This window comes from Vicia villosa, linkage group LG5 (assembly GCF_029867415.1).
Source record: "Vicia villosa cultivar HV-30 ecotype Madison, WI linkage group LG5, Vvil1.0, whole genome shotgun sequence".
NCBI classification, from domain to species: Eukaryota; Viridiplantae; Streptophyta; class Magnoliopsida; order Fabales; family Fabaceae; genus Vicia; species Vicia villosa.
The window spans coordinates 129,630,585-129,702,673 of NC_081184.1; the positions used below are offsets into that span (position 1 = coordinate 129,630,585).

At 33.6% G+C, this 72,089-nt stretch overlaps 6 protein-coding genes and 1 long non-coding RNA gene across 9 annotated transcripts; 5 read left to right on the forward strand and 2 right to left on the reverse strand.

Moving 5' to 3' along the window:
- Positions 1-6,942: 6,942 nt before the first annotated feature.
- Positions 6,943-10,148, forward strand: LOC131602472 (pentatricopeptide repeat-containing protein At2g03380, mitochondrial). The gene is made up of 2 exons (XM_058874596.1): positions 6,943-9,266; positions 9,322-10,148. The coding sequence occupies exon 1, from the start codon at positions 7,036-7,038 to the stop codon at positions 9,133-9,135; it is 2,100 nt and encodes a 699-aa protein (XP_058730579.1). The 5' UTR covers positions 6,943-7,035; the 3' UTR covers positions 9,136-9,266; positions 9,322-10,148.
- A 12,632-nt stretch (positions 10,149-22,780) lies between these two features.
- LOC131602474 (uncharacterized) lies at positions 22,781-31,255 on the reverse strand. Of its 3 annotated transcripts, none has more exons than XM_058874597.1 (15): positions 31,100-31,254; positions 30,508-30,874; positions 28,243-28,320; positions 27,939-27,994; positions 27,482-27,601; positions 27,291-27,361; positions 26,591-26,684; positions 26,253-26,456; positions 25,243-25,494; positions 24,634-24,742; positions 24,480-24,547; positions 23,681-23,750; positions 23,488-23,562; positions 23,312-23,403; positions 22,781-23,140 (listed from the first exon to the last, which is right to left on the reverse strand). In XM_058874597.1, the coding sequence occupies exons 2-15, from the start codon at positions 30,814-30,816 to the stop codon at positions 23,065-23,067; spliced, it is 1,674 nt and encodes a 557-aa protein (XP_058730580.1). In that variant the 5' UTR covers positions 30,817-30,874; positions 31,100-31,254; the 3' UTR covers positions 22,781-23,064. The 3 variants fall into 3 exon arrangements, 2 of the variants coding, with proteins under 2 accessions (XP_058730580.1, XP_058730581.1); XM_058874598.1 differs by having other exon boundaries at positions 30,508-30,860; positions 31,100-31,250; XR_009284098.1 differs by lacking the exon at positions 22,781-23,140 and having other exon boundaries at positions 23,339-23,403; positions 23,681-23,746; positions 31,100-31,255.
- A 477-nt stretch (positions 31,256-31,732) lies between these two features.
- LOC131602475 (uncharacterized) lies at positions 31,733-33,920 on the forward strand. Its single transcript, XR_009284099.1, has 2 exons — positions 31,733-31,925; positions 32,023-33,920. It is a non-coding gene; the product is annotated as an uncharacterized LOC131602475 (long non-coding RNA).
- Positions 33,921-39,454: 5,534 nt separating this feature from the next.
- Positions 39,455-41,289, reverse strand: LOC131607323 (UDP-glycosyltransferase 708D1-like). Its single transcript, XM_058879340.1, has one exon. The coding sequence runs from the start codon at positions 41,159-41,161 to the stop codon at positions 39,761-39,763; it is 1,401 nt and encodes a 466-aa protein (XP_058735323.1). The 5' UTR covers positions 41,162-41,289; the 3' UTR covers positions 39,455-39,760.
- Positions 41,290-43,003: 1,714 nt separating this feature from the next.
- Positions 43,004-44,058, forward strand: LOC131605430 (uncharacterized protein At4g04775-like). The gene is made up of 3 exons (XM_058877785.1): positions 43,004-43,153; positions 43,236-43,417; positions 43,971-44,058. Exons 1-3 carry the CDS (start codon positions 43,004-43,006, stop codon positions 44,056-44,058), a joined length of 420 nt encoding a protein of 139 aa, XP_058733768.1.
- A 1,782-nt stretch (positions 44,059-45,840) lies between these two features.
- Positions 45,841-46,674, forward strand: LOC131607324 (nodulin-related protein 2-like). The gene has a single exon (XM_058879341.1). It carries the CDS (start codon positions 46,059-46,061, stop codon positions 46,491-46,493), a length of 435 nt encoding a protein of 144 aa, XP_058735324.1. The 5' UTR covers positions 45,841-46,058; the 3' UTR covers positions 46,494-46,674.
- An 8,077-nt stretch (positions 46,675-54,751) lies between these two features.
- Positions 54,752-55,457, forward strand: LOC131607325 (nodulin-related protein 2-like). Its single transcript, XM_058879342.1, has one exon. The coding sequence runs from the start codon at positions 54,863-54,865 to the stop codon at positions 55,274-55,276; it is 414 nt and encodes a 137-aa protein (XP_058735325.1). The 5' UTR covers positions 54,752-54,862; the 3' UTR covers positions 55,277-55,457.
- Positions 55,458-72,089: the final 16,632 nt, after the last annotated feature.

A 72,089-nucleotide genomic window follows, 5' to 3' on the forward strand; every position in this document is an offset into this window, starting at 1 on the left:
TACGTAGTTTGCAGAACTGAAGATGCGTCGGCCTGTCGGTGTTAGAGAGAGAAAGATAATGAGAGAGAGAGAGTTTGTGTTGTTTTTGTGTCTGTCTCTCTCTGACAGATACCAACACAATAATATCATATTCTGATTAAAATAGTACTCATCCAACCAGATTTAACAAAAAGTTCTTTCCTTTTTTTATTCACTTTTATCTCTTTTTTCATTCTCCAATCCCATCTCAGTGAGTGCACCTTCCAGCTTGTCTTTTTCATAATATCTCATTAATCATTATAATTATTTACTCTCTCTAATGACTGCTAATAAACAAAACAAAAAACTCATATTATTCGCTCCGGCTATTTTTTATTTCTTTATTTTGTTCATCATATTATATATTTTTTTGTATATTACTTTATTTTTTTTATAATATTTTTATTTTAAATTTATATGGTTATTCAAACTTTTTAATAGTGCATTGTATCACATGACATAGGTGTTTTATTTATATTGTAAATTTGATTTTTATAAGTAGTTAGTATGTTATTGTTATTTGTTAAATTTTCCCTTTTGTCAGAGATTAAATTTTTGGTCTTCTAAATTGAGTTGACATACGAGAACAGAGCTTAAGAAATGTGAAATATAGCTATAGTATTCATTTACATAAACTAAATTTCTTTTATGTTTGGGAGTTTGGAGGGGAAGGGAGGGGAGGGCTTTAAAAAATATGAAGAATTGGGTGAAAAGGGTAAAAAGATTTTGGGTAGGAGGGTTTTGGAGGGTTTGAGTTTATTCATAACATCAAAAACCCCATAAAATGGAGGAACTCAAAAATTGTATTGTAGGAGGGTTTTGGAGGGTTTTGAAGGGCTTACATAAATTTTCCAAATATGTTTTAGGTTGTTATAGTATTATGAAAATTAAAAATTTATTAATGATAATGACTCTTTTATCATTCTAAACAAAATCATTTTTTCAAAAAATGTCAAATATTTTCCTATATTTTTTCAAAATTTTATTTTTGCAAGCCTTCCCCTCCCCTCCCCTCCAAACTCCCAAACATAGCCTTTTATGGAAACCTTCATATATTACGATTAGTCAACAATCTTTTGTACCAAGTTTTTATTTTAGGTTCAGTTTGCAATTTTAAGATAATTATAAATATTGCAAGTTGAACATAGGTAAAATTTTGGTGTGGAAAGTTGTGGATTGATCTTGTAATAAAAATTTAAATTGTTAGTCAAATTTTTAGGGGAGATCTTTAAGAACTGGAATAAGCTGCGTAGTTTAATGTCGAACTATTATAAATTTTAGTGAGCAATTTCCTTTTTTCTTTCTCTTCATTTTTCTATTATTTACTATTTCAGACTTCAGTCTCGAATTCATTTCTTGTCTTAAAATTGGCTAAGAAAAATCAATAGCTTTCTTAAAAGTTTTTGAAAAATCTTTTCATCACAATTCAGCCCCCTCTCTTATGTTTGAAATCCATCGATCAGCAAGTTACATCAGAGTCTATTTCCGGTTATAAGATTAATCATTTCAAGAGGAAGAATGACGTTAAATGATTTATTAAAGAAACCTCATTTTTCAATTGTGAGTGGATTTGCTTATTGAAAAGAGAATATGAAAATATTTATAGAAGGGATGAATTGTGATTTCTAGATCGTTATAAAAAATGGTTCCTTTGTTTCCACACATCAAGTTGATGGTGTTGTAAAAAACAATCCTATATATCTTTGGACCAGAGAGGAAAAAGAAAAGGTGTAATACGATTTGAAAGTTAAAACTGTTATCTCTACCGTTTTTCGTATTGATGAGTTTTTTTTTGTGCTTCACACCGTAATTGTGAAAAAGAAATATATAGCACACTTCAACTTATCCATGAAGGTAAAAATAAGGTAAAAAGGCTAGGATGAACACATTGACTAATGAATATGAACTGTTAAGAATGAAACTTAAAGAAAATATCCAGGATTTGAAAAAAAAAGGTTTATTGACATTATTAATCATTTAAGAACTCTAGGCACGACTTTTTAAGATTAGAATTTAATTAACAAAGTCCTTATATTCCTAAATTGTTGAAAACTTGTGTTCTATGAATTTTCCTATTTTGTTTGGCAACAAATTATTTCAGAAAAATGTATTTGTACAACACATATAAATGAACTGTCTCGAACAATGGCATACAATTCGTCAGCTCCACCGTGGCCGAGTTCTGATACCATCTTGTAATTCAAACAAAAGCCATCTCAGTCGTACACCCCAATCCAATGACCACGATGATTCCGCTAACAAAGTCATCCTCTACGGAGTTAAGTGTTGACGCAGTAAAGCGGCAAGCAAAAGATTTGGAAGTATTAGTCGGGGAATTATCGTGTCCATAGAGAATGGTCTGGATAAAATGTCATTCAATGGTTTTTGCGTTTCTGAGCACAGATTAAAATGAACAAAAAGAAAACGTATAAAAAAGAAAATAAATACATTCTTCGGAGAGAATAACCTATCAAGTATGAATATACAACTACTCGTCACAAACTTAAACCTATCGATTAGTTGCACTCAATCTAAAATACTCGTCATTTCCATCACGTATCTCTCACATTAGTGTTCATCTCTAAAGCACCAACAAGACAAATCACAACCAAGGTTATCTCTAACACAAAGTTGCGAGAACATCTGTATTCTCGCGTCGACGATCTCTCGCGTGTAACTCAAATACTGAAGCATTAAGCTTCGACACACAAGTGATTGTTAGCTCTAAATCCATCTCTAGAGTCTAGAAGCTAACAAAAATCTATCCCTAATCTGAATTTGTGAGGTATATCTCTACAGTAACACAAATCCCAAACGTAAATGCAAAAAGATCAAGGAAGATAACAATAGCGATTTGTAAAACATCTTTTATACAACGCCATGAGCGATAAATATACATATGTTCATAGCAAATATACAAACAAAACCCAACAAAGACTTTTTTTATGGTTGAGATTATATTTTTTATCGTTGTTTTAAAAATCAGACCGAATCAGCTGGTTGAATTGGGAATCAGGTGGGTCATCAATCTGATAGAATTGTTGGATCGGGTATACTATTGAATCAGTGGAAATAAACCAAAATTGGCAAAAATTGGTCAAAACCGGTTAACCGATGATTTTGGAGAACCAGCGAGTTAAATTCATGTTTTTTTCCTGAACAAAATGACGCCGTTTTGAGTTTTTTATAAATAAAATTAAAATATAAGTAGACTTTGTTCAAAACTTATTTTGGACAAATTTTCCTTGTTTACAATTAGACATTGTTCAAATTTTAACTGCATTTGTATTTTGTACAATTTTGTTGCGTTTGATGACTATGTCTAGAATTTGAATTTAAAGAATGAACATGTGGAATTATGATATTTTAAAATTGTGTAGGTGTTGCGATACTTTTTAGATATTGAGTCATCCGGTTTGATCGATTCAATAAATATGTAGTTTTACTATAGAGATTGGTTTATTCAACCGAGTTATTTGGTTTAAATCTGATTTAATCCTGCGATTCAACCAGTGACTCAGTGGTTCGACCAATAAACCAGTGACTCAGTACTCTCGTTGGTTTAATGACTGATCCGATTTTTAAAAAATTGCTTTTGATGATGAGTGACATTTTTACTACGAAAACATTACCTGGCACTTTTGTATTATTGACACTTTTAATGATGAGTTACACTTCTTTATGATCGAAATTACACTATTTATACTTAAGAGTACTTGGATGGGATGACGAAGATCTCTTTCTATTGAACCAGAGGTCGTGAGTTTCAATCAAATCCTAAGCACATAACAGTGTTAAATTTCTTAGAGAGAGTTTGCATTTTATAGTTAAAAAATTACACCATTTATCACTATTTTTTAAACAAATTATCATAACTATACTATATTAAAAGGGAATTTTTTAATGCACCCTTATGTGGTGAAAAAAATATCTGAAAACTCCAAATTACTCTTCAGAGATGCATCTCCGAACGAACCACAAAGAATTTTTGAAAAATTGGTTTAGATATGGATATCCGAAAACACCCAGAGATGTTTTGGATAAGCATATCAGAAAACATGGCTGGACAAAATGGTTGGGAGAAACATAATTGTTTTTGACTTTTTTTTTAAAAAGGATTAATGTCAGTTTGATCCGTAATTTGGGTAGGTATCAATAAAAGTGCTCTGATAGCGGAACAGAAAACAAACACAATGAAGATAGGTAATATTGTTCTGATAGCGCGAAAAATAATACAAATGTTTTTCAGAAAGTACGAAAATGTAATATTAATACATCAGTAAATAAACAAAGAAATATTGTGTATGTCTTATCCTAACTCCCTGATCCCACCCCGCCTCCTGTATCCCGTAGCACTCGATGCCTCCCTAACCATCCTTTCTACGATGGACACAGCTTCAAGACCGCATTTCTTTATCATTCCTAAGTCCAAAGCTTCTTGCCCATGCAATTGTATACGCTGACAAATTGGTAAGACATCAGTGGCATGGTCATCCTGGGTCTGCTGGTTCTCCAAGATCTCATCATGAGCTGGCCTAGGTGGACGACTAGGAGCGTCCGGTGTCATGATAGGGTATGACGCTCACCATGTCACGTATCCTTCCACACAATTCCAACTGCTCGATGATGGCATCATCCGATACTCCTCTGGCACCATATGATGCTCCCAATCCTTAAAGATGTCATTGAGATCCCGATGGATAATAGTGTCAGGAGCAGACTGAAAGGGAGATCTATTGATGGTTTTCACATAGCCAAACGGTCGTATACATCGCTCAGGAAGGTACCTGACCATAATGTTACTCCCACATGCCAGCCACCCTGAGTATAATGAGATGGAGTCGAAAGGGAACATTTCCATGTGATCCTCGTAAGGCATCCAATTAATGTCATCGTGAACGGTCTAATCAAGATACACTCGGAACGGCGACACAACATTTTCCCCTATTTGAAAGAGGTACATGGCAGCCCGCGGAAACTCTTCATGATACTCCTCGTCGATGTAGAACCCATAAATGCGGTGGAAGTGGGAAATGATCTGTCCCTGAAAAACGAATAAGAGTTATGTAAGAACAGAATATTAAAACCAAATTAAAATTAATAATTGGAATGAAAAGTATCGTCAGCAGTGTGCAAGAGCTCGTCAACTGCCTTGTCCTCCAGTTAGAAGCTTCATTCATCTTTTGGTATAAGTATACCAAACAGCTGGCCCCCAGTTCCACTCGCTAACCGAATCCAAATCAAAGAAGTACTGGAGGGATGCAACATCCACGTAGGTTGCACTTGTGTCCACAAAAATGGACGTACCAACCAAGAACATGAAGTAACACCGTAAAGCACAAACATGGTGGTATTAAACAAAAAAATCATTGTCCTCGCTCGCGGGTGCTTCTGCCGCATTAAGGTGCTCTTCATATAGTGCCGTCAGGAAGAAGAACTTGACATGAGCTCCATTAGTTAAGGCACACGAGTCATAAGCGTGTTCTAGTTGAGCTCCCAAATATTCGACCACCCACTCAATCGCATTGTTACGACTAATCTGAAAGTGGTTAACTAACCTCCCTTTAATAGGAAGGTGTAGCAGACATGCGATGTCATCTAATGTGATCGTCATCTCCCTAATAGGAAATTGGAAAGATGAGGTTTTCTTGTGCCATCTCTCGCAAAATGCCCCATGCACGTCGTTGCCGATAGTCCTATAACCGGAACAACATAGTCCGGAAAATCTGGAGCCAAGGATGACCTCCATGAACCAATCCTCACAAGGCTGAATAAGATCAAATACTTTTTGTGAGTGGTTCACGGACTTTAGGGCTGGCCTTTCTTGTAAAATAAAAATTTAATATCAATGTTAGGAGCATAATATCAATGAGTAAACAAAAATATCTCTCATGCCCAAACATGCAGAGCGGCATGAGTGTCGTAATATATCAAAAGGGAGGTGTCATAGGATCCTCCTGGATACCCTTGGACAAACCTCTCGGCATTCTGCCTCATTGTTGCACGTACAACCTGCGTATCAGGAGAAGCCTGTGTGTCAATAGTAGCTTGCGTGTCAGGAACAAACCTCTCGGGTTCCTGCTCATTAGCCTAAGACGATGACGCATCAGCCAGACGACTCTTCGGGATCCTTCTAGACTCCTGAGCTCTCTCACGCCAAGCAGATGTTGTCGGCCATGTCCTGTCAAGTCTCAATCTAGGGTTATCAATTATAATCTTAAAAAAAATAGGTGAAGTTAATTAACATTCAAGAGGCAATGAAACAAATATGAAGAAAAAAACTTACGCAACATTTTAGATTGGCATATCAAAAAATTCCTCACGAGGAATTTCAGATATGCACATCTGAACACCCATGCAAACAGTCATTGTTGTATATGTGCGTGTTCTTGTTCTAAATGCCCCCCAAAAAATAAAAAAACATTAAATAATGACCCAAACAGTCACATTTTCCAAATTAAACTTCTATTTAATGATTTTAAATGATAATGAACTACCTATTACATACATGCAATGTACAACAAATTATTCAGAGAAACTTACTCAAAATCAGAGCTTTTAGAGACTTGTTGAAATGAGTAGAAGAAATACTTGCTTCGGTAACACTTACTCCGTCAAGGTATCGCAGACACTTGCTTCAATAACTAGCTCAAACTGAAGGATTCAGAGATTTTGTGAATGGAATAGAAAGAGTTAAATGAAAATGAAGTATGAATGATTATGTCCGCGCTAAATATATACTTAAAACAGGTTCGGATATGCATCTTGGAAAATCCACTGAACTTAAATTATAGGGTTGATTCAGAGATGCATATGTGAAATCTCTTTGATTTAAAAAAAAAAATGTTATTTCAGGTATATATATATATATATGAAAACTCCTCTAAAAAAAATGTGATGTGTTAGAGTTCAAAAATGTATATCCGAATTTTGGAGGTATTTTGGAGTTTTAGTGGAGCACATCAAATGGTGCTTAAAGAAATGCTCATAATATCCGGCTAGAAAAGGTGATGAAGCATGTTGATCGTACCAAGGATTGTGCTTCGTCTTCAACCGAAAAAATGGAGGTCCCTTAGCTATCACCACCACCACCACAGCCATGAACATGATAACCAAATTCACCAACCACTTCCACTTCCTCCAACATTTTACCTCTCCCGTATCTGCCGAAACCTCGACACCCTCAAGAAGCTCCACGCTTCCCTCCTCATCCACGGCCTTCCCCTCGACACCAACCTCATCTCTCTCTACGCCTCCTTCGGCTCCCTCCCCCATGCACGAAACCTCTTCCACCGTTTACCCTCTCCAAACCTCCACTCCTTCAAACTCATCATCCGTTGGCATTTCCTCAACGACGACCATTCCCATGTCGTTTCATTCTACCACCTCGCTAGACTCACTCTCGGGTCCCTCAACGACCTCGTCGTTTTCTCCATTCTCCTCAAAACTTCTTCCCACTTACGCGACCTCGTTCTCACCACACGGCTTCACTGCCACATTCTCAAAGCTAAACCTCCTGATAGCTTTGTACTCACTAGTCTGGTTGATGCTTATTCTAAATGTGGGAAACTTCACTATGCGCGCAAGGTGTTTGATGAAATACCTGACCGGAATGTTGTGTCGTGGACTTCGATGATTGTTGCTTATGTACAAAATGACTGCGCTGAGGAAGGGTTGATGTTGTTTAATAGAATGAGGGAAGGGTTTGTTGATGGGAATGTGTTTACTGTTGGAAGTTTGGTAACTGCTTGCACTAAGTTGGGGTGTTTGCATCAGGGGAAATGGGTTCATGGATATGCTATTAAGAATGGGATTGAGATTAATTCTTTTTTGGCAACTTCTCTTTTGAATATGTATGTTAAATGTGGTGATATTGGAGATGCTCGTTCTGTGTTTGATGAGTTTTCAGTTTCAAGTTTTAGTAGTGATGATCTTGTTTTCTGGACTGCTATGATTGTTGGGTATACTCAGAGAGGTTATCCTCGAGCTGCGTTGGAATTGTTTACTGATGAGAAATGGTATGGGATTTTGCCTAATTCTGTTACTCTTGCGAGTTTGCTCTCTGCTTGTGCTCAACTGGAAAATGTTGTTTTGGGGAAGTTATTTCATGTTCTGGTAGTTAAGTATGGATTGGATGATACTTCAGTGAGAAATGCTCTTGTTGATATGTACGCAAAGTGTGGACACATTTTTGATGCGCGATATGTGTTTGAAACTTCGGTTGATAAGGACATTGTCTCTTGGAACTCTGTTATTTCTGGTTATGCACAAATTGGTTCTGCATATGAAGCTCTTGATCTCTTCAACAGGATGAGATTGGAGTTGTTTTCGCCGGATGCGGTTACGGTTGTCGGTGTTCTCTCAGCTTGTGCTTCTGTTGGTGGTCATCAAGTTGGTTCATCCCTTCATGCTTTTTCCTTCAAGTATGGTTTGGTATCCTCTAGCATCTACGTTGGCACTGCGTTGCTCAACTTTTATGCAAAATGTGGGGATGCAAAGTCAGCTCGCATAGTGTTTGATGAGATGGGAGAGAAGAATGCTGTGACCTGGGGTGCTATGATTGGTGGTTGTGGCATGCAAGGTGATGGAGTTGGATCTCTTGCGCTCTTTAAGGATATGTTGAAAGAGGAATTTGTGCCTAATGAAGTGGTTTTTACAACTTTATTAGCGGCTTGCAGCCATTCAGGGATGGTTGGAGAAGGATTGAGATTATTTGATTTTATGTGCAGGGAGTTAAATTTTGTTCCTTCCATGAAGCACTATGCATGTATGGTTGATCTGTTGGCACGTGCTGGCAATCTCCAAGAGGCATTGGATTTTATCGACAAGATGCCTGTTCAACCCAATGTTGGTGTGTTTGGAGCTTTTCTTCATGGTTGTGGACTTCATTCCAATTTTGAATTAGGAGAAGTGGCAATTAGGAGAATGTTGGAGTTGCATCCTGATCAAGCTTGTTATTACGTGCTCATCTCAAACTTGTATGCTTTGGATGGAAGATGGGGCATGGTCAAGCAGGTGAGAGAGATGATAAAGCAAATAGGATTAAACAAGGACCCCGGTGTTAGTTTAGTGAAGATGGATGTCAACAGTAGTGCTTATGCAAATGTCGCAGTTTGATATTATTGTCTTTGTGATCATAAAGCAGAACTACACGCTTAACAAAGTGGCTGGATTAGTTTCATGATCACCCTGCCAGAGACGTGACAGTTCTGAAAACAGTTCTAAAAACGAGTCTTGTAAATTTGAAGGTAACCGTTTGAACATAAGACAACAGTTCTAAAAACGAGTCTTGTAAATTTGAAGGTAACCGTTTGAACATAAGACTCAAGGTGCTTGGCAGGAGCTGATGGGTTTGAGGAGATCAAGTGTTCAAAAGGTCAGCATGAAATTGGTAAATGGCCTTGCTGTAGAAGCAAGGTTGTCTAGCTCGAAAGTCTAGGTAAACTCATGGAGCATTGTAGGCTCGACTCTAGGACATCACTGTACGAGTTTACTAGATGCAAAGCCAAAAGTAGATTGATATGAATGCTATGTTACCTTTGACTCAGTCCGTCTCTAAAACGGGGGAATGTTGGTCGGAGAATGGTCATGCTCAACAAATACTGGTTTCTACAAAAATAGTGGATTTTCATAATTTAAAAAAAGCTAGTTCAAGTGAGTTCTTTATGCAGAAATACACGCCAAACCGTAGGTAGGCATAGACGTTAGAGCAAAATAATCAAAGTTGTTGGAAACAAATACATTATGTAATTTGTATTCTTAAAATTTGACTTTAGATAGTGAATATATTTATTGAGTTACTTGTTTGGAAGTGATTGCAATCCCTTACGATTGAGGTTTCTCCTACTGCATGGGAGGGGGAAAACAACTAGAGGTAGAAAATGAGATTGACCTTACAATATTTTAGTTTACTGTTGTACTTGTCATTTTTTATAAGTGTCATTTCATCTCAAAGATGTATGTATAGTATTAGTATTTTGCATTCAATGTAAATTATAACTTCCTTCTTATTGAAGATAGTATATTTGCTCACTGCTCAATTAGGGGTGTGCAAAATAACCGGTTTCCATAAACCGATTTAGAAAATTTGGTGGACCAATTTTAAAAACCCAAACCATTTTGCATTAAAACTGATCCAAAACCATTTCATTGAACCAAAGTAAAACCGGTACCCATTATAAAAAACCAATTCTTAAATGGTTAACCTAATTTTCTATCACTTGCATAAGTTTTTTTTTTTTCAAAACGTAAGTTTTTTTTTCCATTCAGTGCTTCTTCTTCATCTTTCTTATTTTTATACTGATGTCGTTGAAATCAGTATAAAAAAGATTAAATTTTATTTGCTTCTTCAATCAGTCATTTTTCAATCAACTCTAAGAATACTTGTTCTTTTGGTTTTGTTGGTTGCTAAGTGATTCTAATAAATCTCTTGCATTTTTTTCATCTCCTTCAGATTTTCTAGATCTTAAAAGCAATTACTCTTTCATCTCCTCTTCCTAGAGCTTTTGAATTATCAGTTTTGTGTGATGCTGAAGTTGCTCTTATTGTTTTTTCAACAAGAGGAAAACTGTATGAATTTTTATCTATTGTTGCATTTTAACTTTGCTCAGTATTTATTTTTATTGATAAAAAATTAGTTTTAAAATTGGTTTTAAAAAAACTGGTTTTTTATTTTATTTTTTTTTAAAAAAAGAACTAGTTTTGAGAGAACCGGTTAAAAACCGGTTTTTTTTGTTAAAATTGGTTTTTATGAAAAACCGGTTTAGAACCGAACCAGTTCTTATGTAAACCGGTTTTAATAAAATAGTTTTAAGATTCAAACCAAACCATATATATGGTTCAATTTGGTTTGGTTATTGATCCATGCACACCCCTATGCTCAATTATATGGTTTCATAGTGATGTTTTCTCATTTTTATTTCTTTTCCTTATTTCTTTGGTGAAACTTCTTATGAGGTGAAGATGAAAAGTGCTGCTTCTCAAATGCGAGAACGATTCTTCTGAGAAAATTCCTTAGTTGTGTTTACATTTATACGCCTACCTCTTGGAGTATTTTTTGTATATGTTGATAATGGTTATGTATTGGCACGGTGCAAAGCTATTTGGCATTGCCTTCTGCATGTCTTTGTATTTTACTTGGAAACATACTATGACTGACTATTTGTCTTTGCTGTTATAGTTTATATTGTCACACTGTCTGAAATGACTAGGGAGAAGAATGTCTTTATTTATGAAAGTTATTTTAGTGCAATTTACTTCGATACATCTGTTGCTTATTCACCATTGTATATTTCACGGTTCATATGATTTCTCAAAGTATATTGATTAACATACTCAACCCAACTTAGTTGAGAAAGACTTTTGATAGTTGTTTTGTCTTTTACCATTTGTACCCTTTTCCACCATGATTCTTTTGTTCGGAATGTCTTGCTAGCAGCTAAAAAAAACCAAAAAAGTGGCAACTAAGAGTTAATCGCTTTGATGTTCAATTGACCCATAAAACCAAAAAGTCTCCTTATTTTAAAGACATTTTGGGAATTTCTTAATACATCTATGGCGAACCAAACCTATGAAAACTCCAATTTGTCCTTCGAATATGCGTATCCGAACGCATCTAATATTTCATTTTCAGAAGTTTTGGTTATGCATATCTGAAATAATCTAATATTTTGTCTTTAGGAGTTTTTGAATATGAATATCGGAACTAATGAAGTGTTATGAATTAATTAAAATCCAGGTGTATCAATTGTATTACCTTACTATATACAATTTATATGAATATAAATATACATTTATGTAGTCTCATTAAACACATATTATAATACATAAAATACTTTTTCAATAAAAGAGAAATTAAAACCAATCGTTAGTTGGTTCAGTGGTGATTGACGCCGAACTTGGTAGGGAGAACTACGGTTCGATCGCAGTTGACCGGTGGTTATATAAACAAATAAAATAAAACAAAAATTAAGACAGATACAAATTTCTCTTAATTAATAATGGATGTTGTCAATACTGTTTTTTTTTATAAATATGTATTATTACATCAACTTAAAATTAAATGATTTAAATGATCAATATACATACATTTAAAAAATTATATTAAAAAAGATAATAATCATTTTATTAATGTATTTTTTATTACTCATATCTATTATAAAATTAAAAAAATTGTTATTCAATGTACAATTTTTTACAACACAATGCAGGGTATATTTATATTTATATTCATATAAATTATAAATAATAAGATAATACAACTAAAACAATTGATACACCTTAATTCTAATCGATTCTTAACACTCTATTAGTACAGATATCCATACACGAAAATCACTTAAAGGCGAAATATTGAGTTATTTCGGATATGCATATCCGAGAACCACCTGAAAATAAAATGTTAGGATACTTCAGAAATGAATATGCGAAAACCTAAACCTCATGAAAATGAAATATTCAACGTGTTCAAATATGCATATCCAAATGTCAAAGATATTTTTTAGTTTTCCTCAACGATCTCTAAGAAATTTATAAACATTTTTGCTTCTATTGGACAGTGACTCAACAGCATGTAGGGACCAAAGTGAGTGAATATGATAAACTTTTTGTACTTATATGGCAATAACTTTTCATCATGTATTGATATTTATATGGCGAAAAAAAAATTTAAATAACTAGGTTTAATAAAAAAAATACGGAAAAAACCATGTTTTCAGGGTAATTACCAAACTGTCTAGGTTTGGGTCCCCGGGGAAATGGATGCGCCAAATGAAATGGCGCATACATGTGTTGCATGCCAAATCATTTGGCGCATGAGAAGGGAAAATTAGGGCAAGCCATTTCAAATGGCGCATGGGTATAGGTTCCCACACATAGGCGCCATTTCATATGGCTCCTATGTGTTGGGTTATTTTTTTTAAAAAAAAAACCCCTTTGGGTATTTTCGCGCACCGTTTTTTATTCCGGTCTTTTATTTTCGTAAAAACGTCTGAGAAATCGAGTTCGTAAAATTTTTAGTAACCCTATATAATGTATGCGTTATCGATATCGGTTTTTTACTAAAGCTCAATTTATTGATGAAAGACCGATGAACGGTTACAAGAGTTGGTAAGCGAAACTGATACATTGCATTAAAAAAAATACAGATTATACTAAACTTGCGACGCTGTCGAGCCACGATTAGGGCATCTTTTTATATTATGCCCCACTTGACGGCAAATGCTGCATTTTCGTTCCATTTTGTCGCGGACGTCCATTTCGGTTCTAATCCGTGTACTATTGGGACGCCCTTTTTTCTTTCGCCGCATTCCGTCGTTGTGCCAAACTACCTCTCCATCATACTCAGGCCAGTAATCCTCCTTGGCCACCACAGGAAACGCAACACTGTAAACTCTGAGCAATGTCTGAGTCTTGTAAATCGGAGACAGTAGTGATATAGCGTCGCGGTGGGCATACGCACATGCAGCTATGACGTGTGAGCAAGGCATACGAAAAGCTTGAAACCTTCCACAGTCGCACCAATCTTCGTCAAGAAGAACCCTATATTGTTGCCTTGGCAGTCCCTCATTGTGGTCAATTGTCTCGCGCACACTGAACGTGCGATTGAATCGGTCGAAAGAAGTCACTTGATGAGTGTTCGCTTTTGCCGATTGCTGTTGCATAAATTTCATGCAACTATCGCTTAATAGTTGACCAGCTTGCCTAACATCACCCCATCTCCTGCCTCTTGTTGAGAAGAGTGAAGCCATCCTAAAGTATGTGGCCTCCACCAGTGCTGTGATTGGAAGGTTACGAATGCCTTTGAAAACGCCATTCATGGATTCCATGAGATTGGTTGTCATATGGCCCCATCGCACGCCATTGTCGTAAGCCCTTGTCCATTTGTCCCTGGAAAGATTATCTACCCAAGTACCTGCCTCTGGATTTGTCATTACAATCTCACTCCGATAATGTTGGAATGTGGGTTGGGTCAATGCATAACCAGCATTGACTAGGGCCTTTCTTAGATGTCTGTCCTTGATCTCCCGCATGAAGTTTTGGGCGATGTGGCGAATACAGTAGACGTGTTTTGAAGGGGGGTCATGCCATCCGTTCGTTGGATTATTGTAAGCACTCTCTATGGAAGCGTGCCTATCAGAGATTAAACATATGTCAGGCTGGGGAGCAACATGTTCTCGGAGGTTCCTTAGAAAGAAACTCCAAGCCGCCGCTGTTTCACCTTCGACGATAGCAAATGCCACTGGAAATATGTTGCTGTTCCCGTCTTGTGCAACCGCCATCAGCATGGTTCCTTTGTATTTGCCGTATAACCATGTCCCATCAATTTGAAGTATGGGTTTACAGTGTGCAAAACCTCGGACGCAAGGTTTGAACGCCCAAAAAAGCCGATGGAATATTCCGTTTCCTTGGACAGGGTTTCCATCCGGGGCATGCGCGGGCAGTGTCTCTAGAATAGTAACAGTGCCAGGTGCGTAACTATGTAGCGCATTGAGGTATCGCGGAAGAATTTTGTATGACTCCTCCCAGTTGCCGTAGACTGTCTCAATTGCCTTTGTTTTTGCAACCCACGCCTTTCTGTAAGATGGAGTGTAGTTGAAGGTTGTAACGATGTGTGATATTATATTTTTAACCTTCAGAGACGGATCAGAGCTTATGAGAGGCAAGATCTCCTGACATATAAGATCGTCACTGAGTTTTGTATGATCCTGGGAATTGGTAGGGTTGACACACGTGTGTTTCTGCGTAATCGACCCTATTTTCCATGCATTACTTCTCTTCCTATAAGAGGCCAACAGTCTGAACCCGCACTCTGGATTTTTACAAGTGATTACATACCGTTCCAGGTTTGAACGGTCTACTTCAAAATCAACGTTGTTCGCCATGTGCCATTTTTTTATTCTTCTCAGACATGCCTCCTTAGAAGGAAACTTGTCTCCTTCCTTTAATTCTTCGTCATTTTGGATGTAGGGTGTGAAGAAGATGTCAGATGATGGTTCGTCACCTTGGAGGTTCAAGTTACTCATATGTGCTGGAGGTGCGTACGCATGAGCTGGAGGCACCAACGTTTGATGCTCGTCGTCGGATTCCTCGTTGACCATGTCGTCAAATTCAGTTTCCAGATCGTCTTCTTCCTCGTCAATGACGTCAACCTCGTCTTGCTCGTTGACTGGTGGGTCAATAACTTGTGACTGGACAATATTAGTTTCTTGTGTCTCAACCTGAAGAGTAACGTACAGCTCGATGGAATCCAACCCAGAGTATTCGTGGGTGGTAAACATATCTTGCAAGTCTTCGTCATTGGCAATTTCCATCTCGTAAAACTTGACGGTGTTGTCTTCATTGAAATTGGGACATTGGTAAAAAACGCTTGCAATAGGACCCATTGCAATCTTAGAGTATAGTCGCTGAATGAAGTACGAAAATGTTGCTCTTTTGCTCAACAACAATGGTACAACCTGAGTGTTTCTCATCACAAAACCGGCTATCTCATGAGAGTAGGTCTCACCGTTTAGATGGGCATGGACAAGATACTGGGTTGATGAAGTCATTTTTGGAGGGGAAAGTGTGTGGGTGTTGTAAGCTCAAGTCAGATTAGGTAAAATTGTTGGTGTGAGTTGTAATGTTTAGTATATATTGAATGTCTTATAAATTGTGCTTCTTATGTCCTTGCATTATCTCAACACATAGACACACTGATCTATGTCCTGTACCCCATCACGCGTCTGAAAGAATTCCTGATAAGATTCCTGTAACGATTCCCCTAGGCAGAGCATGCATGCAACCCTATCTGGCAGCTAGTTCTGCAATAATTATTTATATATATATATATATATATATATATATATATATATATATATATATATATATATATATATCTTTATTTATGCATATATAAATATTTATATATATATATATATATATATATATATATATAAAATATATATATATATATATATATATATATATATATATATATATATATCTTTATTTATGCATATATATTTATTTATATATATATATATATATATTTATTTATATATATATATATATATATATATATATATATATATATATATATATATATATATATATATATATATATATATATCTTTATTTATGCATATATATATATATATATATATATATATCTTTATTTATGCATATATATATATATATATATATATATATATATATATATATTTATATATATCTTTATTTATGCATATATATATTTATTTATATATATCTATTTATATATATATATATATATATATATATATATATATATATATATATATATATATAAATATTTATTTATATATATATATATATATATTTATATATATCTATTTATATATATATATATATATATATATATATATATCTTTATTTATGCATATATAAATATTTATATATATATATATATATATATATATATATGTATATATATATATATATATCTTTATTTATGCATATATAATATATATATATATATATATATATATATATATATATATATATATATATATATATATATATATATATATATATATATGTTAATATATGGTGGTTCTTACAGACCCACTAGTATAGGTCTGCCACTATCTTCCGAATTGATTATAAAAGACAGGCACACTGATCTAGGTCTGCAACAGGATTCCGTATTGATTGTAAAAGACAGACACACTGATCTAGGTCTGCCACCAGATTCCGCATTGATTATACAAGACAGACACACTGATCTATGTCTGTCACCAGATTCCGAATTGATTACAAAAGACAGACACACTGATCTAGGTCTGTTTATATATAACTAATAATTACGTATATATATTTTATTTAATAAATATAAATATTGTAATTAATAATTATATGTATTTTAATAATATATATTACTAATTATAAATATAGTTAATAATTACGTATATAAATTACCATATATATGTATGTTAATTATTGTACACGTCCGCTAGGGTAAATATTGTCCAGACGAAAACAACTAACACAACAACCACATTTATTTTAATTCAATGACCCTGCGTTGACAACACAAAACCATCGGTAAATCACGATGTTAAGTTGCAGAATAGAAAAGAAGAGAAAAGAACACAGAACAACTGGTAGTACACGCTCACTCTTTGCAACAAATAAAACAACAGTTAATCTAAACTACTCAAGTGTCACTGCAATAACAAGGGGATCTTCAACGCCTCGGTTAACTTCTCCACTGTGTGTCCAAAACATTAGATCCACGTCCACATCGTCTTTCACACGATCCCAATAATACATGTACGTGCCTTCAGGGTTATTATCCGTCAACGTAATGTATGGACATCGGTAATCTAGCTGTTTAACTTTTCTGGTTGGACCATCTAGTTGACGAAACCCAGTGTTGATGGCTCTAACAATTCTCTGGAAATTCCAGTGAGGGTTAAGGCAAACCCGCATGTGACTACCTTCCTCAAAGAAGACCACAGCCCAAACAGAGTTCATTTTTAAGTGTTTACACTATGATTGAAAGAAGAGTTAGTACTTCAACTCCACACGCACACTTCTATTTATAGCGGGTGCAAGGCAGAGGGAAATTTTATTGTTAATTATTAATAACTTAAATAATAATTGGAAACTTTGTAACAATAAAATATCATTTCATTGAAATATGTTAACAACATTTAATTGAAAGGTACAGATATGCTAAGAGCATTTAATTGAACGGTACCGAAGTTACTGAAATGATATAGAAACTGTAGCGCCTAAGATATAACAACGGTTAAAACAATGTCTTCTCTGTCCTCCATCATTAGAGTGCATTGGATGTCGTCTTCCATAGTCTCCCACCAACGCTGCCTTTCGAGAAAAACACCTCCCCTTGTTCGAAGTCTCTTGATAGATCGGATTTGTTCGCCTGGACTGAACTCTCCGTCCAAAAACCTGAGGATGTTTCTCTTAAGCTGATCCATGGTTTGGATATTCCAAAACATCACTTGCATGGGAGGTTTGACTGCCGAGAAGATAACGTATCCGTTCCTTCTACGAACGTCCGGTTGGTAATTCAGACGCCTAACAGGAGGTGGAGGCTCAGAAGTCCGGTGCGACCCATCTGGCCTAATTCGAGTTCTCATTTTTCAGTGTGGGTACCAGTGCGCAAGAAACCCTAATTTATAGAGGCATAGACGTCTTGCCGTAGCCTCATTTCCTCATTAGGGTTTCTTCTAGGAAGACCACGTAGGTAAGATAACCAAAACCCTAATTGTGATACGAAAACCCTAATTTTGAAAAAAAAAAGTTTCCTTCTAATGCGCCATTTGATTTGGCGCATTAGTGCTTTTTCTCCTCAGTAAGTCGCCAAATGAAATGGCGCATTAGAAGGATTTTAAAAAAAAAGCCATTTGATTTGGCGCATCCCTTGTTGGTGTGGACCACCACCTGGCCCCACATGGTCCCCACCTGCAAGTGCTGAAACGATTCCAGGAGTTACTGTAAACCAGCATGGAGTTACTGTTAACAAGCATGCGACTGCAAAAATTTCTGATAAGATTCCTGATCAGATTCCTGCCAGGATTCCTCCTACTCCTGCATGCATGCTACCCGAGCTGTCACCTAGACCTGAGCTGCATGCATCCCACCATGCCTTGTCACCGAAAGTTTGACTGCATGCATGCCAACACATTCTGCAGAAGCAACACCAAACACTTATGGCTGTGTTGACATGTCAAGCATGCATGATGTTACCGTTTTTTTCCTCATCAATATATAAAGCACTTGGAATTCTGGAGATACATCACCATAATCACTCATCTACTCTTAGAACAATCCTTTTGCAATCAGCTTACGAATTTTCAGCCTTCAACCATGTCTCTCCTAACCATGGGCGAAACACACAGAGGAACCCCCCAGAACATCGCTACCTACGTAAGTGTATTAGTATTACTTTAAAATCATGCAACTGTCCCTGATAAACTAACTGATTTTTTGGGCATGCTTACTCTTTTTAGAACGTTCAACGTTTTCGCACTCGTAGTCACGCTACCATCGCTCCGGACGACCGCATTATACCATACCTGAACGTTGCTGGTTTCGGTCCGATTAGCAGGATCGCCGAGTCTTCTATTGACCACAAGTTTGTTCTTGCTTTGCTAGAACGCTGGAGGCCAGAGACACACACCTTCCATCTTCCAACAGGGGAGTGCACCATCACCCTTGAAGACGTTCATATGCTACTTGGCCTTCCTGTTGATGGTAAGGCAATTAATGGTTGTGTTATGCAGGCAAATTGCTTATGCCATGAGGCAATTGGGATAGACTTGATAGAAGGAGCCGTTGGTGCTAGGGGGCAAGGTGTTAACCTCAAGAGGTTAAAGGATTATTATAAAAAATTTCACTTGAATGATGCGTCTCCCCAAGAGACCATACTGCAGAAAACTAGGTGTTACGTACTGTTGCTTATTGGAAACGTTTTGTTCCCAGATAGCACTGGTAACACGGTTAACTTTATGTATCTTCGTTTGCTAATGGATTTTAGTAGAGTTGGTCTGTACAGCTGGGGGTCTGCGGTTCTGGCTACCGTGTACCAGTCACTATGCAAAAACGCGGTTGCTGAGTCCTGCACATTCTATGGATGCGCCCTGTTGGTGCAGGTGTGGGGGTGGTGGAGGATGCCCATACTGGCCCCGGTTAACAACGGAAGTTGGGACTTTCCGTATGCCTTGAGGTAAGTTTTTAGTATACCATTTTCTCCTTACACATTCTACTCCATTCTAACTAAATCATTATATTTTCGTTGTAGATATTGTGTGAAAAAAATGGACTTCACACTTAATCCGCGGTCAAATATCACAATGTACCGCATGCTAATTGATCACCTTGGACACCATCAGGTATTATCTCTAATTCTTTTCTTTTTTTTTTTTTTAAGTATTTTCCATAAATAATTTTTCCGGCAGTAACGTATAACTCTCATGCATGCAGTTCATATGGCGACCATATCTCGAGTGCGAGTATGAGCCTAGAGCTCAGGATGCAGAAATTTGGACGACAAAGTGTTGCTTAATCCGGTACAACATAATAGAAATGCATCAAAGTGACCGGGTGATGCTTCAGTTTGGGATGCGTCAACGGATACCCGACCCTCCTGTTGACTTGGGAGTGTGGCACCTAAAAAGAGTTAACCATCAATGGACACACCAACACTGGAAGGATTTTGCACCCGATCAGCGCCAGATGTGGAAGAACCGTCGCCAGTATGTCCTAAACTTCCCCGTTAGTGACCATGAAATGAAACCTTCTCCTGAATACATGAGTTGGTATCGTACAGCCACATCCCCTAACTTGTTTCTTGCAGCTCCGTTCTATTTAATTGATCCCCGTGCACAGAACTACATCTTGCCACAACAACAACAACCGGAAGAGGAACAACAACAACAACAACACGAACAACAACAACAACTCCGGCAACAACAACGACAACAGCAACGACAACAACAACGCCTACAACAACGCCAACAACAGCACCTACAACAGCAACAACAACAACAACTCCAGCAACAACAACTCCAGCAACAACAACAAAATATTTTCAGTACTCCTTCCCGTTCCGCACGTAACATCCGCCAATCAAATATGTTCCAATCCCAATCTCAACCATTACAAGGGTATGAAGACCGCCATCCTTCCTCGGACCAATATCAGACCCACTCACAACCATTCGGATTTACAACATTTGCTGGGTCCTCAAGGGGATTCGGCCAAAACCTAACTCCCGGTTCATCTAGCCTTCATCTTAGTCCCGACGTTGGTCCTCATGGTGAATCCTCTTACCGTGGCGCCCCCTCCGGCTACGTAACACCTACAAACCAATTCGGCTTTAACCAAGGTAGTTCTAGTGTTGCGGGATGCTATGAACCGGAAGTCTTTTCCCACCCCACTCCACCACCACGAATAAACACATTTGAGGGAATGGGTAGCCGACTTTACAACAGCGGTTTTCCGGATAATTATGGGGGCGTCGACGAATTCATAGACAGCGATCCACGCGACATCCCAGTACCAGCCCCGTGACACAAACCCAACAAGAAGCACAAAGGGGAAGGGGTGGGGGTAGAGCTAGGGCAAGAGGCGGTGTCAATATTCGCGGCGGAATCAACGATCGCGGTAAACGTGTCATTACAAGACCAGGTTGCGGAACGGATGGCTATCTTGGTGATGGACGTCATTGATCATTTTGTTGTATTTTCCATTAATCTTTGGTATCGTTTCTGAAATTAATTGTAACCGATGTTTAGTTTTTAAATTATATTGTAATCGATGTTTAGTTTTTAAATTATATTGTAATCGATGTTACAATTTTGATTTTCGTTTTCTGCATTACATTTTTAAGGCGAAAAAAATATTTTTCAAATTTATTTCTGTAAATATCATAACAAATAAAATTAAAAAAAAATATTTTAAATTTAATATATTCCAGTAAAATGAAGTAAAAAAAAATGAAAAAAAAAATAAAAAAAAAGGCCTTGAACTAAGGCGCCAAATGGTTTGGCTTCTAGGGCAAAACCCTAGACTTATGCGCCATTCCATTTGGCGCAAACCTTTGGGATTTTAGGGCATGCCATTTCATTTGGCGCATGCACCCAAAATTTACACCTATACGCCATTTCATTTGGCGCATTCAGTATTCTGATATCCCAAACCTAGACAGTTTGGTAAATACCCCGAAAACATGGTTTTTTTCGTATTTTTTTATCAAACCTAGTTATTTAAAATTTTTTTTCTTATATGGCAATAACTTTTGAAATTTGAAATATATACTTAAAATATATACTTAGTTGGAGTAATTGTGGTATTATTAGAATATTTTGTTCAAAATGAGTATTGAATCTCTATCCTTTAAAATATTTTTTAAAATAAGGATAAATAATGAAATGAAAAAGTATTATACCATTTAATTTTTTTAAATTGAAACAAAACCTAGAATATTTTAGAAACACTATATTGAAAAGATATATTGAAGATTGTTTTCTCTCATTTTTATAATAAAATAAATGCTTGCAAGATAAATAAATAGTAATTTAGAAAATAATTGTTAGGATAATTTATTTTCGCTTTAGTCAAGATTCAAACCCATGACCTATATGATCTTCAAAAAAGAATAATATGTGTCTAAACCTTGTGAAAAGTAGAGATGACTTTTGAGATGTGTCGCATATGAAATATGTGTCTAAACCTTGTGAAAAGTAGAGATGAATTTGTGCCACATATGAATATGAGTGATGTGGCACAGATGAAGTTGATGTATAATTACAATGTTGTATTATAAATAGATTGAATGGAAACGAAATGATATTTCATTCCACTCCAACAATTACCACTATTTTCTTACCCTCCAATTTGAGCGGATCGAAAAAATGACTTTGTTCTGTCTTAAAATTTTTAAACATAATGAAATTGTGCTTCACTCCATTCTAATTTAAACATATTTTCGCTCCATTCTAATTTAAACATATTTTTAAACATAATGAAATTGTGCTTCGCTCCATTCTAATTTAAACATAATGAAATTGTCAGTCCGCTCCGCTCTATTCTACTTTGTTCCATTTCATTCCATTATTTCTAAGATATCCCAATCATAGACTAAAAGTGTGTGTAACTTTAAGCCTAAAAATTATTTTCAACAAACACTTGACAGGTTGGGTATATATAACCACACTATAGAAAATTGACCATAGTAATGCAAGAAACCTCATTCGTTTAACATTCGCAAGTACTATTTACAAGCAGTAATAATACAATGATTTTATTCAAAATATGTTTCTTTGAATGTACAAAGCAATCATAACAGGCAACCATCTAGCTTCCACGATAAATTACATACAGAAGATACAGAGAAACTTATCATTACTTCAAATGATTAAAATCAAAAGATTGCTACACATTACAAAACACATGCCCCCCCCTGGTTATGAGGGAGAGAACAAGGGAAAAGATAAATAATGAGGAAAGTGCACATCCGATTCCCTTTTAACTTAGCTAATGGTAGAACTGCATGACGAGTCACGGTTTATCATACACAAATTTTGTTCTGGGATCTGCAATAACACCCTTCCCTCCATTTACTTCCAAGTCATGCCTGCGTGAATAGAAAGTATACAACAAATTAGTAAGTTCACCTACTAGTGGTGATACCCAATATGCTAGCACTTTTTCCGCTCCAAATATTTTTGTAAACAATAAATTGAAAGTAAAACATAGTACAAAATAGCATTAGAAAAAATGTTGATGGTGAAAACAAAGACTCAACTGAAACACAAAATCAGGGATGGTCAACTGTTCACGGGGTACATATCTAAAGAGCTGCAGAAGTCGGTCAACATATACCACTTTCTTCCAAACCTGAAAATTAGTAACTTTTAATAATGTATAATATAATATAGATGAATATGAGATTCTAAAATATATTTAGATTTCACTATATACCTCATTGTCAACAACCATTTGAAGTGCAAGTACTGCTGCTTTCAGTCCAAAAGTTGGATGAAGCACATATATTGCCTACACATCGGATTGAGAACACAAAATTAAGAGTGTAAGAGTTTAATGCATTATTAGGGCAATAGGCAATAGAGATAGTGCATATTTGTACCAATCCTTTTATAAAAAAAGTACATACATGCAGATTGCGCTGATGCTTCCGACCAAGTATTTGTTGCAATCTTTTCATCCAACCCAGATCTGGCTGCCTAAAACCAAAAACGGATGAGAAAGGTAAAAATCACCTGTCGACAAACAAGCATCACGGGATTTGCACACAAACCATGATCAACTAATAAATGCAGTTACTATACACAGTTCACAAAGCAAGTTGCTCTTCAAAATGTGATTCTCTTGCAGCTCACCCTTTTAATAGCTAAGCTGTCCTCAACAAAGTAGCTTAAAGTCACAATGAATCAAACCAAAGGGTTGCTCAAATTAAATATTAGGCTTTGTATTGAGTTTTTTGACGAATCAGCTTTGCATTAAGTCTTGGTAACTACATAAAGTAGTTAACTGGTTTCATTATACCATGGCTTAAGCCGATGGCCAGGCAGATGTTTCTACTTTTTATGAACTATGCAAAGTACTACAATTACAGTATAAGTTTGGAAACCAACATACTATTGTAAATGTGTACAACATAACTGATATTTCATGTCTTGACTATTGAATTTCTTGTTCCCTTCTCTAATTATATAAAAGCAGAAGAGATTACTAAAACTTAGGCTACCACACCATTTTAATTCATTTGACATGTTGATCACACCATTCACACAAAATAACTAGCTGGCGTTAACAATAAGCCATCTTCCCTTGCACATTCAAATTTTTTCCAATGAAAACAATCCTTGGCATATTGCAAAATGCAAACATATTATATTTTATGAAAAAACAGACCAATCAGTACATCCAAGAAATCAAATATTTGCACTTACACTTGAAGAGATGCGGCAGAATGGAAGTAGACAATAGTATAAGGTTTTTGTATTAAAGCCTCGAACTCCTAAAGTTCAACACGAACAAAATAAAGCTCAGAAATTACAAACATAAGTGTATAAGATGTCCAGCTTAAGTGTATAACTGAAATACCTTGACCACGTATAATACAAATCGTTCCAGATCAAGACACCTGAGCAAAAAGTGAGCCCCCACGACAACCATGACAGGACGACCATCACTGTCTACCCCTCCACGATAGCTGGAAAACACAAGTATCTCAGTCATTTGCAAGTATGAATAAAAATAAATCACATGTGGCATGCCCCTAACCTTGAAATGGGGCAACCACTCCTCACCCTGAAATTTTTTCACCAGGGAGAAAAAGCAAAGATCAATCTGAACACATGAATGAAGCATTCACATTGATTGGCAAAGGAAAGCAAAAATAAGTTTTAAATAGCTCAAAACTTCATTATGCGTTTAATGATGATTGACATCCGATAAGATTATTTTTGTGATAAACCAGATATCTCAAAAGCTTAAGCTGTTGAGTGAAAATACATAATGGATATGTTACTTTTGTATTTGATGCAACCCACATGCAAGAGCCCACTGGGGCTTCAAGCATGGACAATGTATTGGCTAACTCCACCTTGAGATGAAATTTAAATTTTATTTATAAGAACAAAAAACAGAAATGTCATAAAAATGAGACTGATTTATTAGAACTCAGTAATGCAAACCAGACGATATACTCACACAATTTTCATTTCTGCAATTTCAGAAAGATTTAAAGAGTTTGCTTTGGAAAGGTATCTAGAGTGAAGAGAATATTCTTCGGCAGCAGACAATGGAGGCCCTTCAAGGTTGCCATACCCAAGTAATTTAGCACAATTAAAGCCTCTTTGTGCTTCAGCAGTTTTCTCCCACTGCTCTAGACGCCTTTGATCGGGGTCTTTAATCAAGGACATAAAGGCGGGATCTAAAAATGAATCTAAATTTAATGATTTCCTACAACACAAAGATCAGGAAAATTCTATCAGAAGTGATATTAAAAAATGTGTGATGTTTCTGTTTAAGCACATACAACTAAATTGCAAGCAACTGTATATAAATTTGCTCAGACGCGTGATAGGTTCAATTCAGTATTTTAGGGCAGAAATGAGTAAGAACAGAAAAATAGAATAATAAAAAAGATGATTTGTATTCAAAATACTAGAGTTCAAATGGGATCTAGTAATACAAACAGTAGCAGTAGTATGCAGAAATAGAAATAGAAAGCATAAAGAAGCAAAAGCTGAAAATGGCAGAAAGCAGAAAGAAACTTAGAGAGGCTCTTAGAGAGGCCTTTTCTCTCCCATGAGGATTTCTCCACTCAATTTCTGGCTGCTCTGAATGGTGTCAGTCCTCAGATATTTATTCTCCAATCCTTGGTTATCTTTCCACTAGAATTCTGACAGCTGTCCCACCAGCTGTCCAGCCCCATGTGCAGTGTACTAACAACTTTTGTCCTACTCTCTCTCTCTCTCTCTCCCCTTCTTGCGTTTTCTCTCATATACCCTTCCATACCTACCAACGCGTTCTTCAGAGGCTTGTAAACTTGTAATAGAACATGTTAAATATATAATGTGGTCAACCAACATCTATATATGCTTGGATTGATTATGCATCTTGACTCTCCTGACTTCTAGTATTTATTTTCACAATGAAACATGCTGAGAAATCAACAAAGTAATGAAAATTTTAAAATTTAAAAAAAAATTACTTACTTTTGAACTAGGCCAATATCACTGACAGGAAGATCAACTGCAACATCAGATGGTCTTGAAACACTCTTTTTAGGCAAAGGCTTTATTCTGATTTTACGCTCATCTATGATAGTCTCACCATTTTCATCTCCAACATCTGCAGGAAGTTTCGACAATGCAACTTGCTCCTCATGTATATCCCGAGGAAAGTAAAGTGGAAGCAGCCTAGATGAAACAAGATGAAAGTAAAAAATAAATAACACACATTTTGGTTTTAAGGAAATTGCAGATATCAAAATAGAAAGGAAAAGAAAACTGCAGATACCAAAATAGAAAGAAAGAGAAAATGCAGAAAATACCTTTTATATATTTCAGTATCAGTTGTGCTCGTAGTGCAAAATACAACGGCTTCTAAGTTATTTTTCTGCTTTTCAAGGAACCGTCGCACAGTTCCTGAATAAAAGACATTAAAAGGAAAGGAAAATAAAATAAAATTTAGCCTAAGAGTAACAATGTCATCCACCAAACATCTGGAAGTAATTTTCAGCTTAACATGAATCACATATAAACTACATGCATTCCACAGGTGACAGACAGGGACATGAAAAATTAAGGAAGTCTTCAGAATTCGTACATTATGGTAGAATGACTTATGGAATAAACAAAATAGAAATATGATACAACCATGCATTTTTTTCTTAGTCAAGTTGCACCTGTCATCCTTCCCCATGATCGTTAATCTAAACACCAGTGAGTAACATAGAAAATCAATTAATGCGAAGTGTGAGGAATTGGCTGACAATTTATCATTTTATTTCACACTCTTTCCTTCCCTTCAAATATTTTTTCTTTATTATCAAATCAGCAACTCATTTTTCTGATCTTTGGCATTAATGCCTAGTAATTTATGTATGTTTGGAACTTAATGGAAGAGTGATAATGATCTTTGAAATTTCAATTTCCATGAGATTAGCATAGTTAATGTAACTAATGTATCAGGCCAAAATATAACAAGAAACAAACTGCAAAAGTAAAATCGTGCCAAAAAGAAAATCTCACTTATTGCTACATGAGCAGCAGGTTCTCGGGGATAGTTCTTTGCCTCAGTATAAATACATCCCATAGCAATGCTACATCAACATATGACTAAGATAAGTTGTGTATCTTTAAAAAAAACATTAAATTCCGAAAAAGAATAAATGCTGCAAGAAAATAAATAAAGTAAAAAATAATTTGGGGTGATAAGGAACCTTCGAAGTCCACTGTCGACTAAAAGCTCCAGGCAAGAACGGTAGCAATGACTTAAAGCATTCTCAGCAGCAGTATGGTACTTTACAGCATATTTGGGGCCAACGGTGTGGATAATTCTCCTATGGGAAATTTATTAACGTAAAGATCATGGTATAGTTTGGTAACAAAAGATAGAAACGTGGAATGCAACATCATAACTTGTGCAGCATGACATATTTAACATCTCAAGTCCTAACCACATGAAAAGAAAAAGCATGCACTTTAACATTTATAAGTAATACATAAGGTCCATGCCCAACAACCAACCACCATTCGACATAGAAAGTATGGGAGAGATCCTCTAAATCAATGCAACAACACATATTTAAATACATTCAGAATGTATATTCCACCAACAAGAGAAAAAACTGTAAACCGTGATTAATTGTAGAACTGAAAGGAGGCCAACAATCAAACCTAGCAGGAAGGTCATATGCATTGGTAACTTTAGCCATCCCTGTTCGACATCCACCCTGTTGACAATAAAGACGGCATTAGTTCATATTTTCTAGCATCATATCAAGAGAGTTTCTTCCCCAACACTACAAAAATATGACAATTTAATTGGAGCTGCTTTTTGCAAGTTTTTGACATGGTGAACCACAAATAAATAAAAACTGATAATAGAAAATAATAAATTTGTATCTTATGTCCCAAGCTCACATATATCAACCTCCAACATGGAGCACATAATACAATTTTACTAAATAATTAACTATACCAGAGTCGCACATTCTTCTGCAAGACCAGATCCAGCTGCAGCATGCAATCCAGGGCTGCTGTGTGCTTCATCCATATTCTGCAACCATAAGAAATGAAAACCAGATAGGAAATAAGATATTACTATCCTCGTTTTATTTACTGGTGCTCAGTCCTGACATGCTTAACATCCTCCTAATAGTTAATGAGTATTAAATAAAAAGATGGGTGAGTTTAATATTTGGAGAGCGGAAAATGCAATCAATACCTATTGGATTTGGCAATTAGGACTTGGGAGCATATAGAATATATCTCACATTCATGCAGTAATAATATAATATGCACGATATAAATTTCAAATTATAAAAATATTAATAGGTCTCATGAGACATGACATGTGCAAACAAATTTTGCAAGGAATAAGAAGAAAAAATGTCACTTGTCTAATTTATTTATCTAAGAATAAAGACCGTGCTTTTTTTGCTTGATATTTGGATCAAAATGGCTTAATGTTGTTTGATTGAATCAGAAAAACATAATCGCTGACCTATAAAGTTGTTACTTTAAAATACGGAAAAGCGTATTTGCATTTCAACATAGACTTTTAAATTACACAAAAAGTACCTCTAAAAATAATAACAACCAGAGGGTTTTCCTAATAGGTAGAGTCAGGTACACAGACCAAACAATGCCATTAAGTTCTATGATGGGTTAAATCCTCAACAAGACATTTATGATGTCAGTCATTTATAATGGTTCACTAAGCTACCAATAGATTTGCCCGAAAAATGAAGGACAAGAAAGCGCAAAATTAATGGTCCTATATTTTATTTAAAAACAGGTAATGAGACAACATCAAATAAATGATGATTGATTGGAAATATATTCCAACATAGTTTCTCATCGAAAAGTGGGGGACAACTTTCATCTTGTGGATGTGAACAACAATTCAAATGCCAAAACTAGCAACTTCCTTCCACCTCCTAACTCCCTCCATCCACCATAGTAACAATGACAGCATTGTCACTCATTCTCCCTTCATCCATCATGACCAATGCACTCCCTAGACTATGCATTGGCACAATTCATTCTACTTGAAAGCTTTCTAGACGATTTCTATTTGCACCATATTTTACATCCTCTCGATCTTCTGTTAAGGCATATTGGTTCAATTGTTGACCTGTTTGGTATAATATTTAAATGGTTCTCTAAAATGAGAGTCTATTCACTTAATCTCTTTTTAATTACATTTTGTCATAGTTCCATAACTATGGCTTTTGAACTTAATCCATCTATAGTTAGCACAACACAATCGATAGTATCTCCCTTGTTCTTACAATTGACTGAAGACTTTCCCACTTTTCATCTTGAATTTGCTTCAACCTGAGTTTCTCACTAAGCAATTTTTTATATCCAAATTCATAAGTTATACCTTTCTACCCCCAAGACATTGTTAAATATCAAAAGAAAAAAGCCAAAGCATTTCCATAGAAAATGGGTTGCTTATCAAAGGTCCGTCCCCCTATAATGTATAAAAGGCCTGAGAATGGGAGAACATTTTCAATTTTTCTGTTTCATGACAAAACAAACACTTCAATAATAAATTAACCACATCAGTATCCTTTGTGGTCCAACATGTTCCCTAGGAGTCTTTATCGTCTCATAAAAGAATGAAGAAAGGATAACATAAGGCAAGAAACATAAAAGTCATCTAAGTGTCCATAACACTGCAATAATGGCTAATAAGATGGATGTTTGGACTGTAACTTTCAGCCAGCAGGAAATTTTGCAATTTTATCATAAATTTCCTATACTTGGTTATCTACGAGAAAAGAAAGTTAGAGTTGCATCACAAGGTCCCATGAATCACGACAATAATAACTGCAGCTTTGTAGTTGCCAAACCTACAACTCAATTCTACAGAAGATAGTGCTCAGCTCAACTCAACAATACTACATTAACGATTAATCAGGAGGGGAAGAGCTAGAAAAAATATAAGAGAAACCATTAAAAAAATCTTGAAATTAACAAATTGGATAGAAACACTGTATTAATAGAACATTATGGCAGAATTTGATCCATGTAGTTAACCCCACTTAGTGGGAGAAGGCTTGATCGTTATTGTTGTTGTTAGGAGGGGAAGCAAAAGTAACTAGATAAATAAGATCATCAATTAGTTAGAGCATTTAGTTTATCAGAGAGGAAAGAAACCTGTTAAAGGAGAATTCTAAATCATTCAATCAAAATTTAAACAAAAAACTAAAGAAAAAAGCAAGACAGTGCCCACCTCATTAGTCGAGTTTACAACAGCATCCACCTCAAGATTCCAGGGATTCCCCCTCCACAAATAAATCCTCGAATTAATTTCATGATCAACCGGAAATCTCGATACAGACGAGCCACCATCTGCTCCTGAAGTTGATGCTAAAGGATCCGGGAAGTAAGAATTTGAAAACGGAACCTCTCCATTTTCATTCCCTAACGACTGATCAGCATCATTCCATCGAGGAACTTGATCTAAAGTCACAACAGAGTCGCTGCTGTCAGTAGGCAATCCACCGCGAGGTGTAGCTGAAACAGCCACAGGCCTTTGCATTCCAGGTACTTCAATAAACAGCAACACTCAACTTGTTCAAGCTTCTACAATCAATAACCTAGCATGAAATTCTCGTAAGATAAGCTACAAACAACTAGTCAAAAAATGATCAAAGAGAATAATAATCAGCAACAAGCACCTTTGAGGCATAAAACCAGAAATTAGGTTCTAGGTTAAAATTTGAAAGCAATTGGTAACAGAATTCAATTGAAAAATAATAAAAAGTAGCAGTAAGGTGGAATTGATAAAATTAGTTAGATTCAGAAACGTATTAAGAGAAAACCTGAAATTGATGAGATTGTGAGGTGAGGAACAAGAAGAATAGAAGAACGAAGGTTGAATAATATTGTGTGAGAATATGATAAGGAAAAATGCGATAATTGAGATTGGTAATGATGATGATGGATTGGTTGATAAAACGGTGAACTTGCAATTGAAAATGTAAAAATTGTATTATTGGCTATTTTATTTTTATTTATTACAGGAAATTCGTATTTTTATTTTTATATAGTTAAGATTATTATTATTAGTAGTAAATTAGTAATAGTGATAAAAAATAAAGGAAGGTGGTATTAGAATAACGACAAAGGAAAACAGAAATTATGGTTTGTCTTCTACTGCTGTTAGGGTTCGATAATCGAGATCCTCTAAATATGCGGTGAGGAGCTCTTTTGGAAGAAAAAAAAATTGAATCTAACTTCAACCGGTGGAATTGAAATCTACTATCTACCCATTAATAATCAATTGACCAAACTACCAATAATATCCTTTCCTCAAAAAAAATTTACACTACTAAAAGGATATTTTAGTAATTAACAAATTAACACTACAACTTTTATATTTTCCAATAACTATTTGACACTTGGCATTTCTCCATAATAAACCTACACATCTTTACACTCTTTTCACTCTCTCATTTTACTCTCTCATTTTAAGTCGTTTTCCCTCTCTTGCTCTCTTTTTCTCTCCTTCCCTCTTCTCTCTCTTTAAACCCTAAAAATGTCTCTTCTTCTTCTCTTTCAGTTAGGGCACAAACGAAAACACACTACTTCTAGGTATTTCTCAGCACGCGTCGTAGTCACAACAACATCCACCATGAATCCTAATAGGTTTGACTTCTCATATGTGTATTTTCCTTTCATACATCGATTAATGATTCTCCTTTATTCAATTATATGATTCTCCTTTATGTGAGTTTTATTATAGGTTAACTTTGATGCAAAGACTGAGTATGATAAGATCTAGAATTACTAAGCCCTACAAGAGGTTTTCAACAAGCTAATAATATGGCCAACAGGTGTGTGTTATGGTATGTTTTCTTGAATCCTGTAGTTGTTGTTAGTTCTGTTGTTGTTGTTGCTGCAGGAAAGTACCCTTTATTAACCATAACAACTTCCAAAAAAACCTGGAAATTGGTTTGGTGTTCGATTTGAATCTGAAGTAAAGATCGATCCGTGACTTCGGCATAAGGAGAGTCTGAGAGAGGGTGGTTCCGAACATCATTTCTTTTGTTAAGTTTTGTTTAAATCACGGTAAGTTTCATTTAGTTTGATCTCAAACCTGACTTGATCTACATTTGTTATGAATTTGAATTTACATTAGTTTGATCTCAAAGCTGTTTGAATTTGATATGATACTAAAGATTTGGATTTATTTTTTCTTCTTTTAGGATAATGAAAAACAAGTCAGGGAAGAATTTGATATGATACTAAATATTCTCTTAGCTACTGCTTTTTATTAAACAGCTAAAACATTTGCTTATCCTTATTTACTTCATATATTTTTTGATTTTAGAGTTGTTTGTTTCCTCTTCTTATTTCCAAGAGAGTCCAATGCCAGATCCATCTGAATTATTTTCTAATGTACATGTTAAAGGATACATAGTTGAGTTATAGATTCCATCCATATTCACTATCCGTTGATTAAAATTAAACTATAAGAATAGTAAATTTATAGATACGGAGTGAGAGTTAAGTTGTCATAAATAGGAAATTTAATAGTCCCCAAATTGGTGAAAATAAAGAAGAGTAAAAGATTTTTCTACAAAACTAATCTTTGAGCCCTTGGGTTGAGTTTCCCCGCGTATATAGTCAATTTATACTCTTGAGCGGCAATGAGAGTTGATTGAATACTTTTTGACATGTATTTTTTGTTGGAGAGCATATGTATGTAGATTGACAAAAGCCTTCATTTCTGGTGCAAATGACTTCATTTCTTCTTTCCTGACTTGATCTACATTTGTTATTTGATCACAAACCTGCCAATTGTTTTATAACTACAACATGTTTGGATGGAACATTGCCCAGTAACCATTTGGACCGCGGATTTGAATCTGGTGCAAATAGTTGGCTTATTCATCTTGAGGTATGTAAAATAATATCCAGACTTTAATATCAATACTTGCTTTAACTCTCCCATCTTTGAGGCTGCAACTTATGTATACTCAAGTATTTGTTTTAATTGTCCACTTTATCTAATTTTTTTAAACTGGAATAGAGTCAATTTAAGGTACTGTGACGGAGGATATTTTACGGGAGATAGTGAAAATGAGGCCAGTGAAGAAAATCTTATCTTAATAAGCATTCCTATGGAAACTGTCATTGAAAGATTTGATTTTGCAATCCATTATTGTGTGACCGTATCGGGATTTGATTCTTTTTACAGGTTGTGCTCTGTCAACACTTCAAACGGCTTCATTAGTAGAGAAGTCCAGACATAAGCCACAAGAGAGGATGATAATTTTATCAGATATAAGTTGATTTTCCAAGTTTTGATTGATATTGCTATGTCATCCATATGTCGCGGCTAAAGGGTTCTTTTTGTTGCAGGCACTTAAAACCAGTAACTATGATGCTGAACATTTTGTATGTTTAGAGTAATGTACCAATCAAGGATGGTAAAGTGACATTTTGTATATTTAGAGTCATGTACCAACCAAGTTCATCTTCTGACTTTTCTCTGGTATTTATGCTTCGAAATCATTTTTCATATAACCAAATATGAGTATTCATAGGATCTTTCAATTATATTGCTGAATGACATGTTTATTGTTGACTGACATGGTTCAATTATATTTGGTTATTTGGTCATGTACAACACTTAAATTGGTGCTTCAATGGACTGTGTTAGTTGTGAATACATGTTGTAAGTTTGAATTTTTGGCTTTAATAATGATGATTTCTCAAGTCAGTTATATTTTGATTAATTTGAGTTACTTTAGATGTCATATTTTAAAATTGGGAGCATTTAGATTAGAATAAAAATCTACATGTGATTTGATTTCTTTATTTTGATGGAATGTAGTAGTTGTGAATGCATGTTGTGACTGTAGTCTCTTAATATCTTACTCTTTATGTTAATGCAGCCAAAGTTTTCCTCTAGAACTAAAAGTTGACTCCAAACACTGATGCACAAGTTTTGGTTCAATGTTTGGAAAAGAAATAAATGAAATTAGAAGACCTTTATTTTTTCAGTCTAAATTAAAACGTTGACCAATTTATTACTCTTATATGTAATTCATTGCACTCTTATATGTTAAACAATATAATATTTATTAACCTTTATTGAAAATCAATTAGCAATTATCTCATTTATTACCATCAATTTATTTTTGTAGAAGGATGAGTCATTTGAAAAACATTTTTATCCACAAAAGGCAATAAGCTTTTTTGGACCTGTTAGTTTGTAAATGGGTGCTATTCACAAAAGGCATTGATCCAATTATCTCATTTACTACTCTTATATAGAATTATGCAGGTGCTGGACCTGTTAGTTTGTAAAGGGGTGCTGTACAGATTAGACACAAAAGACAATATATTTGTAAAACAAGAGTTGAAGCACCTGTTTGTACAATTTAAACACAAAAGACAATAAACTTTTTTTTATCTCATGATAAATAAGGCTTATTTAAATAAATAATGATATTAATTTATCAAATACAAAAGCTGAATGATTGAATAAGCAATTGATTACATAACTTTATATAAATTTAATAAATTTAATGTGTTATAAATCACCATAAACATTATAACCCCTAATTCAATGTCATCATCAAATATTTTAGTTATTTGAGAAAGTATTATATTTTAATAAATTCAAAGTTTGATTGCATTTTTTAGTTATTTGAGAAATAATATATTTTTCGTCTCTATAAATATCTCAATATTCATTTTTAGTCCCTATTAAAAAAATAATATATTTTAGTCCTTACAAAATTCTTATACATGTAAATTTAGCCCCTCATATTAAACCAATTTGTATTTTTGAATGATTATTTTAAAAACATGTTTAGTACGTTATAAAAAATTCATTTGAAGAAAAAAAACTCAAAATTTAATTTTTAAGTCGAAATTTTCATTATTTTCATCATTATTTTTAAAATTTAATAAAAACAGCTTGAATTTAATTCTTCTTATTTAAAAATTCTAAAATTTAGAGAAGAAATATTTGATTGTATTCTAATCATTATTATTTCAATGTCAACCATTTCACTTATATATATATATATATATATATATATATATATATATATATATATATATATATATATATATATATATATATATATATAATTGTAAAAAATATTTTTAATTATATGTGGTTAAGTTTACATTTATATAAATATAAATATGAGTGAAAATATTTGTTTTTAATACAAATTTAATCATTTATATTAATTTATTATCATTAAAAATACTAATTAGTTTATTTTTTAATTTTAAGTTATGTTTTATTTTTAATAACCAAAATCTATCATTATTTCACTGGTCATTATCGCAATAATACCTTTTTTATTTTTATCAACAAAGTATTTATAAATGTTTATAGTTAGTTATTATTGATATTTATAAATATTTATCGTTATTAAATATATTTGATTTATAATGTTTGTGATTTGCTACGAATTTTATTACTGAAACTCACTATTTTTACGGGTCACTATTGTCATAATACTTTTCTTATGTGAATTTTGTCACTGAAACTCACTATTTTTACGGGTCATCTTATATGAATTTTATCACTGAAACTCACTACTTTCACGAATCGCAATCACTATAATACCATTTTTCCTATTGCATTTTCAACTTCTTTTTTTAAAAATAGATACTATATATAGCTTCATTACATCTATATTATGATTTATGAATCTTAATTTAATATTCCCCATTCAAGTTTTACGGGTCACTATCGTCATAATACTTTTCTTATGTGAATTTTATCACTGAAACTCACTATTTTTACGGGTCATTATCACCATAATACCTTTCTTATATGAATTTTATCACTGAAACTCACTACTTTCACGAATCGCAATCACTATAATACCATTTTGCCTATTGCATTTTCAACTTCTTTTTTTAAAAATAGATACTATATATAGCTTCATTACATCTATATTATGATTTATGAATCTTAATTTAATATTCCTCATTCGAGTTTTTAAATTTCTTTTTATACGTTTGTAATACATTATTCATCTTAAGATATAATTTACCCGTGCGGACGCACGGGTCTTCTACTAGTTTAGTATAAAGAAGTAAAGGAGTAAATTTTAAAAAAAAAATAAAAAAATATGTAAATAAAGTTTTTATGTAGAATTGAAAATAGAGAATCTCAATGCATCATTTGATACTCTTATGTCTCTTGATTTCTTAGATATACATCTCACCGGACATTTTTTAAAAAAAGGTTTTTCTCCAAAAAAATAGACTATTTATTATCATCGTTTGATTATTTAAATTAATTATTTTTGAAAATATTTTTTTATATAAAAAATTAATTAAAACCATTAGATTAATGATAATCAATAGTTAAGATTTGGAGTAAGTGTTCAACACTTATTCTTGGCATAAATATATCCCTCATCATATATATATATATATATATATATATATATATATATATATATATATATATATATATATATATATATATATATATATATATATATATATATATATATATATATATATATATATATATATATATATATATATATATATATATATATATATATATATATATATATGGGACACCAAGGTGTCCAAGTTTAATTTGACACCAAATCTCAACCCTTAAAAGAATTGATATAACAGGATACTAAATAGCCTATCTTTTAGGAGAAAAATATGCTATGTATTTTTTTATTATTATTTTATTTCATTTAGTATCACCGTTAAATCAATTTTTTTAACGGTTGAGATTTTGGTGTCAAATTAAACTTTGACACATTGGTGTAATTTGATCATATATATATATATATATATATATATATATATATATATATATATATATATATATATATATATATATATATATATATATATATATATATATATCACAACTTTTAATTTTATTTTTATGAAAAAGAACACTAAAATCGGTCACAAATTCGGTCTCTAAATTTCGACGTGTCGTTAAATGCCTGTAAATCCGACCCTTCGTACGACCATAAATTTTCTTTCCCGAGGCCCATCTTAAATAACTTAGAATATATATTATGTCACATGAGCTTCCATTGCTTATTAGGATCCGAGAGACGTCAAAATATTTTACCGTAGCCATTATGACTATGGGAAGGTCTCATTCGGCCCTTCAACTTTCTTGCAATCCTAAAACACGAGTATTGGCTTGTCTGGGGCTTGGTTGATGTACCCCCTTCCTTCTTATGGACGACCATCAATTCAACAATTTTTCTCTTCATCGTTCCTTTGGACGTGATGTTCATCTGAGGTTCCTCTAGTAATAATAACAATGTGTTGGCGCTTCCCTTTACTTACTCCTTTATCTTCACCCCTGGTCCCCTCTCCATTGGTCCCGACATCCACAACTTTGGAGGGAGACTTGCTCTTAAGCGACAATTTTATCTCTCTTGTGTCACTTTTAACATAATCCGATAAGCGACCCATCTTTATCAAACCCTTGATGACATCTTTTAGCTGGATGCAGTCATCGGTGTTATGGTTGTGGCCATTTGTGGAAGTGGGAGTATTTTGTTTTATCAGTTCTTGATGACTCTCTGATATTGAGTTTCTGACTCCACCCTTCTGTATTTGTTGCAGCTGGTTTGCCAAACCATACGTTAAGTTTTTCCACCAGGTCAATAAAGGGTTGTAACAAGTCGCTATATCCTTTCCCGGACAAACAGTTTTGTAATAAGTCATTCTCAAATATCCAACTTTTGAAGCCCTATTTAACTCCTTGTATTTCTAATCTTACGCGCGTGAAACGATCGATGTGCGACCGCAAGTTTTCGTTCTTTCCTTGCATTATCCCGCTTGGGGAAGCTAATTTGATGCTAGGTTTTTGTTTATGTTTGGTTATTTGCAATTCATTTCGGTTCTAGAACCGTTAGTAAAATATAGGCTCAGTTCTAGAACCATTAGTAAAATACAGACCTAGTTCTAGAATCGTTAGTAAAGTACAGGTTCAGTTTACTAACCAAATAAATTATTTCAATTATTTTAACTTCAGTTTGGTTCAGTTTGATTTAATGGTTTGGTTCGGTTTGATTTAATGGTTTGGTTCGATTCATGAATTTTTTAACAGTCCTATTCATAATAATTAAGGTAAACACATTGTGATGATTCTTATATGCATCTTAGACTTTGCTTACAAGTTTGGAGGGGAGGGGAAGAAAAAGATTCAGAAAAAAATTCTAAAAAATTATAGAGAAATCTTTAACATTTTTTGAAAAAATATATTTTGTATAGAATGTTGCCATTAACATATTTTAAATTTTTTGAATATTATAATAATATAAATTATATTTAAATAATGTGTCAAAGTCTTCAAAGTTCCAACACCTTCAAAACCACTCATCTAATAGACTTCAATCATCTCCTTCATTTTTCTCTTGTTCCCTCTACATCCTCTCTATATCTCTCTACCACTCATCCAAATTAAAAAGATTTTAATTTTTGAATAAAAATATATTTTCCAAAAGTATCCCCACCTAAATTCTACTATATTTTTCACTCAATCATCCTCTTTTTTTCAAAATCTTTCTCTTTCTTCCCCTCAAAACTCCCAAATAAAGGCTTACATAAATTTTAAATTTTAAAGTTTCAGATCAATACTATGCTACGAGATTTAAATCAAAAGAGTGAATTTTTCTCTCTCTCAATTTGAAGCTCTAGCACCCATTCCAACAAAATCTCTTCTCCTACATTTTTTAATTCTTTCTCTCAATACCCATGAATTCTCATACCAGTTTTAGGTTATGCTAAGAAGTGTTTTAGTTAAACAAGAAATATTCTGGGATTTTCCTTATTAATTTCTAGCTTTTCCTCCTTTATCTTAAGAATAAAAAGACAGATGATCTATATGTAAACTTAGTCTTACCTATCTAAACAAATAAGAACATTTAAAATCTTCAAGGCATATTTCATGTGTCCACACAACATGATAGATATCGATGTCATACTGTTACCATGATAGGTATCATACCGTTACTAGTCAGGTACAAAAATATAAAATAAGTAAGTTAACATAATAAAACTACCTGCAACAATGCATACAACAAGTTATGGAGTATTATACTAAAGGACAAGAAGTGCGTGGAAGTAGAAGAGTTTTAGATTCTACTGGCCATACATTTATAGAATTTTTTTTAGACTTACTTATGGATAATTATATTTTGGGATGCTATGGGAAAGCTTTAATCATATTTTGAGGCTTGAATTAGAAAAGATTAATCTTGGTTGGTAGACAAAGTTTACCAAGGAACACTTCCATCCTCTTAATCATAGACATAGCTCCTCTATGCCAAAAACAAATAACTAACATTGGCAGTGATAAAATAATTTCATCAAATGACTGAACTAATATTGACCTGCCACACTGATTATTTCTTTGTTAAAAGTTTTGAGACACACTTATTCCTTATATTTCAACTAATAAATAAAACATGGAAGAAAGAACACTACAACTTGAACAAAAAACCTCAAACATTTTTGTTGACATTATTCTTCCACTTTTGAATTAGCTTCTGAATGGTAACCTCACAATCTCCACCAACACCAATAGCTTTCATAGCTCCCTCTTTAACCTTCACTGCTTTATCTTTCAACATTTCATTCTCCATCATTTCCTTTATAGCATCTCCAATTTCATCCCCTTTCACTACACGTTCCCCACCCCAACCCCAACTCTTGTTCCAAATCCCCCATTCACTAATCTCAACCAACCCTGCATTTATCTTCTGATCTCCATGCTGTGGCCAAGCCAATATTGGTACACCATTCAAACTTGCTTCCATTATTGAGTTCCATCCACAATGACTCACAAACCCTCCAACACTTTTGTGACTAAGAATCTCACTTTGGTCCACCCATTCCTTAATCACCAACCCTTTCTCCTTAATTCCTTCCACATGCTCAACACCTAACACTTCATCTAAACCTACTTCTTGTTCTTCTTTGTCAACTATCTTATCCTTAACAACCCACACAAATTTGTATCCACTTCTCAGTAGCCCATCTCCAATCTCTCTCATTTGTTCTCTTTTCAAAGCTGTTCTGCTTCCAAAACAAACATAAACAACAGATCCAATAGGTTGATCATCAAGCCAACTAATCAACGGCGTTGACGTATTTTTCTTCTCAAATTCAAAAGGAAGAAAAGGACCAACAGCATGAACAGGAGGCATGTTTTTGAGAACTTCTCCATTGTTAAGAGCTTTTAGTGAGTGAGATTCAAGTGATTCAAACGTGTTGAGAAAAACACCGTGTAATTTTGTGAGGTTAGGACTATCTTCCATTATAAGGTTTCTAAAAATGGCAGTAGGTTGGAAAAAAACAGGTGGGATAGATGAATATGGTAAAGGTGAAAACGGAAGACCTGGAACTGGAAACGAAATCTCATCAGATTTTGACTGAGCAAGAGTAGGGAAGTGAGAGAAGAAAGAGAACATGGCAGCTGAAGAAGTGAACAAGGTGTAGTTAGGAAGAGAGAGTTTTTGAGTGATGGAAACGAGAGGGGTAAGAAGGAAGATATCAGAGATGAAGATAGAGATGGGTGGTGAGAGTGAAGAGAGCAAAGGAGGGAGAAGGTGAGTGATTGTGTTACGGAGAGTTTGGACTCGGTGGAAGAAAGGGTCAACGGAGGTGGGAGGAGATGAAGGTGGTGGTGGAAGGTGGAATGGGAGGAGGTTGAGTTGAGGGAAAGAAGAGTGGAAGTGAGAGAGGAGGTGTGATTCGGCGTGAGAGACGGTGGGAAGAGGAGTGATGAGAGTGAGTCTGCAATGGTTGTTGAGAAGTAAGGAAGCTAGTCTTAGGAATGGTGTGAGATGGCCCATTCCTGCGCTTGGAAACATGACGACATGGACAGAAGATTCATTAGACATTGTAGCGAATTGCTTGTGGTTGGGAGTAATGGTTTCTTAGTTAGATGTTGGATTTGAGACAGAGAGAAAGGGGTAGGTAGAGAGGGGGAGTAGGTGTGTGATGGCAATATGTTAGATTTGAGGATTCATTTTTACATTGGTATTACATTGACTCTTTCTAAATTCATTGCTCAGACTTAGACTTACAGCTGGTAAATCGGGTATCTCATTTGTTTCAAACTGATCCGTGTCTGACAGATTCAGTTTTATTTTTTCAGGTCAATTTTAAGGAGATTCTTGATTAGTTGATTGCACTCTTGTATTTTTCTCAAACTTAATGAATATTCAAAAAAATTAAGCTAATTTTGTTTGGATATTGAAATCCGAATGCACCATACAATACAACAAATTAAGCTCATTCGAAGCACACCCTGTGCAAAAATATACATATTGAAATATTGATCACTAGAAACCCTATATAAATATTGAAATTCAGATACACATTTAATATAACACCCGTCTTTTCTTACTCATTCTCTAACATTTAAAATAAAAAATAAATAAAAAAAACATAGAATACACCAAATGAACTCTTTGCATGAGAAGTTTAAAAATTTTCTCAATTTCTACCCTTTCTTAATCAACTCATCAATCGGAGTATTAGGATGATCGAAGGTGGATTGCTCATTAATTGGTTCGGAACTGACAACCCGCGAGATTTTAAGTTTATCTTTTCTCCTCTTTGTGTATTTCCTTTGTGTTGGGTTTTGTTTGTATATTTACTTGAATCTAATGGATATTTATCGCTCATGGTGTTGTATAAAATCTGCTTTATAAATCGTTATTGTTATCTTCTCTAATCTTTTTGCATTTATGTCTGGGTTTGTGTTACTTTAGAGATAAACTTCCCAGATTCTAATTCGGGATGAATATCTGTTAGTTTTTAAACTCTACATATGGATTAGAGTTGACAATCACTTGTGTGTCGAAGTTTAATGCTTCCGTGTCTGAGTTGCGCACGAGTGATCACCGACGCGAGAATACGAATGTTCTCGCAATTTTGTGTTAGAGATAACCTTGATTGTGATTGGTCTCGTAGGTGCTTCAGAGATGAACACTGATGTGAGAGACACGTGATGATAATAACGAGTATTGTAGGTCGAGTGCAATTGAACGATAAGTTTAAGTTTGTGACGAGTGAATATATTTGCATGCCCAATAAATTATTCTCTCCTAAAAATGTATTTATTTTTTGTTCAAATATTTTATTTTCCGTTTTAACTTTCAACTCATTCAAACTGAACTCGAAAATATAAAAACCTAATTTTTTTTAACATTTCGCAACTGAAGTGATTGTATCACTTCAGCAATATATAGTATTAATAAAATGGTAGACTTAAAAAAAAGATAAGACTTAAATGCACTTTTGACCCCCCCTATTTTCATTTTAATGAACTTTTGATCCCCCATTTTCAAAATTCCTTATTTTGATCCCCAAACATTCAATTTTTTGGCAATTTTAGAGCCCCTCTCCAAAAATGCATATGTGGCAGTGGGAATTGCTGAGTTGGCTAAAATTACATATGCCACGTAATTTCATTAATTTAATTTATAATTTTAAATACAAAACATAATCATTTATTTAATTTATAATTTTAAATACAAAACAATTTCTGAACAAACTAAATAATATTAATTCTTTTTTTATAAATCAGAAACTTGTCCACCTTTCTTCATCTTGTTCGTGAAATTCTTGACCTAAAATCTTCATTTTCCAGCATACCATATCTTGTACCCCTAAACGTATTCCTTTTCGTTTTCGTTTTTATAAAACCCAAACGTATTCCTTTTCGTTTTCCAGCCATGTCCATGTCTCATTATTCTGAAGCAAGTAGTCGAACAAAATCCCCTTCCGTCCATGGCGAATGTAGGTGTGGTCTTGATGCACCTTTAATGACTTCTTGGACTGATTCTAACCCAGGACGTCGTTTTTACGGTTGTGGGATGTACAAGGTAAGCATCTCCTATTCTGTAATTTTTAGTTGTGAGTATAACCCTAAATTCCATCCTAAATTGCATCTGTAAATTTCTGTAGATTCAGGGGTACAAGAGATGTAATCATTTTGTTTGGTATGATGAAAAGCTGGGCCCTAGAGCAAAAGAGATGATTTCAACATTGAAACAGAAACTGAAAATTGCAAATCTCAAAATTGATGCAGCCAAGATCCAAGAAGATGAAATGAGCAAGAAGATCAGGAATTTGAACATGAGGATAATGTATTTGAAGCTTTCGATTGCGTCCATTGTCGTGTTAGTAGTGGGATTAGTGTTAGGATTTGTAATGAACTAGTTTGATGTTAAATGAGACAAGTTTGATGTATCAGTATCAGTCTTAATTTCCAATTGTAACACTTTTGATTAATTATGAGACAAGTTGTACTATTATGGTTATCAATGAGATCAGTTTGTTGCACAATTTGTATCACTGTTTTTAGCTCCAGGGGAAAAACATGCTTTTTGACAGTTTTGCACTAAACTTCCACCAGTGGAAGTTACCTTTAAAACCTGCTGAAAATGCTTTTTGACAGTTTTTGCACTAAACCTCCACCAGTGGAAGTTACCTTCAAAATATGCTAAAAATGCTTTTTGACAGTTTTTGCACTAATCTTCCACCAGTGCAAGTTACCTTCAAAATATGTTAAAAATGCTTTTTGACAGTTTTTGCACTAATCTTCCACCAGTGGAAGTTACCTTCAAAATATGTTAAAAATGCTTTTTGACCCTAATTTTATATACATGTTTTATTTTCATTTTGTTTTTGTTTTTGCAGGTATAAACATGTTAAGGATGGAGGAATTGCTCATGACAATAAGATATTTTTCTACTTGTTCATTACAATAGATAACCAAACTAGATAACCAAAATATACTTGTTCATTACAATAGATGACCACACTAATTACATAACACTACTCCTGAGATGGTTGTGTAGATGGAGGTGCTTGTGATGAGTTTCCAATCTCAACTTGGTTTGTTGTACTCTTCTTCCCTTGTCCACCTTTGCTATTTCCTCCTTTTGGAATGGCTCTTTCAGCAGCCCTCTTTCCCTTACAGCTTCTTTTATTGTGCCCCATTGCGCCACACTTATGACAAGTAACAGTTGCCAATTTTCTAGGCAGGACATGTGGATTCTTTGGCTTCATATCAAGGTTGTGTCTAAGAATGTGGCCAAACTGCTTAGCCAGATATGTAGTCTTTGCTTGCCTGTTATTTGGAGTTCTTGAACAGTTGTGTTCATCAACCAAACTTACAACTTGCCAAAATTGGTTGCCAACCCTTTTACTAATCCTCATGTGAAAAGTGCATCCTTCCATACATTTCATCACCATCTTCTTTCCATCATTTTTCTTGACATGAACATTTTTGTTCATCTTCAAAGCATATTCTGCCAAAGCCTCATGAATCTTTTCTTTGTTACTAAACACCATACCTAGCTCAAACTTTGAGGAATCACTCTTAAAAGAAGGAAACTTTTCTATTTCATCATCATTGTCACTCTCATTAGGTGTGTGCAATACATCAGAATCATAATCCTCCTCAGAATATATATCCTTGGCATTATCCTCATCACCTTGAATGATAGTTGTCCAGTCCAATTCCACATCTTGTCCTTCATCCTCACTTTCAGGAACACACTCATTCAAGTCATGACTATAACTACTCATCCCACTCTCAGTTGCAACATACTCTTCATCATCATCCTCAACTTCAGCATCAACATGTTCCTTTTCAACTTCAGTATCAACACGCTCCTTTTCAATTCAGTATCAACATGCTCCTGTACGACATGTAGTCCGTATCCCATGTCCAATCCAATTCAGTCACTAAACCATCAACATACCATTTACATGGACTCTCTACAAACTTCCCCCTATGATGAAACCTTATCTTAATGTAGTTGTTTTGAGATGGTCTGAACAAAAAAGAATTTACATTCAGCATACTTAGACAACTGAACAGTGTGATGAAAAATAACGAGTTAAGAGAACATACCTCATACAATACCGAACATCCTCTTTGCATACCGATGATGGGCGAATGGGTGGAATCTTGCTCATGTTGCTCGTTCTGGAAGAGGGCGATGAAAGATGAAACGATGAAATTAGGTCACAAATTTATGAAGCGGAAGAGGAAGAGAACGATGCTCGTATGAAGCTATGCTGGAGAACAATGAAATTAGGTCACGACCAAGAGGAAGAGAATTGATATGTCGTTAATTCTTTGTGTTTTATAAAAAGAGATGAAATTAGGTCACGAAATTAGGTTCTGTTTTTATAAAAAGAGATTTAGCATTTTCAGAATATGTTTTGTATTTAAAATTATAAATTAAATTAATGAAATTACGTGGCATATGTAATTTTAGCCAACTCAGCAATTCCCACTGCCACATATGCATTTTTGGAGAGGGGCTCTAAAATTGCCAAAAAATTAAATATTTGGGGATCAAAATAAGGAATTTTGAAAATGGGGGATCAAAAGTTCATTAAAATGAAAATAGGGGGGTCAAAAGTGCATTTAAGCCAAAAGATAATTTACTCGTAAAATACATTATAAATTTAAAATATTATTCATCTTAAAAGAACAATTTTTTAATTTTAATATTGATATTTATATCGTGAGATAGAGAGAGAAAGAAGGAGACATCATAGTTAAAAGAGCACGGTATGCCTCAAACAGTGTTTCAAACGACACGTATATCCCACTGAATCGATAAGGTAGACTCCATTAAGATCTTCCACCACAATTTCCATAGAAATTTCTCCTGCAAAAAATCACCCACAGAGTTTATCAATAACTGAAAACCTCTTCAAATCTTGTAGAATCCAACTCCTGCAAATTAAATTAACATCAAAACGATAATGGCTTCTTCAGAATCTCACCACACCACCACAGGGAGCGGGGAAGCAGCGAAGAAGCATTCAACGAGCGAGCTTATGGCAAGCGCAAAAGTGGTAGCAGAGGCAGCACAGTCAGGTTTCGGACCAGGAGCTGATGGGAAGGCGGTAGACAAAGGGAAGGTGGCTGATGCAGCAGGAGATCTTCTAGATGCAGTTGGTGATTATGCTAAATTGGACCATCAGAAAGGGATGGGACAGTATGTTGATAAGGCTGCTGATTATCTTCATCACTATCATCCCACCACCACCACCGCCGCTACCGGTGATCATCCAACTTCCAAACCAGATCACCACAAAAGCGATGATGCTGCCAAAACTGACGGTGGAGAATCAGGTGGACATGGCCATGGACTTGGTGATTTTGCAAAGACTGCCGGAGGTTTCTTTCATAAATGAAAAGAAATATCATTGATTTCCACTCAACATATTGTATTGAACCAAAATCCTGCCATGTTTGTGTATGTTTCAACTAATTTTGTATGTAATTATTCAATCATGTTTCCTTTCTTGTATTTAATTTAGTCTCTTTTGGCTACATGTAATTTGTTCCTGTCTATGATGAAACTTTGTTCTTGTATCTTGTCGTTGCGTTGCGCTGCGGTCGCATTAGAACTTTCACTCTATACAAATATTGCAACATTAGTTTGAGAACGTTTTCGTGGCCGTGTGACAAACATATTTTAGATTTGAGATTTCATTTTTATGATAACTACATCCCTTCTCTCTTTCTGTTTAACACAGTCCCATCTTTTTTCTTAAGTTGTAAGTCAGCCATACATTTTTTTATTGCTTTTGCTATAAATTTGATATATTTAGGAGAAATATGAACACAATTTCAAATAAAAATTATATGGATACACACAAAAGATGTATAATGTATAATTGTTTAAAAAAAGACATATCATATAAAAATTATATGGATACACACAAAAGATATATAATATATAATTGTTTTAAAAAGACATATCATTTAATTTGTTCGGTATATGATTAAAGGATCTCGATTGTCTTTAGCTTTTTATTTGCTGTCCTATGTCCAGCTTTAACTTTAATCTGTCCAGCTTTAATTTTAGGCTTCGAATTATAGTTTATGTATATTAGTATTTTCCTTAAAATAATATTCCATTCGTTTTAAAATAAACGTCGTTTAAGGTTTTTGCAGTCAAATTAATAAATGTAATATTTTTGTCATAAAATATTGTATTTTTACTAAATTAACCTTATAAATGTATTGGAAGTAGTGTATAAAGTAATATTGAAGAATAAAATTGAAAAAGTAACAATTATTACTACATTGAAAAGTAAAAATGACATTTATTTTGAAACAAATTTTATTTGCTAAAAACAACACTCATTTGTAAAACAGAGGGAGTATTTTGTATTACATATCAAATGTTGGATCTGCTCAGCAGGATAATGAGTTGAAGGTAAAATGCTGGAGAGATCCATTCACGTGATTAAATGGCATGTCTAAGTTTTGTCACTTCGTGGGATTTTCTCTATAGTTACTTGGATTGTTATTTTGGTATTAAGATGATTTGTTCGACAAGAGATTTGTATGAGAGCCTAATTATAGTACATCTTACATATTTCGAGAAACTCCTTATAACAATCTATGTCTGATAACGAGGTAAAGAGATTAAAAACCTGAGAATATCATTGCCTTGACAAAGTAGAAGAAGGATATCATTACTCTCTCCGTTTCTTTATAATGGTTACATTTTGACTTTTTACAAGTATCAATAAATGTAATAATTTTTGTTACTTTTTAAACAATAACTTTTATTTTACCTATAATACCTTAACTATTCATTATTTTGGTCTATTTTTTCTCTCTCGATAATAAATATTAGGGGTATAACATTAAGGACTGGAGTGAGTATAACATTAAGGACAATCATATTAAAAACTTGAGAATATCTTGCCTTGACAATGTTGAAGAAGAATACCATTATAACATTAAGGACAATCATATCAAAATATAAAAATACCCTGACATTTATCCTCTAATGTCAGACCGATGGCGTCATTTAGAGTAGTTATTCACAAACAAGGTTTCAATATTGGGGAATCTTAAATGGACCACCCTTATAAGGACACCTTATATAAGCAACTAGAAGAAACAAAACTGTGAGATCGTACTTAGGAAGATCCCTTGATATTTTCTATTTCTATAGTTGTTCAATCTAGAAGGTTATTAGTCATTAAAAAAACCTAAAATCTTACTATAAAAGCCTAACGAATGTGTCGCATCAAAGGATACAATATATTAATCTTAAACACCTCTTATTTTAGATCATCACTAACTTGAACACTAGATTGCTTGCAAGTATTCCTCCATGTCGTCGGATCGAAGCTTCAAGACAACAATTTTTTTAGTAAAATTCACCACCGGATCTTGGTTCACTCCCTCATCTATGAACCAAATAGGTATTTCTAAGACCAATTATAATCTATGTGTTATGTGTTAGTGAACCATCAAATAAAATATAATAGAAAGAAATGTGAGGTAACAATATCTTAGAATCTATTACTTGTTAATGACCGATTTGATTGTTTTTAGTTTCTAAACTTTTGAATGCAAAATATTTTAGACTAAGACAAGGCTCAATCTATTTAAGAGTCACAAACTAATTCGTAAAGGATATACATTTTAGACATGTGAAGTTTACCATGTTTGGAAAGAAGCTTATACAATACACTTTTGTGATCAAATCATGACTCTTTGATAACAATCAGATGAACATTTGTGAAACACACAGGATTAATCGATACCGAATAATTATTTCAAACATTGTGCCCCTTTAAATTTCATTTATAAAATGGCCTTTACCCTAGATGAAAAATATTTTTCTATTTCGGTTAAATTTATAGGATATCTTAATGTTTTCACTGACTAAAGTGGTGGAGTTCTTTTTAGATGCAAAACCCTGCTCCGGGATGCAACTACCATCCTCCAGTACATCTAAGCAACTTTGACCTTCATATGTGAGAACCATTTGCAAGTGATTCATTTTTATTACAAATTCAAACTTTATTTGTATTATTGAAATTGACGATGAATGTGTTAATTTAGTTGAAGTACAAAATTGTACTCTTGTATATAACAGAAAGAGGTGCAAAACAAAGTCACCTGATAGATATGTATATGTTTACTCTTAAGCCTATGAACTTCTTACTAGTTTTGGATATCCATCCATGTTTTTAGAGGCTATAAATATCTAGGTGAAATCATTTTGATTCATATATGCTTTAAAGCAAACACACACTTTGATTCGTATATGTCTAAGACTAGCTACATAAGGTGTATGTATCATTATTGTGTTTGTGCAAGAAGTCTTGATTAAAATTCTTTTATTTTCATGTTATTATATGTTGATAATTTATTGATTTATTCTAATCATGTACGTGAATGTAAATAAATTGAAAAACAATGTTGGGCATAGAGTTAGACATGAAAAACTTGGGTGTTGTAAAAAAGATTTTCGGAGTGGAAATTCATAACGATACAACTACTTTAAAATCATGGCTCTCTTAGAAAAGTAATGCAAAAAAGGTGTTAAAAATATTTGACTTGAAAAATTAGAAGGTTATGAGTAATCCATTAGCGAATTACTTTAAGCTCTCATTGGATTATTTTCCATATACAAATAGAGATGATCAGTATATGTCAAAGGTTCTTTAGGCCATTATTTATTGGTTGGTTAATGTATTTTATAGTCTACGTTAGACCGGGTTTTGCATAAGTTATAAGTCGAGTTTTCAAGTTTAAGTCCAAAGTAGGTAAGAGTCATTGCACAATAGTCAAATGACTTTGTAGGTACGTTAAAGTTCAATGAATTTTGGTATCTTGTTTGATTTGGTTTTTTAAAACTATTCTCTGTTAAGGAGTTTTAAAAACTAAGAAACTAAAATAGGTTTTAAAAGTTTTGATTTTTAATTTTGAAAATTGTGAGGAGAAAAAACAAAGAAAAGTGGTGCACTTTTCATTAATGAGAAATTTGTAATATTTTGCAATTTGAATATAGTTTTTAGAAGTAAGATTAACAAATATTATGAGGAAAGCTTAAGTAGGAAGATACATAGCTTAGCATATGCATTGATGTATGTAAACATAAGAGGATCATCATGTATGCAAGCATGCATAAATGTAACTAAATCTTACACCATCCACCTTGCATTTGTTGCTATATATAGGCGGTTATGGCTATTTATGATTGAATGAATAATGTGGGAAACACATTCTATCATGGTATCAATTGCCAAGTCGATCCCTTATGCTCATTATAACTTCCATAATCAAATTTTGTCAAGTAACTAACTTTTCCTCTCATCTTCATCTTCTTCCTTGAATTGCCATGGAAGCATCCTTCAATGTTGCACCAATTGCATTGGTAGGTTGCACATTGCAGCCTTCAGAACACACAGTGTTCTTTGTGCGAGATTCAACCATTTCACACCATTTCGGTCTAAAACTCTCGATCAAGTTGCATGAGAACAATTATTTGCCATAGAATCAGAAGATCAAGGGCATTATTCTTTCTCAAAGAGTTCATAAAGTGGTTGTGAATCCCTGCATTTTGATAAAGTTCCAAATGCTATAATATCAACATGAAGGAAAACTCTCTGAAGAATGTGAATAGCGGATCTTTCAAGATAAAGCTATTTTCATATGGAATCTCTCAACAATATCTAAATCTGTTCTTCCTCGCGTTTGTTCATGGAAGCATGCTTTTGAAGTATGAGTTATAACTCACAAGTACTTTAATGCGCACATGAAGGCCCGTGTTCACCATCTACGTGTTAAACTGAAATCCATCAAGAGAGGTACCAGTTCCATCACTGAATTTGTGTTTTATGTTAAAGCTATTGCGAACTAGTTGCTTGTAGTTGGAGATATAGTTTCTAAACATGATCAAATTGATTCCACCCTTAATGGTATTCCCGAGGAATTCAACATTGTTGCTATGAAAATATAGATATATCTTGAGTCTCAATATCTCTATGATATTGAAGCACTCCTCTACGTTCAGGAAGCTCAACTTGATATGTTCCGTCAAAAGTTGGCCATCTCGTCTGTTTCAGCAAATGTTGCGTATGCAAATCATCAAACAACTGGTGTGCGTGAGAATTATGCTAACAGTCAAGGTCGTGGATGCTCAAATCTTGGTCGAGGGCGAGGTAGAGTCCGCTTCCCATCTATAAATTGAACTATTTGTCAACTTGATGCTAAATATGGTCACGGTGCGATAAATTGTTGATATCTTTTAATGAAAAGTTTACTCCAAGTCAAGCTCCTGCTTCACCTCAACACTTTGCTAATCTATTTCCACACAAAATTGAAGCTTCCACGCCTGATCTTCAAGCCTTTGCCTTAATGTATACTTCACATAAGTACTCTTTGCCTCGAGACCTTGAGCACCAAGCTTGGTTCGCAAACTCAGGTGCTTCTCACCACCTTACTTCTCATGCTTCTTACTTGCACTCTAAGAAAGCATATTCAGGTAATTCTCGTGTCAGTGTTGCTAATGGCCAATCCCTCTCAATCTTCCGTGTAGGTTCAACTCATATTTCTTCCTCTTTATTCTTCATCAAATCTCAAGTTTCTAGGCTCACTTTGCTTGAAGGTTTTCGTGACTCAAGTGGATTGTATTGCTTTCCTCGCTTGGTTGTGGAGCCTTTAAGGATGTCCTATATGTCTTGCTTTAATTCTACTTTTACCTGAACTAATGCCAATTTTATTTCATGTTCTGTATTATCAGGTGTAGATAAACCTAGTTCTAGCCTTCTTTGACATTTTAGGCTAAGTCATGCAAACTATCTAGCTATTAGACAAACTCTAAAGCATTGTAATATTTTAGTTTCCCATAATTCAAACACTTTATCGTGTAAGTCTTATTGTATTAGAAAGTCACATAGATTGCATGCCTCTTCACCCGTAACCATGTATCATTCTCCTTTTGAATTAGCGCATACAGATCTTTGGGGCCCTGCACCATTTATTTCTACCCCATGATTTCTTTACTATGTTGCGTTTGTTGATGCCTATTTTAAGTATACTTGGATATATTTTCTTAAACACAAGTTTGAGTCACTTCATGCCTCAAATAATTTCACAAGTTTGTTCAATTTAACACTACCATTAAAGCTTTGCAATCAGATTATGGGGGAGAATATTGACCATTCACCAAATATTTAACTGATTTAGGTGTCTCTCATAGAGTGACATGTCCACATACTTCTCACCACAATCGTAGAGTCGAACGCAAGCACATGCATATTATGGAAACGACTCTCACCTTACTGTCTCATGCTTCTCTTCCCCTTAAATTTTGGGATCATAGCTTTGCATGCGCCATCCCCATTTTTTGCATTGTGTCACAAGTATCCTCGTTATTACACACTCAGAGTCTTTGGTTGCTTGTGTTTTGTATTCACTTGTCCCTACAACAAACATAAGTTGTAATTTAGGAGTCAAAAGTGTGTACTTAGGGGTTTCATCTCAACATAAGGGTTACAAGTGTTTGAGCAAATTAGGTAAAGTCTATATTTCCTAGGATGTCATTTTCCAAGAACATATTTTTCCTTATCCCACTTTGTTTTCCTCTACAATTGATGAACCTGGTGAACATACTTATAATTCCGAGCTCATTCCTTTTCCTTCGATGTCAAGATCCAATGTTCCTTTAATATCAAGTCCATATCAAGAGTGTCAGGGATCACTCTCAGTGCCAGATATTGAGGCATTGTCACCTAACTCTTTGCATGATGGTTCCACTAACTCACCTTCTTTACCTGCACCTAGTTCCTTGTCACCCTTGATCACACCTATTATCAACCTTTAAGATCCTATTAGTTCTCCACATGGTCCTACCACGAATCTCTCCACCGAGTCTAAATCTCCTCTTATACCTTATTCCTCTATTCCTAGAATACAACAATTCAATGAACATCTTATGTTGACTCGTGCCAAGACAGGTCACTCCAAGCATAAAGCTCTTCTTTCACATGTTGAACCTACTTGGCTCCAAGTTATAGGGCTTGAGTATGAAGCTTTACTAAAGAATCAGACACAGATATTGACCATCCTTCCACCATATAGAAAACCTATGGGATACATGTGGGTGTTCAAGGTTAAGGAAGATCCAGATGGATCTGTGAACAAGTACAAAGCTCAACAGGTTGCTAAGGGTTTCTGTCAACAATATGACTTTGATTTTAATGAGACATTTTCTCCAGTTGTCAAACTTGTCGCCATTTGAGTCATTCTCACGTTGGCTTACTCACAAATGGAAGCTTCAACAAATTGATATCAACAATGCCTTTTTAAATGGCTCCTTAAATAAAGATATTTACATGACACAACCTTCTGGTTTTGAGCAGCATGACCCCTCTCTTGTTTGCAAGCTGTTGAAGGCGCTTTATGGGCTTAAACAAGCACCTCATGCCTGACATGAGAAGTTGACTAAAGCTCTAGTTCAATTTGGTTTCTTTCATAGCAAGTGAGACCACTATCTTTTCATATATTCTCATCAAGGTGTCACTCTTTATACCTTGTTCTATGTTGATGACATTCTTCTCACATGCTTTTCCTCCTTGCTCATTCACAAACCTATTGATTCACTTCATGTTAAGTTTGCACTCAAGAAGTTGGGGTCACCAGAGTATTTCTTGGGAATTGAGATCAAGTGTTTGGCCTGTGGGAAAGTATTAGGAGGATAGCTTAGGCAATAAATAACATAGGTTAGCATATGCATTGATGTATGTAAACATAAGAGGATCATCATGCATGGAAGCATGCTTAAATGTAATTAACTCTTAGACCATCCACCAAACGTGTTTTTTTCTTCAAACCTATTTTTAAAAATTCATTTATAAAATAGTTTTTAAAAAACTAAAGACTAAAACTCATCCAAAACTTCCCTATATAATGAGCAGGGCTTGTATCATGTGAAGAAGTGAGTACATAACAAGTTCATATGATTCTTGTCATGCAAAAATGGGTTATCGAATTGCAAATTGACAACAAATCTACAACACACCTATCAAACTAATCAAAGAATGCCACGCTATATTGCATGAGCAAGCATATAAAGACAATATTTCATTTTATGGTGGAGCAAGTGAACAATGAAAGGTTAGAGGTGATACCCTGTCCAACTGAATCACAACTTGAAATATTTTGACCAAAAGATTGAAAACTAATAGATTTTCTATTCTTATGAACGAATTGATTGTAATGCAATTCAATGAGTAAATTCTTTTTTTTTTTTAAATTGAATTAAGAGAACATGTTAATAAAGAATAATTCACCATGATTAATTAGAAGTTGATTAAAAGTTGGTTAGACGAGTAACTAACTTTATTAGTTAGATAGTGTGAGTAGCAAGTAACTTACTTAAATAAATTAAAGTTAAAAATTCAATCCATCAATTTTATCTCATAATTTTCCTCTCTTTCTTCTCTTTTCTATAGTCTAAGTTACCCTAACTCTAACCTTTAATGTGACCAAGACTTAAAGAACATAGTAAGGAGTGGTCGTTAAAGAAACACGGTTTGCCGACAGTGAGAGGCAAAGAGTGTTTCAAAGGACACGCAATCCCCACACTACAGTATTATTTATGTATATGAACCGATAAGGTAGACCCACACGATCTTCAACCACAATCTTCACTTTAAAAATGTCCCCACTGAGATTATAAATTATTGAACAACCCTATTGAAGTCTATCAGAATTCAGAACCAATCAATCAACATTAGAAACGATGGCATCAAGTGGAGAAGAGAAGAAGTATACAACAAGCGAGCTCATGGCGAGCGCGAAGGTGGTAGCAGAGGCAGCACAGACAGGTTTCGGGAAAGAATCAGAGGCAGACAAAGCCAAAGCGGCACAGGCTGCAGGTGATCTTCTAGATGCAGTTGGTCAGTATGCTAAATTGGATGATAACAAGGGGGCAGGACAGTATGTTGATAAGGCTGCTGATTATCTGCATCAGTATCAGTCCACCAACACCAACACCACTGCTGCTCCACCAACTTCCAAGCCTGATCAGCCCAAAAGTGATGATGTTGCACCCAAATCTGAAGAAGCTGTCAAATCCGAAGATGGAGGAGGATCTGGTGGAATTGGTGGACTAGGTGGAGATTTTGCTAAGGTTGCTGGAGGTTTCTTTAAGTGAAAATTATCTGAATTGGCTTTAGTGTGTTAACTGTCTTGATTAATAAGGTTGTTTATCTTATCATATGATTAATATAGAAAAGGAAAGTGTTGTGTGATGAAGGATGTAATATGTAAGGTAACATAGTTATGTTGTCCACTTTATTATTGCATATTTCAGCAAGTACATATGTGTTATTCAATCTTGTTTCATTTCTTGTATTTTGTTCGGTTTTGGCTTCATGAATATTTGTTCCTTTTGTTAGCAAAAGAAAGAGGTGAAGGAGAAAGGAGACATGAATTTTTATTAAAATGACCAAAAAAAAAAAAAGCACTAAAGATTACAAAAGAGTATTTAGTATAAATAGTAGATGTTAGAAAGACTAACTTTGTATATAAGAAAAAAAAACTAAACTACATTTATTAAGATATAGTAAAAAATTAATATATTATAATAATAATATTATCTTAACTTTTTTTACCAAATTCGCGATGTATTATCAGAGAATAGAGCGTTTGTCAAATTAAAAAATAAAAATATTTAATAGAATGTGTCTTAAGATACAACTCAGTGATATTTAAGGAGGAGCAAACAAACGGTAAAGTAGTTGTTTTATGCTGAAGATGATGAGGAATAAAGTGATAATCAATCCTAATATGTTTGACACGTTCATGAAATATCGAGCAATGGAAAATTTGAGTGACACGTTATCACATTACATATAAGTTGGTTCAAAAGAGGGACACCAATATTAGAAAGGAACAACCACAACCGTACTATTTCAATAGTGGTGGATGTCATAGCACAATACTAAGCTTTTATAAAGAGTAAGATGCAATATATTGTTTCTTAATTTCCCCAAAAATAAGAGGTCTTCAAGAAAAATGCAAGAATTTATGGAAGAATTACGATCAACGAAGCCGCTAACCCAATCGGCATTACAGAAAGCATGTAATTCCAATGAGGACGATGAGAGAAATATAACGCTGTGAAACTAGATTCCCTAGAGATCACGAAGGATGCAAAAATAATTGTCCAATGTAATGTAATGTAATTGAAGAGACAACAAATTAGAAACTTGAACAACATAAGCAATATCATGTTTAGTGATTACAAGGTACACCAATCTGTCAACAAAAATACGATATCCAATGTGGGATATGGTAGTGGAACACCGTCAAAGGAAGTGTATTTCACATTTAATTCAAGAGGGATATTTGTAACTTAAGTATCATATATGCAAGCTTGTTCAATAATGTTGGCAATGTAGTTTAATTGAGAGAGAAGATAACCTTGAGAAACGTAAGAAACTTCAATCTCCAAGAAAGAGAGAAGAATATTTAAGTCATTCATATCAAAATTGCTTGGAAAATTGTAATTTTAAAGCATAAAAAGCTTCATTTGTAATAATCATATCATCAACATATAATAAAAGTAAAATACAACCATAAGAAATGGTCCTGATAAACAACACAAAATCATGATCACTAGAGCAGAAACCAAGAGATGTAATAACAATGGCAAGCACATCAAATCAAACTCGTGGAGCTTGTTTCATACCATATAGAACCTTTTTCAACTACACACTTCCCTTAATCATGAAAAATACCTCGCAGAGGTTTCATTAATACGTCTTGCAAAGATGACCATTTAGAAAAATATTTTTAGTATTCATTTGATATATATTCCACCAACGAACTGATGTCATTGCAATAAGTGTACGAATAGTAGTCATCTTGACCTTTGGAGTAAAAGTTTCTTCATAATCCATCCCTAAATGTTAAAAGAATCTCTTAGAAACAAGACATGTTTTGTAGCGCACAACTTATCCATCAAAATTAGTTTTGATTTTGTATACTAGACAAGACCCAAGTCGTTTTTCAAGAGGGCAACATACTAATTCTCAAGTATATGTCTTGTGTAAAGCAAAAAGTTTTTCTTTCATATACTTATGCCAAAGAGATTCTAGTATAACCTCTTAATTGGTAGATGGCTCAGAAAAACTTTGAATAGTGATTAAAAAAGAATAAAAAGAACCAGAGTAAATGGAATAGACAACATCAAGAGATCAAGTAGACTTACAGTTACAAGATGGATAAAGAGGAGGTGGAGGCAGAGCATCAATAGTCATAAGAGGTTGTTGGGTATCCGTGAGGATACAATAAATGTCAATATCTATAGTAGGATGAAAATCATTCCTATGGTTCTCAAATTTACAATCACTTGAAACATTATCATTAAGGCCAAAATGATCAATAAATGAGTAAGTTCTGAGCTGCTAGTAATATAAGAATCATAGAAAAGTGAGTAAAAAAAAGGAATGTCTTCGAGAAAAAAACATGACAAAAACATCAAATTTTCTTGCTAGGAGATCATAAAAATGATAGCCTTTTAATCCCCCATAACCAAGGTAAACACATACGACAGAACAAGAAGATAACTTAATGTGATCTACTTTTGGATGAAGAGCAATTAAAGAAAGTAAAACCAAAGACTTTCATAGAAGATAAAATATGGATAAAATCATATAATTTTTTTATAAATGAGACAAATCTGATGCGACTGACTATGAGATTCTTTCAATAATATGATTAACAATAAGGATTGCTTCTCCTTTAAACATATTTGAAATCAAAGCAGAAACATAGAAGGAATTATTACTCTCAACAATGTGACGATGTTTCCTTCCAGCAACTTCATTCTGTTGAGGAGTATTAGTACACAATGTTTAGTGAATAATGTCATTGTATGCAAGTAATTAAGATGACTTATTAGATGTATATTCACCACCTAAATCACAATGAAAAAACTTTATAGCAACATTATATTAAGTCTTAACCATCACACGAAACATATGAGAAACGTCAAAAAATTTAGAATAGTTTTTCATAAGGTAAACCAAACAATAATGAGTATAGTCATCAATAAACAACACATAATATATAGATCCGTTGTTTTTTTGTAAGAACTAATGATAAACCCCATACATGAGATTGAACTAAGTCAAATGGTGCATATGAAATTGGACCACAACAATTTTACTAGGCACTAGAAGGAATAGCCCAAAGGGACATAAGATGATTAAATTACCTCACCCTCATAATCAATGATCAATTCTCTCATAGTCTCAGTCATCTTCTCTAGTATGGTGAATAGACGAACAACTATTTTGGCTAGCAGCAGCTCTGACGGTGACTGTGAGGCCATACCAGAGATACACACTTTTGTGGACGAGTTGCATCGTTATAACCAGAATTTAGATGGTAATGTTCTTAACCTCCAACAACACCACCATGAGACATCAAGGTAGAGGCCGTGACACGGGACGAGTATTACATCAAGGGAGAGGAGATAAACACTTAGAAAATGGCTAGATACGCCAAGGAACAAACATTTGGCAACCCTGATTCGTCATACCAACAACACATAAGCCATTAAACCTTGCCTGTAAAGGAGAAGGAGAGTTCCAAGCTTAGCGTATGACTTATTGAAAATTTGATGCCCCTGAACACATGTCATCAACATATATGGTAAAAATGCTCCATACTCTTTATATTCCTCCTATGCGGTCCCCAAGTCTGACATTATGGGACATGAGCATGGAAAATGGTGTAAATATCATAAGGTCAAGGTTCACCATATGATATACTATTACTAATTGAAGAAATAGATCAAGCAGGTCGTTCAAGAAGATCACCTAAAGAAGTATGTTCAAGGTGGCTCCCACCAGTCATTAGGTGGCTCCAAATGTAACACCCCAATTCTACCCAAAGCATTTAGGCAAGAAAATATCAGAGTATTAAAATTTCATACAACACAATTAGGATGTTACACTAAGTAACCAAACAAACACCTTGAAAATAAACGGACATCACCGATGCCAAAAGCATACACACCTACCAATAACATGATACATAACACACGGAAGATATGAACATATATATATACGTATAGCTCTCACTCTCAAATAGGAGTTTTCCAAAATAAAGTGTTTACAATACACAATGGCACGTTATCACATATACATGTTCAAAAGAGTCATATACAAATAAATAACAACAGACTCCCGACTACTCAGTGTTACATATCAGAGCGACCGACAAGACCAACTGGAGAACTACCTCTTCCAAAAGACTCCCAAAGCGGCTAATCTGCAGGATGCCACTCAAGCATCAAATCAGCAGAAGGGTGAGAATATAATTCATAATGAAAGCATGACAATTATAGTAATGCCAACAAGTATCATCAATAATCATACAACAAAGTAATCCACTCATTCAACCACAATCAATATATAAGTAATGTGACACATGAATGATAACATAAATTATACAGACAGACAATGATGAATGAGACTCGACTATGCATATGCATGTGGTACCAAATCCGGAGTAAAACTCCTCCTTGTCATTATGACAAATACACCTTTGCCGAGCATTATGCTGGGACTTCTTTCCCTCAGGAAAATACACCTTTGTCGAGCAATAAGCTACGACTAAATGTCATCGAGCATTTAGCCCCCACTGATGACCTCTTGCCACTCGGGCAAATACACCTTTTTACCGAGCATTAAGCCCCCACTGGTAATAATTGCCAATTCAGGCCACCTGTTAATAGAATTCCGCCATTAACGTAATGAAATATTATGCTGTGCAAATATATGACTCTATTACATGACAACAACATCATCAACAATATAACACGGTCACATACTCACGTTACACCGTTTATATTCTATCCAAAAGGATACATCACCAATTAATAACATCGTTATCAATTATATCACACCATAATTACCACACAGACATTAATAAGCACACAACACACATTCACCGTTAAAACATACTAGCCACATCGGCATAAATGATCGCATAATTGAATCACATCAATTAATATTGGCCATTGGCCCACAACTCCATCAATACATCATCAACAAGTTGTAATAACAACATTTCAACAATGATAATACATCGTCCTCATAACAACAATTACTTGCCATAAGGCCACACATCATGTTAACAACAAACAACCAAACATCGTCACATATCAAGTATGGACATTCATTAATAATTAACACATACGAACATGATTTCATGTCATTGACAACTAATCACATACCTCGTACCAATACGATAACATTCACACAACACATCATCATGATTTATCATGCACTAGTTCACAAAACCATTTATGAAAATCAACCAACCACTACTACATCCTACATCATTAACAATTACAACCAAACACTATGATTATTTACCAATCATATCGCGCATATAAACAATTATGTGTTTTCATCAACAACACCTCATAACCAATTAATAACAAGCTAAGCAAGCCTATACTATCATATAGAACATCCAACTAGCTTCCTAACACTTCGAACGGCGTACGAAACGGAGCTACGGATCAAAAGTTACAAGGTTTCAAAGTTTGGATAATTGAACATACTACACAACTCATCACTTGATCCTAATAAAAATAATGGGATACTACATCCTATGAATCATTTAATTAGATAATAATATAGTTTATTGCGTTAGCTTTCCAACGCTTCGAACGGCGACAAAATCGGAGTTACGGTTCAAGAGTTACGAAGTTTCAAAGTTTTGGAAAAACAGAAAAAGCTGTTGTCCGCTTCAGCTCTGCTCAGCGGACCTTCGCAGAGAATTTTCTGCAACAGAACCTCCGCTCAGCGGACCCACCTCCTCTCAGCGGACCTGCGTAAACCCAGAAAAAACCAGAACGAACCAGAACAGTTTTAACCCTCTTATACCCACCAAAACCACTCCAAAACATCATTATAACACCAATACAACACATACAAACCATAGAAACAACCTAACATCAAACTTTTCATGGTTGATTCATCAATATTCCTCAAACCCTAACATTTTATTCAAACTCAATCAAGCCATGGAAATGCAAAAGAAAGCATGATCAATCACCATAACACAACAAGGACATGATTCTATACATACTATCAACTAAAACATGTTTGAATCTTGCTATATCATGAAAACATCACAATTTCTTACAAAACAAGAGAAATGGAAAATATGGAAAGGATGAAGAAGATGAACAAGAACAAAAATAAGAACAATACTATAAGAATCATACATCCAAGATAAATTAGATTCACCCCCTTACCTTGCTATTGTGACGATCGGCAATCGATTCGGTTGAGAATCCTCCACTTTCTCTTGTTTTTCCTCTTTGCTCTTCTTCTTCCTCTCTTCTCTTCTTTCTTTCCTTTTTCTTTCCATCCTCTTTCCTTTCTCACAAATATCTCCTTCTTATAAGGAAAATATCTACCCCGCAGAAATGACCAAAATGCCCCTACGCTCAAATATCGTTCAAACGCCCCAAAACGCGGAATATTACCTTAATGATATTTCTAGTACCAAAAATATGAAAACCTTCAATTAAATATTAGTCCGCCATCCCGAACTAATACCGACTGAAACGACTCCATAAACAGTAAAATTCCAATAGATGTCACAAACGTCCAAATCAAGTATATACTTATTTTTCTGGGCGTTACACCAAACCTCAATAGATGTCACAAACGTCCAAATCAAGTATATACTTAGTCAATGCCACGTTGGATTATATGGTGCACATGATGTGTACCCTTTTTGTACCTCATAGATAAATTTTTAATATTCATATTATACATCTAAATTCAAATTTTCATGTTCATCTTGTGCATCCATAAATTTTTAGATCAATCATTAATTGCATGAAAACATGCTTACTTAAGATTTTTTGGAAAATCTGTTCCAGAACTCTCATGAACTCAAGAACTGAAAATGGCAAAATCATAATTTTTATCTGTTTCAAGCAAATGAATACACCATTAGAAGCAAAAATTCACCATTAGGACGAATCTATAATTAATTTATCATAAAACCACATAACCAAGCCGAATCGAGCGTGTTTGTATATGAGTTTACAATTTTTTTGTTTCGATTTGTCAAATTCACGGCTTGTTTTACAATTTCGAATATATATTTAAAATCATGGTGAAATTTTGATTCCAACAGTATATAATTTGTAAATTAGTTCTTTTATTTGGTGATTTTCAGTTTTTTTTTGTTCAAGAACTCTCATGAACTCAAGAACACTGAATGGCAAAATCATGATTTTTAACAGTTTCACGCAAATGGATACACCATTAGGAGCGAAATTTTACCACGAGCTTGATTCTATAATTAGTTTTTCATAAAACCTCATACCAAGCCGGATCGAGCGTGTTTGTGGTTGAATTTCACGCCACTTTTTTGCTTTGATTTGTCAAATTCACGACTTGTTTTGCAATTTTGAATACATATTTAAAAATCATGGTGAAATTCCGGTTTCAACTATATATAATTTATGAAATCGGATAGCGGGTCTAGATGATGATTGCAGGTCTGAAATCAAATTGAGGCGACCTAGCTAAAGGTTGAAGATGATGATTAAGAATTTTATTATTAAAATAAAAATAAAAATTATAAGCTCATTATTAAATTATATTAGAAAAATTAATTTAAATCAAATGGATCGAGCCTAAATCGTGGACGGAATCACTTCCCTTATAAGTATTTCAAACACTCTCAAATGTCTTAGAGTTGGAACGCAGGAATACCCAGGATAATTCAATCTTTGATTGAGTTTGCGTAAGACCGACGAAAACTTGAATGTAGCGAAGAGTGTTTGGAATATTTGGTGAAGAGAATATACGTTTTTTGTGATATTTTTCTGAATCTAGAATGCTTAATTTATAGGTCAAACTGGGGTTGTTTCATAAGGTTGCGATCCTTGATGAAACACACACTTTTAGTAACACTTTTACCAAATGTTGCACTGTTTCGGCCATATCAACACTTTTTTCCAACGAGTACACTGTTTCGCCTATAGCAACAGTTAAGAAGCATGGCCTATTTCTTGTCATATTATTAATTACAACCAATTAATCTAAAAATAAAATTGCACACCCTCATATAACACTGAATTTGTCCCCGACACTACAAGAGAACATCAAAACTGCGGGGTGAATATAATAGGTGTTAATCACCCCGCAAAATAACATACTTGCTAGGTGTTATTCACCCTGCAACGCAATTTTTTTTAAAATTATATCGTTTTTCATCTCGCAACTGATGGTAGAAAATTTAAAAATTCTGAAAAGTAAATTGCGGGATGAGAAACACGCCGCCAAGTTTTTAAGAAAAATGAGGGAAAATTAAAAGGCTCAATTAAAGAGGTGTCAATGGGACAAGTGACTGTTCTGATTTGTTCAAACGTTGCTAGGTGAAATTCACATCGCAGCGCTTTTTTCTGACACTTACATTGCGGGATGAAAATCACACTGCAACTCCCAACGACATTTAATGTTGCGGGGTAAATTTCACCCAATAACCTTCCTATATATTCCACCACTTCAGCTTCTCCCCCACATTTCAGAAATCAATAACTTTCATTTGTAAAATTTTCTCTTTCTCTTCAACACAACCCCTCATCTTTAAACCAAAAAACTCTCTATAATCTCTCATCTTTAAACCAAAAAACTCTCTCAAATCTCTCATCTTCAACACAAATCAACATCAAATGTTCATACAATAAATTTTTGAACTGGTTTTGTTGCTATTGCTATGTGAATTCAAATTTTTTTAAAGATTTTCTTCGAACCCATTTATTAAGGTACACATATAAAATTAATTTTAGTCTTATTTTATACTGAGTTGCATGAGTCGGTTTAGATTTTTTTTTTTAAAGTTTGTATGATAAAATTAAGGATAGTTTAATTTGTGTTTAATATGTTAGAAATTACTAGTGATAAAATTTGTTATGCTTTTATTGATATAAAATATGAAGAGAATGAAAATATTGGTATATATATTTACCTGTATGATAGAATTGTAAAAAAATATTTAGAAAATGTGTTTTTTATATAATAAATATTTTAATTATTAATAAATTTAATTCTTTTAATTAATTTCTGAATTTATATTATTTATTATATTTATATTATTATAAATATTAAAATTAATATTTGTAATGATATAAATATATCATATATTTTTATTATATTAAACGTTGCTGGGTGTTTTTCATCATTCAAATACAAATATTGCGGAGTATTTTTCACTCAGCAAATAAATGTCATGTTACATCATCTCATACGAACTACTCTGCTCTAATATCTAGAAAAAGGTTGCGAAGTGATATTCACTTAGCAACGTTGCGGCGTGTTCTTCACTTAGCAACATTACAGCGTGATTTATACCCCGCAACTATTTACTACTAACGTTTTTGTGGGGTGTTTGATCTACTCCGCAATTGTTCAGTTGGGGTGTTTTTTATACTTGCTAGGTGATATTCACACTCCAACTTAAGCTTGTTTTTGGTAGTGCGAATAACTTATTAAAACAGTCATGATTATAACTTCACCATAGCTCCCAATAATTGATGCGAAAATTTACATTTCTTATCATTATGGTTGTGAATGGAGAAAGAGAACAATTTTTTGATTTTCATAGATGGAGTCAAATGTTTCGATGTAAAAATGTGGTTTACAATTGATATAAAAAAAATATTTGGTGATAGTTTGATGGTGGTATTAATTAGGGGTGGCAAAACGAATTGCCAGCTCAACCCTACCTTATGTCCGCCAAAAAACAAGTGGGATGGACAAGTCCGCCAAGTGAAATGGGCATAAAAATTAAGCCCGCTCCGCCAAGGTAGTGGACTTGTACGTCTATTTTTTAGTTATATCTTTTTCATTTTTTTAATAGATTAATAGAGTTTTTTTATCTTTAAATTAAATTTTTCACTTTTTTTTAAATAATTTTTTATAAAAGCATCTTTTAAATAATTTTTACTTAAAAAATAATGCATATATTTACAAATAAATGTATAAATTAAAATCGTAAAAAAAAATTAAAATAATTAAAATTAACTAAAAAAGGACGGGCTAAAGGCAAGACGGGTTTTGGCGGGGCGAATTTTGATAGACGACAAACTCAAAATTCTAATATAACCCACTAAATTTTAGCGAGTTCACGGGCCGACCCGACAAGTCACGACACGTTTTCCCATCTTAACGTTTTCCCATCCTATTGATATGAATATGATGCTAAACTACAGTATGATTGATGTTTTGACGATTGTGGCAAACAGGTGGTACCTGAAAATATTCCACCGGATCTTAGCTTTCTCATTGATAGGAACAAGTTTAGTTTGAATTCTTAAATTTAACTAATCCAAGTCCACATCATGAGTATCACATGACATTATATATGACGTGGTATTGTTAAGCTCTTAAAGCATCTCCAATAGTGCAACTTACATTTAAGTTTCTTATGGATCCCATTAAATCATATCATATTAAAAAAATTTATTTAATTTTAACTTTAATAAAAATCGATATGGATCCCACAACTTTACCTCATAACTTGATTTGATTGGGTATTACAATGTTTTAGTTGTTGCAATGCAACTCTATTATGACATGACAAATTTTTTAAATATTTAATTATTAAATTAATGGTACAGGTGAAGAACTTAATAGAAGAAACTACCATTGAAGATGGTCTAACCTAACTTCCTTTGTCACTTATTTTTAGAAAGGTCATCTCAAGTATTTTATAGGGGTAAAAACCTTTAGATATTACACCTGGCTTTTAGAATAGTCTTCAATAATTTTAAAAAAGAATCTCCCTTTAAATATTTTATATACATATAAAAAAACATTATGAGTGGTGGTAGTAAAAGATTCCCCTTGCCGACATACAAAGCAAACAGTGGTTAAAAGGACACGTATAATAACCACTTTCAAATTAACCAATTTATATTATTTATGTCGGATATGTCGACAAAGTGAACCACATTAAAATCTACAACCACAAATTTCCAAACATATTTTTATTGCATAATATCACCATATACCATTATAAATAACTCAACAACCCTTCAATCAAAATCAAGTAATTAGCTATCATCAAACATTAGATAACAACGATGGCATCAACCGGAACTACCGATAGTGATCTTGTGAAGAATGCAAAGGCGACTGCAACATCAGCAAAGACAGCTGTGGGGGAACAGACTGAGAAGGTCACAACCGCTGCTGGGGGTGTTAAGCAAACCGTAGTAGATTACGTTGACAAGGCTGCTGACCATGTTCATTCCAAACCAGATCCACCACCGGCTGAGCCAGGTGTTTTCAGCGGTGTTGCAAAGGCTGCCGGAGATGCTCAGAAGACTGTAGGGGAGTTTGTTTCCAAGGCTGTTGATTATGTTACTCCTGCTCCCAAACCAGACCCGCCTGCGAAAACAGATGGCGTGGTTGCTGGTGTAACAAAGGCGGCTGGGGATGCTCAGAAGACCGCGGGAGAGTTTGTTAGCAAAGCTGTTGATTATGTTACTCCAACTCCCAAGCCAGAACCAGTCGCTAAAACAGAAGGTGCGGTTGATGGTGCTACAAAGGCTGCTGGAGATTTGTTTAAGAAATGAAGTATCATCTTGTGATTCATTAATAAGGATACTAAATTTGTAGTTGGTTTCAGTTTTATTTTAACCTAATTCATTTGTTGCTGCTCCAAATTCATAAACACCAGGGAAGAATTACAAGAGAGAAAAATCTTTTAAGATTTTTTAATTAGTTAGGTTAAAGTTTGTGTGTTTGTTTCATGAAGAAACTAATTTTACCATTTTTTACCCAAATAATTTTTAGCTCATGAGAATATTTTCAGTGGTAGAAATTTTTGGAGTTGCTTGTGTTATATTTTGTGGATCCAAATTGTCACATTGTATTTAAGCAATCTCTAAGTAATTTCAACTATTTTTATTTCAATAGAAATTATAAATAAGCAACCTATACTTGACCTCACTAATTTATATTATTTATTTATACTAAAATTTAATAATCATTTTTCAATTAAATTGATTAAAAAATAATAATATTTAATGTTAAGTTCTTCACTTTTGATATTGATTCATAAAGCTCCATCTTTTAAATTTAAGCAATATCTTAAAAAAAAAAACAATGAAACTTAAGATTTAAGGAATCAATAAGTTCTCATCATTAGAGATGCTCTAATACAATCTTTCTTACATATTGTCGATGTTATTGTTGATTTTGCCTAATACAATTTATTGTTATATTTGAGATAAAAATTTAATAATTTAATTCTTTCTTGGGTGAAAATATTGAGAAACTTATTTCTAATCATATCGAGAAGATATATTTAAACGAAAAAAAAATAGTGGATGATAAGAAATTGTAAATGATATTTCTTATAGTCAGGGGCGGATCTTCCTTAGGACAGGGGGTGGCCATGGCCACCCCAAAGTTTTTATGATTTTTTTTAAAAATAGGTATAATATATAATTTTTCCTATAAAATTTAATATTTATAAATTTATAAAGCACCAAAATATCATTAATGCACAAGGGCTGAGTGGATGTGTTTTAGAATTACAGCCTCCATGTCATGGACTCAAAACTTGTTGGCTGATGTTTAAATAGAAATTTTTTTACTGAGTCTTTTTATAATTTTTTAAAAATATTTGTTTATGTATTCTCAAACTTAATATTATATTAAGTATTAATAATTCTTTTTAAATTTTTTTATCAAATTTATTTATTAAGAATAATGTCCATCCAATTCAATATCTTAAAATTGTTCTGAAATAAGTTTTGACTCATTCATATTTTGTTTGGTTATTGATTTTCTTTCTTCCTCGCATAGATTGTTTTGTAGTTATTTTTTTCACATAAAATGATTTCAATCAAGTATCACTATACAAAATTATTGAACAAAGAACATATAAAAATAGTAAATCTACAAAAATAAAGAACATAATAATATTGTTAGACACGTTGACAATAATTAGTTGATTTATGTTGACAATAACTAGTTGGTTTTTGAAGATGTTTCAATAAATTTTATAGTATAATTTGACACACTTTTGCACAAGAGTTTAAAAAAAAAAAAAATACAATTTATACATTTTTTTTTGCTAGTAACAAAAAAAGTGAAAGCAAATAGAATGAATTTTTTTTTGGTTAGAAATGAGATATCTCTATGCGCAATTGCACAGACTAATCTTTTGAGTCGGATCCCTCAAAAGAATTTAATAAAGTTGTATGTCCATGACCAAGATTGAACCCAAATTTTTTGAATAATGCGGAAGACATCTCTTACTATCTCATTCAAGTATTTTTGGGTAAATGAATAAATATTTTTAACATTATATTTTTTATTAGTTACTTTTTTTTTAATATTTGGCCCTCTCAACAATTTCATCCTGGCTCCGCCACTGCTTATAGTTTATAATTTTCTTTTTGAGTATGCAATAGAAGTATCTATTCTCTCGGGTGGGTTGCCAACACAAGGAAAACCCTCCTTTTATTTAAAAAAGAAATAATTTATGACCTCGGTGTTCATAAAAATTTGAGGGAAAAGAAACTTAGTTTTGCCTTTGAACGAATCTTTTTTGTCCTTTTATAAAATGTATATAACGCTCATGATATTGTCAGCACATCAATCCACAAGAAATACCGGTGATTCGCTTGAAACCTTCACATCAACCAATTAGAACATGAACGCCGACACAACTATATATCTTGGATGATATGTGAAAGACAAACATGAATAATGAAAAATATTTGAATTGAAAACAGTGAACCTTAAATAAGTGTTGAAACAATATCTAAGATTAATTGGAAGAGCAGAAAAAGTATTGGTTCAAAGTAGATATTCCTTATGTGATCTCTTACCTAATAAGTGGGCATGCCAAAAAAATGTACCACAAGTCGCCCCGCCCCGTATCTAACAAGGAAAACCCAATTTAATAGGGGGCGGAGGCGAGTGCTGAGAAAACCCAATTTTTAACCACGTGGACGAGGTGGAGGCGAGGCAGGGGGTGAAGCTAGTATAATGCTTAAATTCGTCCTCGCCCCACCCTGTTGCCATATGCCTACTTGTCAGTAATAACTTATTTTCTTAATATGATATTTGATAAACATATACCAAAAGCAAATGCATGTAAACCATTGAAAATATATTGCATCCGATCGAGTATATAAATTTTTTTTAAATCTGATCTTTACCCGAGCATCACGATAGTGCTAGGTGCCCAAGACGTGGTGATGGGGAGACTGATCCATCAAGAGAAAGATGGAATGAAAAATAGGTAAATAAAGAAAGCAAGATAAACAACTGACACGAAGGAATACCTGAAATGAGGAAGCAAAAGATGAAAAATAAAATTTCATACCGATTTTTAAGACATCAATTTCTAATGTAAACGAAAATGTATATATAATAATCGAAGTTTTGGGCGCGAATTGGATAGAATTAGAAGAAAATGAACAAATATTAAAGACCTTAAATAGGTAGAAATCATTTTCTCACATAATCCTCTAAAAAGATTTTCAAATTCCAAAAAGTTCTAGATTTGGAACAAATATTTCAAATGCACCTTACATGTTTGAAATCTAAAATTTGATCAAGAAAATATATAATATAAGAAAATTAGGTGGTTTAGAAAACACCATTCTAATTTTTTGTTTTGTTCGCCATCTTATTATTTTGAGAGTATTTTGTGTCTAAAATTCATTTTTTGCAACTAAATCATACTTTTGGTTCTAAATTGTACTTTTGCAACTAAATTTACCATTTTGGAGACACTTTATGTCCAAAGTTTACTTTTTGCATGTGTAAAATAATTATACACTTTTGGTGCATGAATATAAATTGTACTTTTGATTCTAAATTGTACTTTTGCAACTAAATCTACCATCTTGGAGGCATTTTATGTTCAAAATTTACTTTTTACATGTGTTAAATAATTATAAGTATTATTTTCTTTTTTTAACTCACGAGTAAATTAATTCTAAAATATACGTTATTAGTCTAATTATGTGTCAAGTATTTGTTATGGGTCAAAGTTAAATTTTATTATTAATCTAAATATTTTTATAAATGATGCCTACAAAAAATAATATTTGTATACGGGATAAAACAAATTTGATTCATCTATTTTTATAAACTGTTATTTTTATATACCAAAAATTTATTATTGATCTAAATATTGTTATATACGAAAATTTACTATTGATTCAGATATTTTTGTAAATGATACGTAAATATAAATAATATTTGTATACGGGAAAAAAATTCTTTATTGACCTAAATATTTTTATATACGAAAGATGATATTTATGATCCAAAAATGGTATACGAAAAAAAATATATTATTGATTTAAATATTTTTATATACGAAAAAAACTACTATTAATTTAAATATTTTTTCTTTTTTATTCTTTTATTTAAAATAAATACATTTGATAAACAAATGCGCATTTCAGATCAGAACTCGTGTATATGCACGAATTTGTTATTAGTTTTATATAAAAAATTAAAAATATTTAATACGTTTGAATTATAGAATCTTAATGTGTAAATTTTTAAAATTTTGAATTTTAATTCTAAAATTTTAAAAGTGATTAAATTATAAATCTAAGTATATACACTTTTAAAATTTACATACGTTTGAATTTTAAAATCAGTATTGAAAGAAAAAAAAAGTAATTCACAAAAAGTAATGGTATTAAGGGCCAGTTTGTTTCAGCTTTAAAAAAATAGAGTTTTTCTTTGTATTTTTGAAAGTAGATTTTCTAAAATCGTTTTTCAAAATATTACAAGTTTTTTTATATTCGTTTTTTCTAAAATGAAACGCTTAATTTGACATCTTATAACATAAACATACATAGTTGAAGACCAAAATTTATCCAAATCATAATTTTTTCAAAAAGTTGTATTTCAAAAATGATTTTTATGAAAATCTATTTGAAATAGCTTCAAAATTAAGTAATTTTTTGAAATTTTGATATCCAAATTTTTTCTCCATAAATAGATGAAATACCTAAAATCACATTTTAAGAATAACTATTCAAACAGATTTTTCATTTGAAGTTTTTATAAAAAGTTTCTTTGTAAAAAATTTTTTCGCAAAATTTAGTAACACTATAAAATCATTTTTAAAAAAAGCCAAAACAAACGGATCCTAAATGATCGAAAATGAACGTTCTAGACCAATAGATGACTTAGCTTTTCTGTGTGGGTAAGAAATAGGCATGATCTTTCTGAGTAGCATATTTGTATGGTTGTGTGACATTTCTCACTTGTTTCTAGGATGGGACCCTAATATCTTATGTTCCCTAATCTAGTCCGTATTCTGGTTCCATACGTTTATTAAGTTCCATAAATCTCACACTAGCCTCATATTTTATTAACAAAATTATCTTCATTTTTAAGATATTTTTCTCTACCACTACAAAATTTTCAGAATAGATAATGAGTATTAAAAATACAAAAAACAAAAAATATATTTTAGAAATTTTATTTATTTTAGACATTTGAATTTTGAATTTACCGAAATATATTCATGTTCAAATATATTTTCAAAATATTATAGTAGTTGATTATTTCATATTTACGATATTTTTAAGAGAGTATATATTAAATATATTTTTGTTTCTATAAATTATAACCTTTACTATTCATTTTTTATAAAGATTTTTATCAAATATTCCTCTTCCACGTATTTTTATTATTAAGTTTAGTTTTAATTCTTCTAATACATATCTAATTAATTCAAGGAATTTTTTATGTAAATAATCATTATTTACTACACTCAAATTTAGCGAATTCTCTCCAATCGCCAAAGATCTATTGTTCACTAATTTTACATTGATGTCATTGTCTGAGGCACGTCGAGGGATCTGGAATTTGTTGACGCATGCCGAACTACAATTTCACATGGTCACTATGATGCATCTC

Bases quoted from the DNA above. Each gene is read 5' to 3' on its own strand.
- LOC131602472 (XM_058874596.1), top strand. From the start codon at position 7,036: ATGTTGATCGTACCAAGGATTGTGCTTCGTCTTCAACCGAAAAAATGG.
- LOC131602474 (XM_058874597.1), bottom strand. From the start codon at position 30,816: ATGCAAAGGCCTGTGGCTGTTTCAGCTACACCTCGCGGTGGATTGCCT. The intron at 26,457-26,590 runs GTATTTTCTGCA...TGTTTCATCTAG, and splicing joins GATACTGAAATATATAAAAG to GCTGCTTCCACTTTACTTTC. The intron at 24,548-24,633 runs GTATTTCAGTTA...GTTGAACTTTAG, and splicing joins TTGTATTATACGTGGTCAAG to GAGTTCGAGGCTTTAATACA.
- LOC131607323 (XM_058879340.1), bottom strand. From the start codon at position 41,161: ATGTCTAATGAATCTTCTGTCCATGTCGTCATGTTTCCAAGCGCAGGA.
- LOC131605430 (XM_058877785.1), top strand. From the start codon at position 43,004: ATGTCCATGTCTCATTATTCTGAAGCAAGTAGTCGAACAAAATCCCCT. The intron at 43,154-43,235 runs GTAAGCATCTCC...AAATTTCTGTAG, and splicing joins ACGGTTGTGGGATGTACAAG to ATTCAGGGGTACAAGAGATG. The intron at 43,418-43,970 runs GTATTTGAAGCT...TTGTTTTTGCAG, and splicing joins AATTTGAACATGAGGATAAT to GTATAAACATGTTAAGGATG.
- LOC131607324 (XM_058879341.1), top strand. From the start codon at position 46,059: ATGGCTTCTTCAGAATCTCACCACACCACCACAGGGAGCGGGGAAGCA.
- LOC131607325 (XM_058879342.1), top strand. From the start codon at position 54,863: ATGGCATCAAGTGGAGAAGAGAAGAAGTATACAACAAGCGAGCTCATG.